This window comes from Chionomys nivalis, chromosome 1, assembly GCF_950005125.1.
Source record: "Chionomys nivalis chromosome 1, mChiNiv1.1, whole genome shotgun sequence".
NCBI lineage: Eukaryota > Metazoa > Chordata > Mammalia > Rodentia > Cricetidae > Chionomys > Chionomys nivalis.
This window is the reverse complement of record NC_080086.1, coordinates 117,391,318-117,463,406: the sequence shown is the minus strand read 5'-3', so window position 1 is coordinate 117,463,406 and position 72,089 is coordinate 117,391,318. Positions and strand designations below refer to the sequence as shown.

The 72,089-nt window shown below is 41.6% G+C and overlaps 1 protein-coding gene across 3 annotated transcripts; it reads left to right on the top strand.

The window, feature by feature from the left end:
* Positions 1–19,805: 19,805 nt before the first annotated feature.
* Foxn2 (forkhead box N2) lies at positions 19,806–69,090 on the top strand. Of its 3 annotated transcripts, none has more exons than XM_057779403.1 (6): positions 19,806–19,968; positions 42,156–42,706; positions 53,552–53,646; positions 56,497–56,561; positions 63,067–63,135; positions 65,109–69,090. In XM_057779403.1, the coding sequence occupies exons 2-6, from the start codon at positions 42,170–42,172 to the stop codon at positions 65,615–65,617; spliced, it is 1,275 nt and encodes a 424-aa protein (XP_057635386.1). In that variant the 5' UTR covers positions 19,806–19,968; positions 42,156–42,169; the 3' UTR covers positions 65,618–69,090. The 3 variants fall into 3 exon arrangements, with proteins under 3 accessions (XP_057635386.1, XP_057635394.1, XP_057635403.1); XM_057779411.1 differs by lacking the exon at positions 19,806–19,968 and adding an exon at positions 20,170–20,214; XM_057779420.1 differs by lacking the exon at positions 19,806–19,968 and adding an exon at positions 20,641–20,700.
* The last annotated feature ends 2,999 nt before the right edge of the window (positions 69,091–72,089 follow it).

The following is a 72,089-nucleotide window of genomic DNA, read 5'->3' as shown; positions in this document are numbered from 1 at the left end:
GCCTATCTCCAGGTTGAAGTTATTTTTAGGTAAAAATCCAATGGCTTATCAGGACTCATGTCAAGTTATGGTGTCAAGGAGCAAAATAATAAAAGTAATTCTTCCAAATAGATTATGAAGCTTTGATCAATAAACAGATGGGAAAACATTGTGGTAAAGTTTAAAGTATATGAAGTGACCCTATGAAATGCAATTATAGAATGCGTCTAAGTTTTGGAAGCGTCTAGACCTTCAACAATGGGAATCATCTATTCATTTACTACTCAGAATGCCATCTCTTTTTCACTCGTTCAGAAATAGCCCAATGTCCTATCGAGTTCCCCCTTTCTAAGGCTGTGTTTGAACCCCTCTTTTACCACTGTTGTTTCTCCTCCAATGATACTTTTCCTGTGTTTTCAAGCCAGAATCTCTGTTTCCTTTGAAGCTGGTCAATTGTGGCCTATGTTTGCTATTCCAGAATTCAGGAGACTGAGACAGGAGGATTGCTGTGAGTTCCAGGTCAGCCTCAGCTACAGTGTAAAATTTTGTTCCAACCAACCCCTGCAGAAAAGGAAGAAGACAGAAGTAGGAGAGAAAAAGAGAAGACTCAGCAGCTAAGCTGCCTTTCATCGGACCTCGTTCTAGTCCCACACACATATGATGGGTCATAATCAGCTGTAACTTCCATTCCAGGGCATCTGTCACTTCTTCCTGACCTCCTCAACTACCACGCATGTACCAGGATGCCCAAAAATGTGTGCAGGCGGAACATTCATATGCAGAAAATAAAACAAGCAAATCTTTAAAAATAGAAAGAGAGAGGAAATGAAGAGAAATTTGACTGACCAAAGAGTGATGACCCATGGGAGACAGAGGCAAGAACATCAAGAGTTCAAGGCCAGTGTCTTAGCTATAGCCAGGGCTACATGAAAACCTGTGTCACAATAAAGAAGAAACCACATAGGACTGGGTACAGTGGCACACACCTTGAATCCCAGCACCTGGGTGGCAGAGACAGTTTGCGTACTGAGTTCTATGTCAGCCAGGGCTATACAGTGAGACCCTGTCTCAAAACAAAACAAAACAAACCACCAAACAAGCAATAGTAGCAACAACAACAAAAATTAGGGTCTGGGAATGTAGGCCAGTGGTAGCACACTTGTCTAGTAGGCATTGAGTTTGATGGCTATAACCACAAAATTCAATTTATTTCTTTCTTTTATTAAAAATAGATTCTTTTTCTCATATAATATATTCTGACTTTGGTTCCCCTCTCTACTCCTCTAAGTTCCTCCCATCTGAATCCACTCCCTTTCTGTCTCTCATTAGAAAGCAAACAGGCTTCTAAGGGAAAATAATAAAGTCTAATAAGACAAAACTAAGACATCAGAATAGGACAGAACAAAGAGGAGCTGGGAAAGGACACATGAGACAGACAGACAGACACAGAGACCCACTCACTGCACACGTGGGAATCCCCCGAAGAACACTAAGCCGGAAGCCATAGTATATACACAAGGGACGTGAGGGTAAAAGCGAGAAAATAGATGAATAAAATTAACTAATAATAAAAATTAAAGAAAACGAAAAGTCTCTTTGAGACAACAGTTGCTGTTGAGTTTGTTTCCTGTTGGCTGTCTACTGCTGGGAATACAACCAGTGACTTGGACTAAACTAAATTTTCATGCTGTTAAATTGCACATTGTTTCTGGGTTAGGGTTGGAGAGGATACGTGTCCGTTTTTTCTTTCTCCTCTAGGACTCCAAGTGGTGCAGGCCTGTGCAGGCCAAGTACTTGCTGCCTCAGTGTCTGTGAGTTCTTATGTGCACCGATGCTGTTGATTAGAGGGCCTTGTTCTCCTGAAGTTCTGAGTCCGCTTGACCGTACAGCTTTTCCGCCTCCTCTTCTGCAGGGTTCCCTGATCCCTGCGAGGAGGGATTTGGTGACGACATCAGCAAATAAAGATTCTTTGATTTCTTCCTTTCCAATTTGTATCCCTTTGGTCTCCTTCAGTTGTCTGTTTCTTCTAGCTTAGACTTCAAGCACTGTATTGAACAGGTATGGAGACAATGGACCTTGTCTTGTTCCTGGCTTTAGTGGAAATGCTTTGAGTTTCTCTCTATTCAAGTTGATGTTGCTGTAAATTACTTTATGATGTTGATGTGAGTCCCTCAGATCCCTAATCTCTCAAGAACTTTTTTCATGAAGGGGTGTTTCTGATTTCACCTCTTCATGCAAAATGTAATCCTTTGCCTTATGGTTTATATATCTGATCACATTTAAGAAATGGATCTCCAAATTGCTTTTATCATTAAAAATTTGCTTAAACAAAAGCAGCAACATCTTAATTTGAAACTAGGAATCTGAATCTGTGATGGCTAATTCATGTCAATTAGACACAAATCTAAACTTTGCTGGAAAGAAGACCTCTCAGTTGAGGATTTCCTCCATCTCATCAACCTGTGGAATATTTTCTAAGTTTCGAATTGATGTAAGAGGCCAGCATGCTTTGGTTGGTACCATCCCTGGACAGGAGAGCATAGGCTTTAAAAAAGGTACCTAAGCAACTTTGGGAAACATGCCAGTAAGCAGCACTCCTCTGTTGGCTTCTGCTTCAAGCTTCTGCCCGAGGTTCTTGTCCTAGCTTCCCTCAGTGATGACTGTCACTTACATGATCTTCGTCATAGTAACAGAAAAGCAGACTAGGATATATTTGTTTTTCATTTTTTTTAGAACTTGTTTGCATGAAAGCAAAATTTCTATTGAGATTAAGAACTCAAACAGAGGTGAGGCTATCTATAAGCATAAAAGTCTATTAGTGATCTCCGGCAAAACTGTAATGCAGCAGAAAAGAAAGGGACTGTGATGAATCACAATCACCAAAGCAGCTTGGGGAGGAAGGGTTTATTAGGCTTACACTTCCATATTGCTGTTCATCACTGAAGGAAATCAAGACAGGGACTCAAACAAGGCAGGAACCTGGAGACAGAAACTGATGCAGAGGCCATGGAGAGGTGCTGCTTACTGTTTTGATCATCATGACTTGCTCAGGATCACCAGCCCAGGGATGGCATCACCCACCATAGGCTGGACCCTCCTACATCAATTACTAATTAAGAAAAGGTCCTACAGGTTTGCCCACAGACCGATCTTATGAAGATTTTCTCAATTGAGGCTCCCTCCTCTTACATGACTTTAGTTTGTATCAAATTGACATAAAACTATTCAGCATAAGACCCAACCTTTTATGCAAAAGATTGAAACCTTCACCTGTGCCTTCTGCCCATTGCCCAGGGTGCACACTGACATCCCAGTGCCTGTCAGCCCCGATGGCAATACACTTCTGAAGCTCCTCTTCTATGCTGGCTAGAAACACTTTGTTTTTGTATTTTATTCTAGAGGTTTTAGTCATTTATTAAAGAACCCATTTAACCTCAACAAGAGTGTCTGTGAGAAAGGAGAGGCCCCTCTGAATTTCTCCCTTCTTGATTTGATATTTACACATTCAAAGGAGATGTCTCAGAAAATCAATCACCAACCCAGAAAGAACGTGCATTTGCCAGGCCTGGTGACACATGTGTTAATCCCACCACTTGAGAGTCAGAGGCAAGTGGAATTCTGTGAGTTCAAGGCTAACCTGGTCTACAGAGCTAGTAGGCCAGCCAGGGCTGTTACAGAGAGAAACCCTGTGTCAAAAAACCAAAAAGAAAAAAAAAGTGCATTTCTGTCACTGTATGGTTCCTGTCTTAAGGAATCCCTTGCTTATTAAATAAGTTCTTTTAGTTAGTCTTACACTCCAAACGTTCTTGATAGAGCTGCCTTGGGAAGCTTCCTTTATTGTTCTACATCAGCCTGGAAGAACAAATCAAAACATACTTAAATCCCTTCCAAAGGAAATATACCTTTCAAAGGTTTACAAGCCACTTGGAACATTTGTAAGGGAGCCAAGGACAGGCTATAAACCACACCCACCCTCACACAGCACCCTTGAGGCTTCTTTCAGCTTTTCTTTCCCTGGCTCCAGCAGAGGGTGGGGCAGGCAGACAGGTTCAACAATTTCTCATGGAGGGAAACTCTCGAATTCTACTCTCTCCAAGACACCCCTATTCTTCTGTCTTAGCTGCAAACTATACTTCCAGCTTAGGCTCCTGACCTGGGACCAATGCCTCTCCATCAGCATAGCAGCCCACACAGTCCTAAAAATAGGGGATATTTGAACATAAGTTTGGTATGGCCAGAAGTGGTGGCACATGCCTGTAGTTATGGCATTCTGGAAGCCCAAGAAATGATGATTGCTGTGAGCTCAAAGCCAGCATGGGATAGCACAGCATAACCTTGTTGAGAAACAGATATGAAACAGAGAGAGAAAAAGAGGGAAGAAGGGATGAAGGGAAGGGGGAAGAAAGAAAGAAAGAAAGAAAGAAAGAAAGAAAGAAAGAAAGAAAGAAAGAAAAGAAGACAGAAAGAAGGGAGCGAGACTGGTTTGGTTGGGTTGGGGTTATAATTGAGTGATAGAGCATTTGTTTAAAATGTTTGAGACCCCGTGTTCTGTCTCCCCTCATCTACACACACACACACTCACATGCACATCCCCTCTCTTTCTCTCTCTTTCATTCTTCCTCTGCCCTTCAAATCTGTGCATATATAAGATATGACTGAAAACTGGAAAAGGAATGAAAATGACCTTCTATGATGTATAAGAAACATGGGCTCTTAGGTGATAAAATGTAGCATCAGCTTAAACTAGAGTTGTTTTCAGTGGGAGGGTTTTTTTTTTTTTGATTGAATAAAAGAGAAACTGAAAGTAACAAGAAACAGAGAGCAAGTGCCTGTAATCCCAACACTCTAAAGACAGAAGCAAGAGGAGCTCAAATTCAAATAGAAAGACCTTGTCCAAAATAAATAAATACTATATTTAAAAGGTAGAAAGAATGGAGGACTCATAACTCCTGCAGTGATTTGTATTGTTTAATTAGTCCGTTCACTTTAGTCTTTATCCAGATAAGACGCTACAACAAATAAATGCAAAATTCTAACCATGCAACACATTAATTGTTGAATGTGTATTGTGTACCAACAGCATGCCAGATGCTTAGAATACATAAGTGAAGAAAACAAAGACTACTTGTAATGCCCAGATATTTCCATACCACAAACACAGGACAGGAGCAAACAGACCAGCTGTGTCAGGATGTGACCAACATCCAGCTTTCTCAGGTTCCCCCCCCCAAGATGATGCCCACAGATAAGCAGGAAGCAGTCTTAAGAATCCACCACCCCGATTCCTTTAACCTGTGGTGCCTAACCTCTTGCCTTTTTATTATAAAAAAGGAGATGGGAATGTAATGGTTTGTCCTGTCCCCTTAAGAGACAAGCCATGCCCACTCCCTCCCCCAGGCAAGCTGATCTTCAGCTTCCAGCCTGAGTCCCTACCCTTTCCATCTCTCTCAAAGAGGCCTCTTCTGTCTCTCCCTTCTCCCCATCCCCCCTCTGTCTCTGTCTCTCTCTCTCTGCCTTTCTCTGCTCTTCTCTGTCTCCTCTTCCCTTCCATAACCCACTAAATAAATATCCAACTTCACTCTGCATGGTGTGCCTGTCCCTCTCCGTCTCTCACCTGCCACGTGGCTTCCTACCTGGACCCGGCTGCCTGCCTATGCCGGGGTCCTGCGTTGTTGTCTGTCTCATGGCCCACTGCCCGCTGCAGCTACTTAGGGATCCGAAGTGTTTTATTTAAACCATAACACTCCTGGCCTTTGAGGGTGTATTTTAGTGGAGGAGACAGCCTTACCCAAAGTGGAATAAGTAAGCCATCTAATTATGCTGTGGGGAAAACAGACACAGCAGGTAGGACTCAGGATCCTGGGCTGTGGCAGGGGTATGTGTGCTTTCAAATAGGACTCACTGAGAAAGCAACATCTGAGCAGAGACTTCAATGACAAGGCCATTAGCTAAGCCTGTTTCTTGGGCAAGGTCAGAGCAGAGACCAAAGGCCTGAGAACTGCCTATACCTGGTATTGTTGAGAAAGGATTATGAGGTTAGGTGGAAGGAGTGAGACCAAAGGATTCCAGTATTTCTATCTGAGCAAAGTGGGAAGCCATTGAGGAATAGAAGGTGAGGAGAGGTACGAGGTGACAAACAATAGGTGGTGCCCGTCAGGGGCTGCATTGAGAAAATACTGCTGGTGCACACAGTTCATCCCAGCACTTGAGAAGCAGAGGCACGTGGGTCTTTGAGGGTGATTTGGAGACTAATCTGGTCTATACAGTGAGTTCTGGGAAGGCCAGGGCTACACAGTGAGCCCCTTTCTTATAACAACTTACCCACAAAAGGGAAGTACTGCCTGGAGCAAGTCTAGAAGGGAGTAAAGGAGGTTACTAAAAGCCATTCTGTCCAGAGACCGTTGGGGCTTTAACCAGGGTGGCACTACAGGGGTGAAAAGAAGAAGTCGGATTCCAGATGTGTTTGTGGGTAAGAAAAGAAGAACCAAGGGGAACTTTAAGGTGCGGGGCTTTCATATAACTGAGGAGGTCAGAGAAGCGGTTGCCCATGGTTACTGGAAAATCCTCACTCCAGAAGCAGCATGAACGCTGATACGGGCTCTCTGAGTGCCGTGGAACTCTTCTTGGCTCTTGGTGGGCTTAACTCTAGGAACCAGGGACCAGGCAAGCACAGTCACCAAAGTACCCTGAATTGGTGGTCTCCAGGTTCCTTGTCTCATGCCCAAGAAGAATAAAGAAAGGCAGGCAAGGAGTGAGCAAAACTGAGGGAGACGTTAGAGAGAAGCAAGAAAGAAGGCCAAACTCCACGAGCGACGCAGCGCCAACCACCCTGCTCAGCTGTCTTTTCCGGGTTTTATGGTGGGAACAAAGTAGAGATTAGGGTAATCTATATTAGGATTGCTCATGTTTCAGGCCCAGCCAGTAAGGAGTCCATAAGCCTCAGCGTTCTCTCAGCACTACCAGAGAGTTACTCACCCACTCAAGGAAGAGGTCACAAGTGCAAAATGGCTAGCTAGCACATGATCCTCCTTGGGCTCTGTCCTTAACTGCCTAAGGGGAGCTAGCTCCTGTCTCAGTGCCAGAGAAGTAAGAGTTTACAAGAGATTGTATAACTGAACAGAAAATCCCTTTGAATGTCACTGCCTGCCCTAAGTGTGTATATCTGTTTTGTTTTGTTTTGATCCTTTGTTTTCTTTTCTTTTTTTTTTAAATATTTATTTATTTATTATTTATACAGTAATCTGTCTAATTGTATGCCTGAAGGCCAGAAGAGGGCACCAGACCTCATTACAGATGGTTGTGAGCCACCATGTGGTTGCTGGGAATTGAACTCAGGACCTTTGGAAGAGCAGGCAGTGCTCTTAACTGCTGAGCCATCTCTCCAGCCCCTCTTTTTTTTTTTTTTTTTTTTGAAACAGCCCATAGGCCAGGCTGGCTTTTGGCTTACTACTTAGGAGCAGATGACATTTAAACTTCTGAATTTTCTGATTTCCTGTCCTAAATGATGCTGAGATTATCTTTTTCTTGTTTTGTTTTGTTTTTGAGATAGGGTTTTGCTGTGTAACAGCCCTGGCTATCCTGGAACTTGCTTTGTAGACCAGGCTGGCTTTGAACTCACAGAGATCCTCCTGCCTCTACTTCCCAAGTGCTGGGATTAAAGTTATATGCCACCACCACCAACCAGCGAGATTACCTTTTTAAAAAAGAGGAGATTTAGCTCACACCTGTAAACACAGAATTTGGGATGCTGAAGCAGGAGGATTACCGGGAGTTTGATGTTAGCTTGGGTTACAAATCAGCTTGGGTTACAGAATAAGACCTTGTCTCAAAATAACAAAACAAAACAAAAAAACAACAAGAAAGTAAAATGGGGGGGAAGGATGAAATGCTCAGTGGGTAAAAGTGCTTGTCACCCTTTGTTCTATCTAACAACCCTTTCTTTCTATCTCCAGAACTCACAGAAAGGTGGAGGAAGTGAGCCAACTCCACAAAGTCATCCTCTAACTTCCTCGTGGACGCTCTGATGACACACATCCATAAATGCACAGCAGCAATAAATAATTAATTTAAGTAAGAAGAAGATGAAGGAGGAGGGAAAACTTGCACAGTGATTTTCAAGAGTTTAGACATCCCCACTGCCTCGAGGCAGGCCATTGCTCACCACCAACAGGAGGTCACTGAGACTAAAGCAGCCATAAAACCAAGCCAAAAAGGGCGCAGGCTGTGTCTGCCTGGATGCCTGGGCCCACAGTGTTTTCTTTCCTATTTTGCCCTCTCAGTGCTGAGGATGGAAATCGGGGTGTCTGGTCCCTAAGGAAGTGCTCAATCCCAGCCGTAGGATCCGAAGTAGTTCTGCTCCTGTATTACCAAACCGCTCACAGAAGAACATGCCTGTCCTAAACGTTTGGCTCTTCCTCGCTGCCAGTGCCCCCGTTTCCATCCCATCACGGCAAGCCTGCTTTATCTTTTGAGAACTGGGTTCCATGCAATATTGCATTTAAAAATAAAAAAAGTTTTAGGAAAAGGGGGAAAAGGCTCATCCAAAGAAAACAACAGCTTCCATTCGGAGCCCAAATCCCCATCGACCTCAGGACTGTTTATGTTGTAGTATTTTCAGGGGTTCACAATGGCTCTCCACTTAGCCAGCTCTGGGCACGTTCATAAACTTTGTCCCAGCCGGGGTGGTGACACATGTCTTTAATCCCAACGCTTGGGGGAGGCAGAGGCAGGCAGAGCTCTGTGAGTCTGAGGCCAACCAGTTCTACAGAGTGAGTTCCAGGACAGCCAAGGCTACACAAAGAAACCCTGTCTCAAAAAAATAAATAAATAAATAAATAAAAATAAAATAATAATAATAAATAAATAAATAGATAATAAACTTTCTCCCAGTCGCCATTCACTACTGTAAAACCAACTTTTAGCAATAGCTCAACAAAGTCAGTTTAGCCAGAACCCTTTGTCGTTGACATCTGATTAACATTAGCACCTGATTGGCTTTCTCCCCTGCCATTGTCCCTTAGGCAGATGGCTGTCTGATTGATACCTTGCCTGTTTTCAGCAAGAATGCAGCTGGGTCAGTATAGCCTGAGTCCTCCCTTATCCCTGAGGTTTTCTCTTAGGAACCTTCCATCCTCTGCCCTCCACCGCCCTCTGTATTGCCACTGGTTCAGGCTGTAGGGTTGGAACTGCGCCCACCCTCTCTGCTGCAAAGTGCCACTGCAGGGGACCTTATCACCTCGTGTGACTGACAATCCGAACAAAGTCTGCCTCACCATGCTGCAGTAAAATGCAGTATTTGGTGCTGGCCAAGGGGCTCTGCTGGTAAAGGCTCTTGTCACGGAGACTGACAACCAGAGTTCAAGCCTCCCTGAAATCCATACAGTAGAAGGAAAATTACTCCTACAAGTTGACCTCGACATGTGCCTTGTAGCGTGCATACCCCCTCCCCCAGAAGGCTTTTCTGTCTACCCCAAAAGAGTTTTGTTACCTGGGCTAGCTCAGGACCCAAAGTTTCACTCTGTAGCTCAGGCTGGCCTTCCTCAGCCTCCAGTTATGAGTAGGATTATGAGTGTGAGCCATTACTTCCAACCAATTGTGCGTATGCATCTGTGTATGTATGTATGTATGTATGTATGTATGTATGTATGTATTATGTGTGCTTGTGGAGGCTAGAGGCATTGGATACCCCTGCAGTTATAGTCACAGTCACTTGTGAGCTACCTGGTATGGATTCTGGGAATGGAATTTGGGTCCTCTGCAAGAGCAGCAAATGCTCTTAACCCTGAGCCATCTGAACAGACATTCTAATGAAGTATATTCCCTCAATGATTTGATGTCAGCCATAACTAGACTTCATTGCATGCCCGCTCTGAAGTCTCAGGCTTTCTTCACATCTGTTTGCCTCTTTGTCTATCTCTGTCTCTCTAACTAATATTTAAACTTTGGGGCATTTAAGAAAGCTTCATGTATAGCAAACTTTGTGCCTTGGCCAGTCCATCTTGGCAAGAACCAACTACAGAGGGTTTGTAAAATTTGCCATGAGGGAATTATTTAAAGGTGGCTAGGGTAACAGGCTCCCCTAAATTTAGCATTTTTAATGAACATCTCCACATTATGCCCTTCCCACCCTCTGTGTGAAATCTCATTTCATATTTGAGACTATTTTTTCCTATGTTAGAACTTTCAGACAGGTCCTCTCTCAGAGGAGAGACTTCCCACCCGACTTCCCCTGAGTCTTTAAACAAGTCCATTCATTTATCCACAACTACCTTAAGGCAGGGCTCAGCCAACTTGTATTGCAAAGGTCTAGGTAGCCATTTTGGTCTGTAGTTTCTTGGTTGCAATTACCCAGCTATGACCTTGTACTATGTAAGTAGCTTTAGACAACATGCAAATACATAGACATGTTGACGATTAAAGCAGTGGTTCCCAACCTTCCTAACGCTGTGACTGACGCTTTAATACAGTTCCTCATGTTGTGGTGACACCCATAAAATTATCTACTCTATGGCTGTAATTTCAATAGTGTTATGAATCATAATGGAAATATCTGACATGCAGAATATCTGTCAGGCAACCTCTCTGTGATAGGGTCATTCAACCCCCAGAGGAGTTGAAACCCACAGGTTGAGAACCGCTGTGTTGAAGTTTCTTCATTTGTAGTCCAAGGAGACGCTCCATGCATCCAGGCACTTGCTGCCAAGCCTAATGACAGGAATTTCACCCAGGGGACTCAGGTCATAGAAGAGAGCTGACTCTTGCATTGACAAGTTGTTCCCTCACTTCTATACTTGTGCTGTGGCATATGCCTCCCCACCCCCACCCCAAAGCAAATTTTAAACAGATGTCAAAACATTTGTAATTTAATTTACAGGAAACGGGCTGGGTGTAACTATTAGGGCATCTGTAAGTACTTAGATGTATAACAGACTGATGACAACTCCTGGTGGAACGTGAGATCAGTCAGGTACAGACTCGTGATTGCCAGCAAACCGGGTGGATGCTGTCATCTGGGGCAGCTTCCTTAGGTCACATGGAAGCAGATAAGTGAGCAAAGAAACTGTCTGCGAGAGGGAAGCAAGCTCACAAAGAAGTGCCAAGACCAACCTGATGAGAAGAGAGAGAGGCAAGTTCCTGCAACTCTGGCTGAGCTTCCCAGGGCTGGCGCTCACATAATCCCTGCCTATTTTTGTATTAGATATCTCTTACGGAGCCAATTGGCTTGCTTTCTGTTTCTTGTCATCCGATAACTTGAGCAACCTTTTCTATGCAACTTTGCAAATGACTCCGCGGTCAGTAGCCTTGTGTCCACACCACTGGGACACAAGGTGACCATGCTAGGCGTGGCTCCTTTCTTGCTTCTGTTTCATAGCCCCCACCCCACTTTGCCCCCATTTGTTTCCAGTGGTTCTTTCTTTTTCTCTTTTTGATTCTTTAAGAAGCATATTTGGATATTTAATTAAAAGATAATTTTGTATATGCTTAAGCAATGAAAGTTAGGAGAAAAAGAGATGTTGGATGAAAGCAAGACAGGGCTCAAGAGATAGCTCAGCGATTAAGAGCACTGACTGCTCTCCCAGGGCACCTAAAGGTGACTCACAGCTGTCTGTAACTCCAGTTCCAGAGCTCCAATGCCCATTTCTATTCCCTGTGGACCCAGGTATTCACACAGTGCGCAGACATATACAAATGCAAAACACCCACTTGCATTCGATTAAAAATTTAAAAAAAAAAAACGAGTAAAGTAATATATATCCAAGCGTCAGCATGGGCTCCTCAGGGGGCAGAGACCTCCAGTGTCTGTCTGTCTCTGAATGTGCTTCATTTTACATTACTCCAGCTGCTACAGATTTGCTTTCCTGTCCTCTTGTCTTTTATTCTGGATGTTTTTTTTTTTTTTTTTTTTTTTTTAATGCAAGACTTGCTCTGTTGTGGACCAGGCAGGTCTCAATCTCTCTCTCTCTCTCTCTCTCTCTCTCTCTCTCTCTCTCTCTCTCTCTCTCTCTCTCTCTTCGTTTTTGTTTTTTAAGATAGGGTTCTCTGTGTACCCTTGGCAGTCCTGGAATTCTCTGTACACCAGCTGGCCTTGAACTCATAGAGATCCACCCACCTCTGCCTCCTGGAGTACTAGGGTTAAAGGACTGCACCACCACCACCCTGGCTGTTCTCAAACTTTTTTTTGTTGTTGTTGTTTTTCAGATTGTAGGAACTTTATTTTCCTTCTCCTTTTTCCCTTTGTTCAGGTGTCTGCAGAGGAGCTCAGGACCACTCAGCGGTGGCTCTAGCCTACTTGGTGGCCTGTGCTGTGGGAGCTGCTGAGCTCAGTGGCTGGCTTGGCACTCCAGTCTTCCGTAGGGAACTGCTGGATGGGTACTAAGGGCACCTGCACACCCTCAGACCTGTTGGCCACCTCTGACTGAGCAGCAGTGAATTCAGGAACTGGCACAGTTCATTTGCCCTGAAATTCCTACTTGATCACAGCCTTCTCAGCAGCAGCCTGCTCATCCTTCCCAATCTCCTCTGGGTCTCTGTAGAACCTCCCATGGGTACTCTATGCATGTAGAATACTTCCTGGGCCAGCATCCGCCACATCAGACCCACTGAATGAGCACCCTTGTTGCATGGGATGGCTGGGCAGTGGTCCAAAACTCTGAATGCTCTTGCCCCAGCGTCTTGAGTGGAGGGTCTACAGGGCTGCACCAGTTTAGAGCTTTGTTTTTGATACTATTGCATGAGTTCATTTTTTCCCTATCATGTGTGCATGTGTTATGTGTGTGTATGTAGTGTGTGAGTTTGTATGTATGTAGTATATGTGGTATGTATAGTATATGTATATAATGTGTGTATATGTGGCATGTGTGGGTATATATGGTATATGTATATGTAATGTGTGGTATGTGTGTGATATATGTATATGTACTGTGTGTTTGTGGGTGTGTAGTGTGTGTGTGTGAAGTGTCTGTGGTGTGATATGACGAAAGGACCAGATTAGGTTTCTTCTTCTATATGTTGTCTTATAGCCTTGAGATAGGCCCCTCACTGACCCTTGGTTGGTGGCCAGCACACCCCAGCCGTATTCCTGTCTCTACTGCACACAATGTTGGGACAACAGGTCTGCACACAGCTTCCCACTCTCAGCCTGGCTTCTTTTGTTTTGTTTGTTTTTTTGAGACAAGGTTTCTCTCTGTACTCCTGGCTGTCCTAAAGCAGGCTGACCTTGAACTCAGAGATCTGCCTGTCTGTGCCTCCCTCTGGGGTTAAAAGCTACGTGCCCTCACCCCTGGCTATCAGACTGGCTTCTTCATGTGGTTTCTGGAAAATGATCTCATGTGCCGTGGAATAACCTTCTGTACACTATGAATATGTATTACTCTCATTGGTTAATAAAAAGCTGATAGATTGGAAGCCAGGCAGGAAGTTAGGTGGGAAAGCTCAATGGAGAATGATGGGAAGAAGGAGGGTGGAGTCAGAGTGATGCCAGTCAACCACAGAGGGAGCAGGACGTGCTGGAGAACAGGTAAAGCCATGAGCCATGTGGCAAAATGTAGATTAACAGAAATGGGTTAATTTAAGTTGCAAGAGCTAGTTAGTTGTTGGGATCTGGGACCAGCCAGAACCTAAATTATTTCATGTACCAGAGTGGAGGCATGGGACTGAAAACAGAACTCACATGACTTTATCGGGAGGGAGTTTTCAAGGATCCCTCATGAAGTCCTGAATTCCCATTCTGAAAATCACCACGTTTATTCTCCAAACAGTTTTTATATCAAAATGTAAACTGGGGGGGAAGCTCATTAGCATTCTGTTTCCTAGGTAGCGGGGAGAATGACTTAGGTCACATCCACAACTATCTATGCCCATTTTGTCACATCTTCCTATCTATGCCTGCTCTGTCATGTTGAGTGAGAAACACCTCTTCCCCAGGCGACCTCCTAAAGTACAACAGAAGAAGCAGAACAACATTAGCATATCCTGACCACTTGCTTTGGAAGGCTCAGGTTGTCTCACTGTCACTATCAAAGGCTAAGCAACGACCTCTTGTGTGGAAAGGGCAAGTAGTACCTTGCCAGGTTGCTCAGAATTTTGACTGCTATACAATGTAGGAATATAGCCTGTATAATCTGGCCTCTGCAGTTAGTAATAAGCCTGAGCTATTGACTAAGCATTTATAAGTAATATATGCCTCAGTATGGTAATTTGTAAGCAGCTGCAGGGATGGGAAAATTCTGCCTGCACTCAGGTCCTCAAACTTGCACAACAAGCACTTTAGAGACTGATCTTTCTTTGCAGCCCTCATTTCCCTGGGCTGCCATTACTACTCAAATAATGGCCTGTAATTCCTGGAGTTGTTAGCTCACTCCAGCCTAATATTTTTGTTGCAGTATTTTAGTTCCTATTTCTCAACAGGTGGGTTGCTCCAAATTACTATTACTATTGGGGTTTAGAAAAATATATTTGATATAAGCAGTTGATTTCAAGACGCACACAGCAAAAACCTACAGTGGTGGCACACACCTTTAATCCCAGCACTTCTGAGGCAGAGGCAAATGGATCTCTAAGTTGGAGGCCAGTCTGGTCTACAGAGCAAGTTCCAGAAGAGCCAGCAATACACAGAGAGATCTTGTCTTGAAAAATCAATCAATCAATCAATCAATCAATCAATCAATCAATAAGGTAGTAGTACATGGAAGTGAAGCTGGACATGGGGTACATACCTGTAATCCTAGTACTTTGGAGGTGGAAGCAGGAGGATCAAGAGTTCAAGGTCATCCTTGGCTACTAGAGAGTTCAGCTATACAAGAGCATGACAAATAAAAAGACAGGAAATGAAAAAAAGTACACTAACTTTTTAAAGTGGCATGCCAGTATTTCAGAATTCTGTATTCCAGTCTTGACATCATACACTTTGAGAAGTCAATGCTTTTTTTTTTTTTTTTTGATTTTCGAGACAGGGTTTCTCCGTAGCTTTTTGTTTCCTGTCCTGGACCTAGCTCTTGTAGACCAGGCTGGCCTCAGACTCACAGAGATCCGCCTGCCTCTGCCTCCCGAGTGCTGGGATTAAAGGCATTTGCCACCACTGCTCAGTTATGGGTAAGCTTCTTTAAAGTTGTTGTGTAACAGTTTCTCCATGATAAAACATTTCATTTTGGAGGGAAACTCATTAAGATGAAGGATGTTTTAAAGGAAATTGAAACATGCCTTCCTGGGAGGGAGGATGAGGATGCAGATGGGGACGGAGTTAAGGGTGGGGATGGGCCTTGTTAAGGCAGGAAAGTAGACAACCAAAGACTTCAGGAAGTCCGTGAAACTGATCAGATGAACTAGGCTCCTTCTAGTCCAAGCATTTATAAGCAGTAAGGACTTCCGGGAGGCATTATCAGACCAAACAAGGGGCTTAGAACTGGCTTAGCCCAAATTACTTGCCTTGAAGTAGCAGAGACCCACTGAACTGCCTGGAAAGGGCTTTCTCCAACCCATTGAGCTGCCTGCAGAGTGTGCATGTTCCCCCATTTCCAGCTTTCATGAGTCGTGAGCTGGAGTGGGCTTTTGGTGATGTTGTTCTTTGAGTCACTTCTGTTCCTGCAAGTAGCTTCCCCCACACCCACATTCCTGTAAGTAACCCCGATATAACATGCTGCTTCAACAAGTTGCACTTTGATGGTCTGTATTTGTCCCCTATCTGGGTGGTAGATATTTGTTCCTATCTCCCCAGGCATAGGATCACAGAACAGAAGTATTGTAGACTACCCACTGCCATGGTGACTTCTGGACCAGAGCTGCAGTTGGGGGCTGTGTCAGGGTCCCTGGTCCTACTGCAGCTGGGGTCTGTGTTGGTGTTCACAGTCCTACCATGGCTGGTGTTTATGCTGAAGTCTTGTATTGCCACCAAAGGTCTCACTGAAACCCAGGGTTGGGGCTGCCACCTGAGACCTTATTAGTGTCAGGGGCCATGCTGCCACCAAAACCATTCCAATCGGAGTGACCAATGCTTCCAGGATATTGTCCAGGTTCAAGTTGCTACCGAGGGCCATTTCTGGGTCTGTGGTCCAGCTGCAACTGGGGTCTGTGTTAATGTCTGTGGCCCATTCACCTCAGGGGGCATAGGACCATATGTAATGATATCAGAGGGTCATCCTGAGTTGGCCCTGCCCTTCACTGGCCCAGGGAAAGCTGGCCCTGTCCCTTGTTGGACACTGCATCAAGAGAGCTGACCTCTTAGCACAGGCAAGGGAGAATATAATGGCTGGGCATAAGGGAGCTGGCTCCACCCCTGTACCAGGCTTTCTCTTGGGCCACCAACCAGTTCCCAAATCAAGACATGGAGACTTACTAGTTATGAATGCTAGCCCTATCTTAGCGCTTATTCTAATGTTTCTCTTTATTTACCTTTTACTTCGGGTGCTTTTTACCTTTCTGTATGTCTTACTCTGTGTCTGCGCTGGTGTCTCCCTGGCTGCTCCAGGTGTCTCCCTCTTTTCCTCCCTCGTCCTTTCCTCTCTTCTTCCTCTCATTCTTCTTTTGCCCGGATTTCTCCTATTTATCCTCTCTGCCTGCCAGCCCTCCCTATCCCTCTTCTGCCTAGCTATTAACAGCTCAGCTTTTTATCAGACCAATCAGGTGCCTTAGGCAGGCAAGGTAAACAGCAATACATCTTTACATAATTAAACACATGGAGCAGAAACAAATGTAACACACCTTTACACAGTTAAAAGTAATACTCCACTGCATGAACAAATGCAACACACATCTCTACATAGTTAAATATTCTATAACACATTCCCTCATTGGAGGTGGGTGGCCCCAATGGCCCAGCCTTCCTAGCTCAGCTACCACGCAGGCCCACAGCCAGGCCTTGGGTGGCCCATCCTAACATCTACCCTGAGACCTGCTGGAGCTGTCCTGGTCCTATGCAACAATACCCACAGGATCTCCATGGCTCAGGGTGGCAGTGGGGATGGTCCAGAGGAGTTCTGGTAAGGATCCAGTGATGATGGTATACCAGAAACCAGAGGCCTTGAACCAGACCAGTGGCTCGGTGCAGTGAACGTTTGCTACTAAAACTGATTGGATAAAAGGGTGTACTATGTGATAACACCACTCCCAATGCCACCAGGATGAATGAAGAGGTGTTGGAGGGGCAGGAGAGAAGATGTTTTGTTTGTTTTGTTCTTGTTTATGTTTTCTTGCTTTATTTTGGGTTGATTTTTTAAAATTTTCTTTTCCGGGGGCACTGCAGTGGTGTGGGGATAACATCGGGGTAACTGGGAGGTGAGCGGAATTAGGTGCATAAAATGAAATTCCCAAAGAACCAATAAAAAATTACGTTTAAAAAATGCACAGAAAAAAAAAGTATTCTGGAGAAAGAATAAAGCTCCACAAAAAATCTTGAAGCCCAGGGCTCTTTATTTGTAAAGAGTTAAGAGTTTCAGGCTGCTTATTCTGCTAAACTCAAGGGGAAAGCTGTTCCCTCTGGATCATCATTACCTTTAATCAGTGCTTTTCCTTAGTGGATGTTCAAAGTCCTCTAAATTAGCCTCTCCATATCCAAGGCTCCCCGGACTTTGAGCTGAATGTAACAGATTGTAACAGTCTTGAGCTTTACAGGCTGGGGCTGTATAGATGTGCCAGCCTCCCAGGGTGGTATCGGTCACTGCCGAGGATCAGCAAAGAGGGTTTCATGGGTGATGACACAGAAGATTCATTACTTGATCTTGGACAAGGTATATACATTTTGTGGGTTTATTTTATGGTAGACTGATTCCTGAGGTGATTTTTCTCTGAAATTCTGTGATTCAGGAAGTGTTTAGCTATTTGACTTTAAAATAGGCACAGCAATGAAAGAAAAAGAGAACTAAAATTCACTCTACATATCAAATACCATATTAGTCCATATCTGTCAGGAACAGATAACCACAATGGAGGTACTGAAGCTGTGGCTTTGTTTGTTTTGTTTTTGAGAGGGTTTCTTTATGGCTGCCCTGGACCTCACTCTGTAGACCAGGCTGGCCTCGAACTCACTGAGATCCACCTGCCCCTGCCTCCCAAGTGCTGGGATCAAAGGTGTGCGCCACCACCTTCCCTTCCTTCTTCCCTGTGCATTCTCTCTTCTACATCTTCTTGCAGGAAACTTCTTTCATTTTGTCCACATGAAGGGGCAACGGGATGGCTATGAGAGAAGATTAGCAGTGAATTCAGCTCCAGCTAAAAAGTACATCTTACATTTCCTTGGGGTTTCTTACTGTGAAAATACCTGGGGCTCTCCAGGGCATCGTAAGGGAGGAACAAGGAACTGGTGGACGACTCTAATTGTGGGAATGGCGTTTCATCTGTGGAATGAGGGAATCAAGACTCTTGTGTTCTATATCAGGATGCCTATACTTCTGTTTCTCTGTCAATCCCACAGCTAGGTAGCCTGCTCCAGAGCTCACTTTATATGCGAAGCCTGAGACATACTGACTATCTGGACAACATCAGGAACCAAAGGAAGTTCTATTGTGCATACACAAGCAGACGATGTCTGTTCTGATACTTTTTCTCGTCATTCACTCATCTGTGTGAAATGAGCATTAGTAGTATAATTTTTAAAGAAGTGGACGTGGAAATTGAAGGATTTAATTTCCAGGTTCACAATAACAACAGTGAACTGAAGTCATAGATTTGCTTCTTCTTATAAAAGCATATATTCGATTTTTTTTAAAAAAAAAAAAAAAACCTTAATCTGTGTGTAGATGGCCTTAAACACCCGACTCTCCTATGTCCACCTTCCAGATTCGGGGATTACAGGTGTGAGGTACGATACCCAGTTTTCTCTTTGAGGCAGAAGCTCCATGTGAAGTCCAGGCTGACCTTGAAATCTCAGCAATCCTCCTGCCTCATCCTACTCAGTTCTAAGATATAAAAGTACACCACCCGCCATTTGATACGCCACTTTTCTAGGCTTCGGTTTCCTTTTCTGTCAGGGGAATTCCTTAAAAGTATAGAGTTGGCAATTCGCCAAAACTACCAGGAATGATATTTCAAAGGGAATGTCCTTGATATTAAAAATTATTCTACCTTTGTCTGAAATTCAGATCTAGCTGAGCACTCCAGTTTTATCTAGCAGCACTGTATCTGTAAAGGCAATACATGTAAAGCCCTCATTACTATCCAAATTAGTGAGGACTCTAAATTTTGTTTTGCTTTTTGTTTATTTGCGACAGTCCCATAATAAGTGTTACTTTAGTAAAAAATTTTGATCTGATTACAAAATCCACGTGTCCCCCTAAAACAAACAAAAAAACCCGTGCTACAAGAGTTTCCATTGCGTTTCAGAGAGGAGCTTAACGCTATCTCCAATACAGCTTTCTGATCCCTCCAACACTTTGAAAGCCTGACCAATAGTGACAAGTCTTAGGGGAAATGGAACGAACCCAGGGCTGTGCTGGCCGTCGCAGCAGCCCGGCACACTCGTCGCAGGAGGACACCCTCGCTCGTCCCGCGCCAGCCCGTCCACTCAGCATCCGCGCCGCGCCTCCGTAGCCCTCCCATAGGTCCTTCCGGGACAGGCGAGGGCTTTTCATTTTCCCGCCCGCTCGGCCCCTCTTCGATACCCAGCGTCCCCACCCGGCCTTCCGAGCCCGCCCCGCCCTTCCGGACGCCACCTTCCCCCACCCTCCTTGAGGGCAGCCCGGAGGGGGCGGCCGCCGCCCAGCTAGCAGGCGGGAGGGGAGCCTGGGCGGGCCGCGGGAGGCGGGACGGAAGGAGGGGCGGGGCTAAGCGCCTTGGCGCCGCGTTGCCATGGCAGCGGGGCGGGGAGGAGGTGGAGGAAGCGGGGGGGGGGGGGGGGATGTGGTGCTGCGGCGGCCGCCACCGCAGCTGCCGCTGCCTGCTCGCGGCTGGGTGTCCCGGAGGCGGCTCCTGGGAGCCGCGGGAGCAGCTGCGGTGCTCTGCCATATTGTGTCTGGTCCGGCCCGACCCCCGCCTCCCTTTTCGCAGCGGCTTGAGCTGACGGTGAGTTCCCGGGGCCGAGTGGCGCGGGCGCGGAGGCAGCGCGTGCGGCCGGCGGCGCAGGGCGTGGGGCGCGGAGGTGGCTGTCCCGTGACGCGCCGGGACATTTTTTTTTTTTTTTTTTGTCCCGTGAAGAATTGGCGCCCGGCGGGGGGGTGTTCCCGGCGCGCGGCTCGGGCGGAGCGTGGGTTCCCGGGGGTGTGGAACTGAGGCGAGCACGGCCCCGTGAGGAGTTGAGTTTCTCCCGAGGTAATGACCGTCCGGAGGGGGCGTCGCGCGGCCCAAGCCACAGTGGGCAAGCCCACAGGACAGCTGGGGCGCGCTCGGCTGAAGCCTGCTACTGGGGAGTTGCTCCAAGCACCCGGGGAAGCTGCGCCACGTCGCCGATCGGAGCGGGACGCGCGCGGCGTGGAGTCCGGGTCCGGCCCCGGACGGGATGGCTGGGCCCGGCGGAGGAGTGCCCAGGAGGAGCGGGGCGCGACCCGCGTGAACTTCGGGCGCGGGGGCCCGGATGTGGGGTGGTCGACCCCGGCTCTGCTCCTCGCCGCCCCTCGGGCTGGCGCCCCCGGGGGTAGCTGGCCGGGTGGGTTGGGACTTGGACTGTTGAAGCATTGCAATATGGACACTTCCTGTTCGCCATCTCCTCTGGGGCCGAGGCTACTTCTGCCCTTGGGTTCTCGGCCCCGACGGAAGAGGTCCGCGGTGCTCGACGGCCTTGAGCTTGGGAGCTGGCCGGTGAGCAGCGGCCAGTGGCCTGGAGCCCAGCACCCGGAGGGAGAAGGGGGGAGGTAATCCATGTGCGAGGTGCTCTCTCTTCACTCCAAACTCCGCCCCAGGCTGCCCTCTTGCATTTAAAAAAAAAAAAAAAAGCCTCTTCCCACCGCACCTCAGGCGAATTGGGGTGCTGTTTTGTAGGAAAACCGCACTCTTGTACTTGGTTTCTGCTTGAAAATCTTCCTTTTCATCTTATAGGTGATGCAGGGTGGGGTGGGGGGAGTCCTAAGTACAGATAAATGACAAGACTTTTTTTTCCTGCTCGCAGCAACTCCAATGTGAGCGGTTAATTATTTCCAGGTTAGTTGGTGCTCTTTCTCCTGTCTTCTGCTTGTGACAGCCACGTGGCCGGCTGAGTGCAGTAGAGTGCCCTAGCGGCCAGAGGGCTTGAGGCTTCTCCGGTAGCAGGGGCTTTGTAATGGTTTAGTCTTGGTCTCCGCTTCAGATATCCCTTGGTGCGCTGATACCAAAGCCAAACCGACCGAGTCTAGGTGTTGCACCTGAATCGTCCAGTGGTTTTACTTTGCGTTTCTGGTAAAGTGTCTATGAGCAGTTCTGCCGTTCTCTGCAGCTTTGATGAGTCATAAATTTCATCAGTGTTAGTTATCTCAGTGATAGGAGTAGAACGGCATCTTGACTCTCGAGTTTGAATTTTAAAACCATTAACGAGAGCTTCCAGTGAATGTGAAATGATCACATTCTGGTGTTGTTTTGAGTTTATAAAAAATAATTTATTTTCTTTTTAAATAGATTAGCAATGAAAATACCTTTTCAGGGATAAATACCAGTCTGATTTGTATGCAGTCAAATTTGGGATGTTAGTTAATATGAAAAGAATTCATCTTAAGTCGAAAATTACTTTTTAGAATATATAAAGGTGAAAGGGAAAATAAAGTTATAAAAATAAACTTTTGGAGAGTAAATTTTTAAAATGTCTGTACATTCCTAGATACCAATACGTCATATTTTGATTGCTTTGACAATTTTTTTGTTTCTGTTACATGTTTCTATTATACTTAGTTTTACTTGATTGCTGAGCCATAGGAAGGAAACACCTTAGATTTGTAAAGAATTGTGAAGAGAAATCATTCCAACTCTGTATACTGGAATTTTGATTATTCTGTAATGATTGTGCAGAGTGAAGTTAATGAAGGTATTGAAGAGGTGCTGTAGGGCTTGCTACTGTAGAGAAGAAAACGGAACTGAAAATGAGTGTGTGCTGACCCCTGCGAGCAGTGCTTGTTGAGAAAGCAGAGTAAATGAACTGAAGAGGTAGACATTTCTGTAAAGCCAAAGACCAAAACCATGTGCTGCAAGTTAGAACTTAGGTCATTTGTGATGAGATCTAATAGTACTCAAACTGGAAGTCCTCCCTCCTCCCTCCCTCTCTCTCAGTGTGTGTGTTTTGAAAAGGCTCCCCCTACCCCCAATGTGGTCCTGATTTTGAAATTAGAGGGACCCTCCTGCCTCACTGTCTTTTGTTGTTTTGAACCAAGGTATCTGTATTTAGCTCTGGCTGGCCTGGAACTTGCTGTAGATCAGGCTGGCCTGCCTCTGCCAGAGATCCACCTGCCTCTGAATCTTGAATGCTGGGATTAATAGTGTGCACCACCATGGATGAGCGCATGTGGTTTTGTCGTGATTGTTTGAGCCAAGGTGTGTAGATAAGGACAGCTTTAAACACCTGACCTGCCTGCCTCCCAGGAGCTGATGTTACCGTGTACACCAACCACACTTGGCTTATGTGGGTTTTGTTGCTGTGTATTTCAGCAATTCAAAAGAATGAGTATTTTTAAAATAATTTTATTCTTTAAGAATTTCATACAGTGAAACTCCGTAGAACCAATCCCACCTCTATACCCACGCAAATTCATATAATCTTTTTTTTTTTTTTTTTTTTTTTTAAAAACCCAAGAATGGTTTGGGGGTTTGTTTGGTTTGGTTTTTTGGGTCAAGGCTTCGATTGTGTAATTTAATAATTGGGTTTTATGTAAATACAAAGGTCTTCGAAAAACAGCTTTGAGAGTTCAGGGCTTTACTGTTTTAGAGAAGAAAAAGATACCTAGATCTGATCTTTTTCTTGGGTTGCGAGGAAAGTTCACAGCTGAGACATTCTGGAGCTAACTGTATGAGGGTAGGAGCTGCAAGAAGCCGTGGAGGGAGATTGTAGGCAACTTGGATGGAGAGGCCTCCGGGAGAAGGAAGGCTATCACCTTCTAAGGGGGAACTGCCTTGCTGCCTCCATGACCCTCCCACAGATAATGTCACCCAAATGGCCACACCCTCTTATTAAAACTCAACCATGAATATGAGTTTTTTCTTAACTTTCACACTTTGGTTCCAGTCTTCTTCCATCTTAATGTTCCACTGTTGTGTAGAAACTTAGTTATTTACCCCTCAGTGTGGTACTACAACTTACTTTATATCTATGTTGACAATAACTGATTATTGGTTGGAAATATACCTGGACATTCAAACTTTAGGTCTAACTAAAATGCTGATTGCTCTGTGAGCCTTGGAATCATAGACTTCTAGACCCATCTTTACTTTCAACTGTAATTTCTTTTCCTTCTGTAAGAGCATATAGCTATAGCATTCTCTACTGCCTCTTGACTTAACAAAATAAAAAAATAAATATTGGGTAGCCATGTGTCAGCCTGTATTATAGGAGGAGTGAATAATACTGACCAAGAGGAATTCCTTCATGTTTCACTGTCTTTTAGCTTTTGTCACCCTAGATTATAGGCTTGACCACCCATTAGAGCCTTATACTCTCTAGCTAGTCTGAATAAAGAAAAAGTAGGATTTTGTGTATGAGGTGTGAAGATAAATAGATCTGTCTTTAAAGGTGTGAAAGGAACCAATTCTGAACTTACATATGGTCTGTCAGTAACCATCCTCTTTAACTTCAGTTACTTTTTCCTTTAGTAATGCTCTCCCCAGTTCCTCCCATATGGTCTCATTTCCTCTAGGAAGAGGGTGCGGGTGCAGGCTGAGTCTGTGGCGGCAGCTGGTGGTGTGAATTTTCATAAGGACAGTAACTGAAGTGCTGAGGACTAAGAAGCTGCTTGGGAAGCTAGAGCCATGGCTTTGCTTTGGTCACATGGAGTCTGTAATGAACACAGTGTCAGTGCTGATGGCTCTACTACAGCAGAATACTGTCACTTCCTTGTCACCAAACAGACCGGAAGAACATTTATCCTCATTTAATTTTTATTTAAACACACTGTAAGAACAGTTTTGCATGTACAGGAAACATGCAAAACCCTCACCCAGTTTCTCCAGTTGTTGGTACAGTGTCACAATTAAGGAAACAGGTTTCCTCTACATTACTATTAAATGTGTTATTCAGAATTCTCTAATTTTTCTCTAGTGTCCCTTTTTATACCATAACTACAGTTTTTTCAGGCTTTGATGACATGACAGCTTTAAGACCTAATCAGAAATTTATAGATGTCCCTCAGTTGAGATTTACCTGATGTCCTTCTCATGATGAGACCTGGCTTACAGGTTTAGGGAGGAAGGTAAAGTGTCTTAGAGTATATTAAGAGTACCTTAGATAACCTTCATCACTGATTATGATCTGTTTGTCAGATTTTATTATGTGTGTGTGTGTGTACACGATCTTATCCACTTCTCCATACCCCATACCATAGCAGATCTACTTGGGAAGTAAATATTAAGTATATTTCATGCTCACAGGCCTTGACCCAATTTTGATTGATTTTTTTCAAAAATTTCCTTCAACCTAATTTTCCTTTACATTAAAATAAAATTAAACCTGGACCAGTGCTTTTGAGCCTCTACTGAATTTAGGTGGTAAGACTGGGGTTTCAAGCAAGAAAGACATCGTTTTACCCCAGGAGTATATTTGATTCAATCATAAAGTAGGATTTACTGTCTTACTCTGTGTTCTTATTTCATTAAGATTTATAAATACAAAGTTACTAAAACCATAAAAGTCTAAATAAAGCTCTTTAAATGGCTGTTTGTAAGCTGTCATAAAAGTTTAGTATGTGCGCCATAAAAATAGCTGTCCTTTTGCTGTCAGCAGTTTCATTCTTCTAAATTACACTGAGAAGTTACCACAATAGTTTTAACTGTTGTTCTGGTGTGTGTGTTTGTGTGTGTGTGTTTTGAAAAGGCTCTCACTATGTGATCCTAGCTGGCTTTGAAATTGGAGTGACCCTCTTGCCTCTGCACTTTTGAGACAAGGTCTCCTATGTAGCTTTGGTTGGCCTAGAACTTGCTATGTAGATCAGGCTGGCCTGCAACTCCTAGAGAGCCTATTGTGTACTGACGCTGGCCTTGAACTCCTGATCCTCCTGTTTCGACTTGCCGCTGAGTGCTGGGATTACAGGTGTATGCTACCATGCAAGATGTTTTCAGGTGTTAAAGAAGGTAAAAATTTTCTTGCCTCTTTAAATGTTTTTATTTTGTGTGTGTGTGCACACATTCCTGAGGCGGCCAGGAGAGGGTGTCAGATCACCTGGACCTGGAATTACAAGTAGTTGTGAGCTGCCCAGTGTGGTTGCTGAGAATTGAACCCTCCTCCTCTGCAAGAGTAGCAGACACTTTTAGCCACTGAAACATCTCTCCAGCACATCTTGCCTTCCTGATAGTTTGTTCCGTATCCTGTGCATTTGGTTCTTTTGTCCCCCAGAAGTCTGTTTGGTTTGTTTGAGAAATGATTCTAAATTGATGAGTGAAAATACATGTCTGGGAAGACACATGGGGAAGAACGGGCACATGCACAGAGGCCAGAGGACAGTTTGGGGGAATTGATTTTCATGAGTCAAATTCAAGTCCTCGGGACGTGACAGGTGCTTATACTGGATGAACCATCTTGCTGGCCCTCTTTTTCTTTTTCTTTTTGTTTTTTTTTTTTTTTTTTCGAGACAGGGTTTCTCTGCAGCTTTGGTGCCCATCCCGGAACTAGCTCTTGTAGACCAGGCTGGCCTCGAACTCCCAGAGATCCGCCTGCCTCTGCCTCCCGAGTGCTGGGATTAAAGGCGTGCGCCACCACCGCCCGGCTGGCCCTCTTTTTCTTAAGGCAAGATCTAGTTGTAGATCCAGACTGGCCCAAATTCACTGCTTAACCCTGGTCTCTAACTGTTGAGTCTCCTGCTTCAGTCTTCTGAATGTTCGGACCACGGGTATGGAGCCTCATACCCAGCTTTGAAATTCTTCCTAAATTGTATAAATAATCTTTAATTTGCGGATTCGCTGCGTAGAATGTTAATACTAGGTTTTTGCAGTGATATGGTGCTGCTAATAGAGGTCTCCACACACACACACCCTGACATAGGGTTTCTCTGTGTAGCTCCAACTGGCCTGGAACTCATAGAGATCCATCTGCCTCTGTCTCCTAAATAGTGGGATTGAAGGTGTATGTTACCATGGGTGGCTAATATAATTATTTTGAACTTTGTATATGACCTTAGAAGTAAGGAACTTAGGAAACTAATAAAAACATATCATTGTGGTTTATCTAAAAAGAAGGAATACAAATAAAAGTGGGAAGACATTTCTTTTAAATTAAGATTTTACTGCACTGTGGCTTTGTTTCATCGTTAAATGTTCACATGAATGAACTCCCAACCCCAACCTGCACACACCTAAATCAGCGTGTGGGATCTGGATATACAGGTGGCTATGAACCACCTGACATGGGAACTGAACCCATGTCTCCTGGAAGAACAATATGAGCTTTTAACTGCTGAGTCGTCTCTCTCCAATCTAAATGCTCCTTTCTTTTATGCTTACTGAACATTTATTAATAATTATAGCAATAATTTCTACCCCTTATTAATTGTCTACTGTGTCTTGGCAATAATATTTTGCTGCTAGATACATACATGAGTATATAATTTCCAGCAACAGCTCTGCAGAGTTGTATTTTTGCATATATAAGAAATAAATAATGAGAAATTATGTAAATTTAGTGCTGGGTATTTGAACACAGATCTATCATAGTAAAAGTCCATGTTTTCTTTGTATTACAGTCTGAAGTCTTTTAAGAAAATGGGTTATTTGTCAGAATGAAATGCTTGCATATTGATCTGTTCCAAGCAGGAGCTGTAAAGAATGCTTGATAGAGAGACTTATTTACATGCCTCAGCTGGCGGGAATACCGCTGCTTTCTTGTTCCTGTGAGCTAAATAGTGGGTGCTGCTCCCTGGGACTCGGGAGGTTCAGCTATCTGTCAGGCTGTGTAGGTGAGTTGGTGGCTGGTGGGCTTGCTTGACTCCACATCTCTCTGTTCAGTTACCTAGCATGACATTCTGTTATAATTATTTTTTAAAATATTTGCTCTAAATGGTTACAGTTTTGCTAGAGCATAAAAATGAATACATTGTATCCTGCCTACACTGATTTATAGCATAATGTCTGTCTTCCTTCTTCCCTTCCCAGTTCTGTATTTTTTGAGGCAGGGTGCCACAAAGCTCAGGCTGGCCTTGAACCTTAACTGCAGGGAAAGGCTGACCTTAAAACTTCTCTTTTTTCAGTGTACACCTTTAATCCCAGCACTTGGGAGGCAGAGACTGGTGGCTCTCTGTGACTTTGAGGACAGCCAAGACTGTTACCCTGTCTCAAAACAAAACAAAACAAAAAGTGCAACACCAACAGAAACTTGTTTTTCAGGTGTTGGTATTATAGGTATTTATGGTTTCCCCTATGCTACATGCTAGAATCAATGTAAAGAATTGTATCCAGCATTTTGCAATAGTGTTGCTTTTAGTGTAATAACTGAGGAAAAGTAGTTGCTTTTATTTAGACAGTCGGGCCCCGTCGTCCTGCATGTCTTATACAGCCGCCCACCTGTACTCATTTATTGCCTACTTGGCCATGGGAGTCTCTTCAGCTACCTTCCTAACACTGTTCTCTGTGAGGTGTTTTGAAAGCGGGCTTTGGGTCTTTCAAAGATGGTTTCTGCCGGTACTGAGGAGGATGGATTGGAGGAATGTGAGCCAAGCCTGGTCAGAATGGTAGTGCCATAGAGCAGGTGAGCTCTCCTTTCTTCTGAAGCTGTAGTGCTTTGCCTTTCTCGGGGCACTAATTAAAATGTTCTGTTATGGTGATCTCTGTGTCCCTTCAACTAAATTGAAGTACCTTGTTGTGATACTCACTTGGTAATACTTGTTGAATTTTTATTGGCTTTTGAGACTCTCCTGATTATGTCTCAGAAATAAATGTTCTTGGCTGTCTTAACCAAAAAGATATGTTTTACATATCTTAAAAGTTTGCACTTTGGTCTACAAATAAAGGCCAGATCCTTCTAAACTGTGTTATACTTGAGGAGCAACAGGTAGCACTGTAGACTTAGAGCCATCACACTGCCAAACATGACTAAATATTATGGGACAGTCAGTCTCTTGGTATGCCTTCTCATTTTATTAGACTATTTTAGAGATTATTCCAAAAAAAATGTTATCTGTGTTGTAGAGAGAAATGTAGATATAGAAACCTTTTGCGGCAAATACATGACTTATGAGTCGCTGTGAGGCCAGCCCCACATCACCTTCCCAGTAGGGACTTGAATTTGCCAGCAGGAAGCCCCTCAAGACTTTTAATCACAGTGTCCTTACTTTTTCAGGTGGCTGGGGGTACCTTGTCTAGTATGCACTAGGAGACCCTAGATCCCATCTCCAGCACACTGACTTTGGGGTTTTGCTTGAGACAGAATCTGGCTATGTTACATAGTCCTAAATTAGACTTGGACTCCTTCTGCTTTGGCCTCTAGTTGCTGGGATTACATGTCTGTCTTTAAAAGAAAAAAAAATCAGGTTTGTGTTTAGCATTTAACTTGTCTTCCTCATTTCCCACCCCCATCTTGTTCATTAACTCTTTCATATTATGTGTCTCCTAAGGTTGCATGTAACATATTCATTTCTTTTCTTGTAATTTCTTAACATGAGCTTTTATTTTTGGATCTTTTCTCCTCTTTCCTTTTATTTAGTATTCTTGAACTCTTGTCCCTTCATTTTTAAGCTCTTTCATTTCTACTTATGCTACTTTTCTTTTATGGCTTGTATGGTTTTTTGTTTTTAAACTCATTTTGAAATCTTTGGTTTATTTTATGAGTATTGCCTGAAAAAGCCAGAAGAGGATATTGGATCCCCTGGGACTAGAGTTACAGATGGTTGTGAACCACTTGTGGGTACTGGAACTTGAACCCTGTCTTCTTCAAGAGCAGCTCTTGCCCGTAAACACTGAGCCCCCTCTCCAGGCCTTTGTGTTTTGAGACAGGGTTTCACTCTTGCCCTCCCTGGCCCAGAACTTGAGCCGACCTTCTACCTGCCTTCCTAGTGCTAAACTTAAAGAGGTGCTGTAGCAAGCAAGCCAACTTTCTGAGTATTTTATTTTCAAATATGCTTTATTATCTAAAAGGTTGTAATTTTACTTGTTTTCAATTATAACTTTATTTAGGATTGTATCAGTATTCTAGCCATATGAACTTTCTCTAAATTTCCAGGAGATGACTTTGATAGGTTGGACTACATGAAGTTTTTCCTGCTGTATTTATTTATCTATCACTAAAGTTTATGAGGATAGGCTTCTAAAAGTTCCAAGCACTTTACAAAATTTGTTTGGAGGCAGGGTCTCACTGTATAGCCCTGACTGTCCTGAAACTCCCTATGTAGACAAGCTGGATTCAAATTCACAGAGATTTGCCTGCCTCTGCCTCCCATGTGCTGGAAATCCAGCTTTCTCCCTCTCCCCCTTTAAAAAAATACAGTATCAATTTTCCTGCCTCAGGCTTAGTGCTGATATTGCAGGTGTGCCACCATGTGTCATTACTCTCTGGACTATTTCTTTGCTTGACCCTCTTCTCTCCAGTTTTATTTCCATTCCATACTATATACTAAATGTGGGCTCTGTCCTGGAAGAGAGCGCCAAGGCTCCATTTTAAGAGTTTAGACAGATAGAGCAACCGTGGGCATGTGTCACTTGACCTCTTTTTATTGGAGCCTGCTTAGCACTGACAAATTGTTCCCCTGGGGCTTCCCAGGGAATGCCTATTGGTTGGTGTGTTTCTCTTGCCCTCTCTTATTTAGACACCTTTAAATAAAGGCTATGGCCATTCTTTCAGTCCTTTGTTTTTCGGGTTTTGTTGTATTCGGTGAGTTAATGAGTTTGGGGATCTGCAGTCTAGTTGTCTAGTTGCTTGTTTTGGCGGTGGTGCTTGGGTTGAAACTAGGGCCTTGCACATGGTGGGCAAACACTCTAATCCGCAGCCGCACTCCCGGCCTTTAGCTGCTGCCTTTGTGTGATGATTGTGAAGAATCAGAAATTGACTGCACTAGAGCTGCTGCCCCGCATAATCCTCTCTAGCATTATTTTAACTTGAAATGAGCACACTTTTTTGTCCTAAAGCCTGGTGACTCCTTTTTCTCTAAAATTAGTACCATTTAATCTTTTTACAGTAATTTATATATCAAAAAGCTCCACATTAATTTTTTTCTGTTTCTTCTTAATTAAGATAGCATTTGAGAATCTAGCAAAGGTTCCCAGGGAGAGGTGACCCTAGGATTATTTCTTTTTCAGATGTTTTCTTGATTGCCCTACTTGTTTGTTTTTGGTTGGTTGTTTTTTGTTTTTTTTTGTTGTTGTTGTTGTTGTTTGCTTGCTTTCTTTTTTTTTTTTTTTTCCGTGAAACCAGGTTTCTCTATGTAGTCTTGGCCACACTGTAGATCATGCTGGCTTCAAACTCAGAAAGATCCAACTACCTCTGCCTCTCGAGTCCTGGATCAATGCCACCACTGCTTAGCTGCCCTAGTTCTTAACACTATTTAGTAGCTAACCCTCATGGTATAGAACTAGGCACATTGTAAAGGTATAGAGATAATTGGATATAAATAGCTCAATATTGATGGGTTAGTGTTTGGGGGAACTTGTTGGATTTTATGTATTCAGAGATTATTTGACTCAGATGTGCTTGCACATAGTCCTAGATATTTGAGATGCTGAGGCAGGAAGATCACTTAAGTCCAACAGTTGAAGGCTAGCCAGAGCAGCATATTGAGACTGGATCTTAAAATAGCTAGGGGCTGAGAGATGACTCAGTGATTAATAGCACCTACTGCTCTTGCAAAGGACCAATGTTTGATTCCCAACGCCCACCTCAGGTGGCCCACAACTCCTTGTAATTCTAGCATCCAGGGTTCTGATGCTTCTGGCCTCCCTGGATACCAGCACATGCACAAAACTCATACACAGACACATAATTTATTTTATATTATTATTATTTTGGTTTTTCGAGACAGGGTTTCTCTGTGTTGTTTCGGAGCCTGTCCTGGAACTAGCTCTTGTAGACCAGGCTGGTCTCGAACTCGGAGAGATCCGCTACCTCTGCCTCCTGAGTGCTGGGATTAAAGGCGTGCACCACCCCCATCCAGCCACAGACACATAATTTAAAATGAGATAAATCTTTAAGAATAGATAAGAGATAGTTTGAAAATACGAGTTGAGTGATCAGAAAGCTAATGGAGACTCTTTTGTTCATTTATTTCAAGACAGGGTTTCCCTGTGTAGCCCAGGCTGTCCTGGAACTTGCTTTGTAGACCAGGCTGGCTTTGAACTCTGCCTCTGCCTCCCTCATGCTGGGATTAAAGGTTATGAGTTGCCACTGCCTAACATGAGAATTCTAATTTAAAAAAAAAATCAATTTGCCAGGTGATGGTGGCCCACATCTTTAATCCCAGAATTCAGAACTCGGGCAGAAGCAGGTAGTGAGAGTTTGAGAACAGCCTGATACACAAAAAGAGTTCCAGGACAGCAAGAGCTGTTACACAGAGAAAACTTGTCTTGAAAAACCAACAACAGCAAAAAATCCTTTTATTTGTATGTTTGTGAGTGTGCACATGTTTGTACCTGCAGAGGCCAGAATTGGGGGGCGATCTCCTGGGGCTGGAGTCATAGAATGTGAGCTACTTGACATGGGTGTTGAGAACCACTCCTAAAAGCAACATGTACTCTTAACCTCTGAGTTGTCTTTCTAGCCCAATGGAGAGTTCTTTTTATGTTCAGAAGTACAAAGAGACTAAATTGTATAAAGATTGGCTGACATGTCAGATACTTGCTATCTGTTAGGAATCAGCTGTATCCAAACAGTTGTAGCACAAAACATCCCCAGTGCCACAATTGAAATGAAGAGCATAGATTCTTTTAGACATAGGTTCTACTTAGATTCATGGTTGCAGAGGGAATGTGGGGAGTAGGAATTGGCTTTTCTTGAGAGGTAAAGGGTAGCTCAAGTGATCTGGCTTGGAGGAAAAGTGCCTTTACCCCCTGAGCCATCTTGGGAGAGTCCAGTTCTATTTAAAAATTATATTCCAGTGTTCTGCCTGTATCTCTCCCGCTCATCCTCCTTCCCTCCCTTTAGATAGAGTTTTCCAAGTGTTACTTAGTGCTGCAGTACAGTTCTGTGGTGGAGCTCTTGCCTCCACAAGAAACCTTGACCAGAATACCCCTTAAAGGAGAAGAGAAATTTGGCAAGTGCCATTACAAAGCACAATGGGAGACAGTGCCAAGCAGACTGACTGTTCTGTACTTGGACGGAAAATTGCTCAGCCTTGACTCTTGTTTCACAGTTTGATGAATATATCTCCTTTGTTTAGCTGAAATAAAACATAAGGTGACAGAGTTTGGGTGTGCTTTTCCCTTTGTACGTCTCATCTAGTTGGACAGCAAGGTTATACCTGAGGAATTCTGTTTAGTGATGTTGAGTCTATTGTCTTCAGTTTCCTTTCTCTGGTTAGCAATTTGTCCGACTTTATCTGAATTAAGTACCTTAAAGGGTATAGAACTTTAGTGTTTGTAAAACAATCCAGTGTCTGTTGTTTCTCTTGCATTACTTACACTAATAACCAGTAGAGGAATAGAGTAAGAGAGATGGAGAGTCTCTAATAGAGGTTTAGGTAGGAATTAAAGGAGGAATTGCCATTGTTAGGCTTTTCTATGCTGTATGTGCACATGTGTGTGCTGGTTTCTACATCCAGAGGCCACAAGTGGGTGTTGGGTATCTCATTCTTTCATTTTCTGCTTTATTATTTTAAATCATCTTGGGACTAGGCTGGTAGTGAGAGAATCCTATTGATTCTCCTGCCTCACACAGTTCTAAGGTCTTAACAGGCATGTGTGGCCATACCTGTCTTTTTTTTACATGAAAGCTAGGGATTTGAACTCAGGTCATCATGCTTGCACAGAAATCACTCTTACCCATTGAGCCGTCTCCCCAGCACTGCTCTCGTGTTGCTCCAACTGGCCTTGAACCACTAATCCTCTTGCCTCTTCTTAAGTGCTGGATTACAGGTGTCTTTGAAAGATGATAGTTAAGTAGACAATCCAGGAGTTAAAAGTTGTAGTAGCAAGCTTACAGAGAAGTGGCCAGTAAGCACTTGATCAGGATTAGTATAGTTCGCATTTACTTCAGGAGCATTATTCATCCTAAGGATGTAGTTACTGAGTTGGCTATATTGATGACAGCCCTTTGCACTGACAGAGTAGTGAAGGCAGGGTGGCACCTAGGGCAGAAGCGAGCATGGACTCCAGCGCACTTACACTGAACTGCATACCACTTAGTCACCCTGTATCTGTTTCCACATATAAAAGAGAACCCAATAATAATCACCGTCTGGTAGGGATGTTGCAAAGCTCGTGAGTTTTTGTAAAGATTTTGAAATGACACCTACTAATGAGCATCAACAAGTGTTCTTTTGTTCTTGTAATACATACACACATGTACATTTATCTACAGGAAAGCCAGTTAATATTTAAATTTGAGTGTGTGTGTTTAAAGACAGCGTCTTGGTTTGTTGTATAGACCTACCCTAAACTCTTCTGCTTTGGTCCTAAGTGCTATGTGCTCAAAGGTAGCACACACCACCTGAATTTCAGTTTCGATTACTACTTAGAGTATTCTAGAAAAATTGGATTATACCATTTCTCAGATACCAAAGTAACATAATAGCAGAACTGTTGGAAAGAGGTATATTAAACCATTTTGGGTGTGGTGGTTTGTGTATTTGATTGTGGGAGAGAAGAAGGGTCTCTCCCAAGTCTGGGTGTGAGACCGTTCTTATGGTTTCAGGCTGAAATGCGGAGGACACACAGCAGATGCTGTAGTTAGGTGTGCTGCTATGTAAAGCACAGACATGCAAGGCAGCTTACTTTAGGGACATGGTATCACAGTTCCTGTGTGTTGGGATTTCCATTGAAATATACTACATTTTTAGTAGTCTAGGTAATAAAGCATGTAGAGTAGATTAGTTCCATGATTTAGATAATAGTAAACATTTTCAAATTGTTTTGTTTTTAATTAAAAAAAACAGAAGCATCCACTTTCCTTGTTAGTCTGGGGGACACTTTTTATTCAGTTGAGGTTTTTTTATGGTATATATTCTAAATTTTTATTTTGTTCAATATTGAAGTATGTGTATATGGGAGGGAAGGGGGTTTGCACAAACCAGGAAAGGATGTAGAAGCTCCCTGAGGCTGCAGTTAAGGCAGTTCTAAGCTACCCAGTATGGGCGCTCGGAATCAAACTCAGTCATCTGGAGGAGCAGTGTAACTGCTGAGCATTCTCTCTGGCCCTGTGATAATGTTGGTTTTTTGAAACAGGGTCTCACTATGTAGCCTGACTGGCCTAAAACTCACAGAGATCCACCCACCTGTCCCTCCTGAGCCCTGAGTTTAAAAGGATTAAAGTCTATATCACTATATTGGGCCCCTGTGGTATTGGTTTTTGAAATCATTATTTATGGGTAAATCAGGGATTTCTTGTCATAAACATTGTGGGTTTTCCCCCTCTAATTTAATAGACCTTAATAATACTTGAGGCTCTTAATGTTTATATTTTAAGAACATTTTTAATTAAATTTTTTGCTTTATGTTTATGTGTATTTTGCCTAAATGTATATCTGTGTGTACCACATGTGTACCTGGTACCTACTGGAGTCAGAAGAGGGCATCCAGTGCCTGTAACTGGAGTTACAGATGGTTGAGCTGCAGTCATGTGGGTCCTCTTAATGGCAGAGCCATCTCTCTAGCCCCTCTACCATGCTATCTCACTGATAGAATTTGCCCTTGACTTTAAAGAGGAAGTCAGCCCATAGACGAATGAATATGTGGTTTGTTTAGAAGTCTAGAATTTTAAACTAGGAGCTGCAGTGTGAAAAGCTGAATTCTTCTACAGAACTTTACTCTTCTACGGACTCTCAAATAATGCGTCTCTTTACCTTCCTCAAGAATCTCGTGGCTCTGGAGACACCTTGAAACTATGTGTAGGAATACCATGCTGTGTGCAAATTATTTACACAGATGTGGAATATAATCTCAAGGTTGCAGAATGTACCTGACTGAATTAGGAAGAGAAAAGAGTAGATTTAGAGAGAAGCTGCCAAACAGCTTTTTTCTTTTTCTGTTTTTAACATTGTTGAAAGGTGTGTTGTTGTTGTTTTCCACTCAGTTTTCTTTCTTTTCCCCTCATTTCAGAAGCAGTTTCTCCTTGAGAACTCTGTCCCCCTTCTCTTAACTTGAAAATGCGGCGGCACACATTATTTTTGTTGTTCAGAGACAATGGATCACATGCTGTATCACTAAATCTGACCGGGAGGCAGTTTTATCCCTGAGTTGTCCTGGATACATGACATTATGTAGCATTATGATCAAATATACATCTTTGTCCTGTACATTTGGGATTTAAAAATCTATTTTATCTATTCTATGTGTGTGTATGTATACCTGAGGGTATCTATTATACCACATGCATTCAGGAATATGAGAGATCTAAGAGCACATTGGATCCCCTGAACTGGAGTTACAGGTGCTTGTGGGTAATGATTCAAACCTGGGCTTCTACACTGTACATTCTAACAATTGAGCTGTCTCTCTAGGACTACATTTAGGATTTTAAATCTGTCTTCTAATCTCAGAATTAGGTGTTTTGGAATGGGCACGATTTGTAATATAGAATCTTAAAGAATGTAATGTAAATCTGTAGGAAAAAATTGGGACATCGTGTGATCCCTGTCTTAGTTGCTGTTCTATTGCTGTGAAGAGACACCTTGACTGATAAGAGAAATCATTTAATTGGGGGCTTGCTTACAGTTTCAGAGGTTCTTTATAACCGTGGTGGGAGCATGGCTGCATGCATGCGGGTGCTGGAGAAGTATTTGAGAGCTACACCATGATCGCAGAGAAGGAGCAGGAGAGTGAGCTAGTGGGAACTCCTAGAGGTCCTGCCTCTGTCTCCGAAGTGCTGGGATTAAAGGTGTGAGCCACCGTACCAACCACAAGCGTCTTGATAATAGATGGATTTTTTTCACTTGATACAAATTGTGAAAGAGGACAGAAGATTCTGACTTGAATATGAATGAATATTATTCTGTACATTTTTATATAGCTGTTTTCATTATATCATATATTGTATTAGTTCCTATCTTCTTTTGTTTCTGAGATGTTAATAAGTAAAAACTTAAATTTGTTTCTAAATTTCTTAAGGTTGTAGTTTTTTAATGACTTATTTTATATGTATAAATGTTTGCCTTCGTTGTGTGTTTGTGTGTGTGTGCCATGTGTACCTGCAACTGGAGCTACAGGTGGCTGTGAACCTCCATGTGGGTTCTAGGAACTGAACCTGACCTTAGGCAGAAGCAGCAAGTGCTCTTAACTTGTCTCTCCAAGATGTTTCTCCGGTCTATTTTCAAAATTCCCTTATGTCTTAAGAATGTTGGCATCGGGCAGAACTGTTGAGATATTAACAATATACTGAAAGTTCTGAGATTAAATTATTTTACCACTTAAATCCCAGAGGTCAGAAGAAGGGTTCTGTTAAAGTGATGGGGTTGGCAGAATCCAGTCATAAGTGCAGTGAGTGAAACAAACAGAATCCGGAAGTTAATGTTGCATTATGAGGAAGTTGGGAAACAATGATTGCGGCACCTTCAGAGATGTCCTGTGGTCAGCTGCTGTGCCTGGTGGGTCTCATTGGTATGAAGAAGAGACATATGTAGTAAATCTTTTTCAAAGTTTCAAAATTTAAAAAGTCACTCATTAATTGATAAACTAATCTGTGTTATAGAAAGCTTTGTGATAGAATGGGCTAGCAAGAGGTGGCTTTTGATTTGGCCTTGAGTTTTCTGATAAGTCCATGAATTGACTGTGTGTGTGTGTATGTGGGGGGAGCGGGGGGGGGTAACTACTAAAAATAATCTAGCATAACATTTTCCTCAAAAACTTTGAGCTTGCCGGGCGGTGGTGGTGCACGCCTTTAATCCCAGCACTCGGATGGCAGAGGCAGGCGGATCTCTGGGAGTTCGAGGCCAGCCTGGTCTACAAGAGCTAGTTCCAGGACGGGCACCAAAGCTACAGAGAAACCCTGTCTCGAAAAAACAAAACAAAACAAAAAAAAAAAACAAAAAAAACAACAACAACAAAAAAAAAACCACTTTGAGCTTAAGTTTAAACTATAGAAATAAATATATTTTAAAAAATTTGGAGGACTAACAAAGTCCTTTACCAAATCTGTAATATAAACAGCTTTTCAAATAAGCTCCCCTCCAGTTTTTACAAGTCCTTTAGTTTCAGTTACTGTTTCAGATAGTGGACTCCACTGGTGACGGAAGAGGTAACTGCAGTGTCTCTATTGCAGGATATGCAAGTTAGCTCTAATCTTTAATGATGCTTCAGATATTTGTGGGGGAGGTTGAGGAAGAGGGACGGTTGGGGCTTAGTTGTACATGATACAATTTTATATATTTTTAGACAGAAATAAATGTTGATTTTTGTTGTTGTTGTTGATGGAGAGAGGGTCCCTTTGTTTGCCCCGGTCACCCGGCTAACTTACACCCGAAATAATCACACAGAAACTGTATTAATTAAAACACTGCTTGGCCATTAGCTCTAGCCTCCTATTGGGTAACTCTCACATCTTGATTTAACCCATTTCTATTAATTTGTGTTCACCATGAGGTTGTGGCTTACCAGGAAAGATTTAGCATTTCTGACCTGGCGTCTCCTTGGTGGCTCTCTGTCTCTGCTTTCTTCCTCCCAGAATTCAGTTCTGTCTCTTCCGCCTCCCTAAGTTCTGCCCCATCAGGCCAAGCAGTTTCTTTATTGATTAACTAATGAAAGCAATACATAATACAAAAACACAAAGGCTGCAAGTCTTGCTAAGAAGATGCTCATCTACAGTGTCGTCCCAGCATTTTCAGCTTTGCTTGCTATGTATTAACTGTAATGCTGAGGCATATTTGCTGCCATTTATACTCCATTCCAAGATAATGGCTGTTACAGTTCATATCAGCTTGGTAATGTGCCAGCATTGTAGCAGATCTGGAGGACACACATCACCCATATAGTGCAAACATAAGACATCACAAAAATTTATGAACCAAAAGATTATAGACCTAATAAAGGAATTTTTATAAAAACCGTATTTGCCCCATCTAAATTAGTTTCTGAGAGATTTTGCTTTTTGAGTGCATGCTACGTTAATGTGCTTGGGTTACCTGTAGCAGAGAGGCACAGCCCAGCACTGCTAGCAGCAGCCCAGCGAGTTCTTCTCTGCTTGATGGTCTCTACTCAGGTGAAGACTGACCGTTGTTTGCACTGTGGGTAGGGTTTTCAGGAGAGTTTATTATCAGACATGAGGAGCCACAGCTTGTACCCCCGTTTGATAATAAGTTCATTAAATATTAAGACAGGGAGATGTGGGGTGAGGAGGAGGCAGTAAACAATCCCAAAACAGGCTTCTCAAGATAATCACTTTTAGGTGTCTTACAATGTCTGTTTATATAGTCCCAGTGGCTTAAATGATGTAATTTATAAGGCTTAAACATTAATCAAAGCTTAGACCTGAAGTTTAAATATTAAGTAGAAATGTATGAGCTGGTTTACTATTTTTCTTTCAGATTTTTTAAAATTTTATTTTATTGATATTTATTGAGCTCTACATTTTTCTCTGCTCTCCTCCCTGATCTCCCCTCCTACCTTCAACCCTTTCCCAAGGTCCCCATGCTCCCAATTTACTCAGGAGATCTTGTCTTTTTATACTTTCTACTTCCCATGTAGAGTAGATCTATGTAAGTCTCTCTTAGCGTCCTCATTGTTGTCTAAGTTTTCTGGGATTGTGGTTTGTAGGCTGGCTTTCTTTGCTTTATGTTTAAAAACCACATATGAGTGAGTACATGTGATAATTGTCTTTCTGTGTCTGGGTTACCTCACTCAAAATAATGTTTTCTAGCTCCATCCATTTTCCTGCAGAATTCAAGCTGTCATTTTTTCTGCTGTGTAGTACTCCATTGTGTAAATGTACCACATTTTTCTTATCCTCATCCAAAAAATGGTTCTCAGTTATCTCCACTTTAATTGATGGCTAGCTGACATGTAAGGTGTTTAGTATATACTATCTGGCCCTGAAAATATTGGCTGGTGTTATCACTAATTGAGGAATTTAGTTGTGGCTCCCAGGATCCAAATAGACAAGCTCCATAGTTCTTGAAATAGCCTGCAGACTGTTCTCTAAGCAATCTGAAGCTTTGCAGGTACGTCTCCCATGTCAGTTAAGTAAGCATGAGCACTCGAATAGGTAATAAGCTTTAGAAATGAGACATCTTTCTGTACATTAAAAATGAATTAAACAAACATTAGTTCTTTTACTTCCCTTTGGTCATTTATGCTCTTAGGGGAGTAGTTTTTTAAGTATATATAAAAAGCAAAATGGGTTGGAGAAATGCCTCAGCGGTTAAGAGCACTGACTACTCTTCTAAAGGACCCAGTTCAATTCCCAGCACCCACATGGCAGCTTACAACTGCCTGTAACTCCAGTTCCAGGGGACCTGACACCCACACACAAACATACATGCAGGCAAAACACTAATGCTCGTAAAATAAAAATAAATAAAATTTTAAAAAGAAGGGGAGGAGGGAGAGAGAAAGAGAAAGAAAAACACCACTGGGTGGTGTTGGCAGTGCTTGGGAGCAGAGGCGGGCGGATCTCTGAGTTCAAGTCCAGCCTGGTCTACAGAGTGAGTTCCAGGACAGCCAGAGATACACAGAGAAATCCTATCTCAAAAAAAGAAAAGAAAAAAGAAAAATATCATTTGAGAAACTAGAAATGCAAGAGCAGCTTCATGATCAATACAGTGCAGTTTAAACTTCCTGTGAGAATGTCAGAGATGAGACATGCTAAGGGTGAGGTGATTGGGGATGCGGAGTTCAAGTACTGGATTTTTTTTTTTTAAGAAACAGCAAATGTTTACCGAATTTAACTCAGCTGATAGTGAATTTAGGGAATAAGAAATGTTATTTTGTTGAAATTGTAGAAGAAGAAAGTGGTGGCTACCAGATCCTGTAGCGGGGAAGGCACAGGACTATTAGAGGGTGCAGAGTTGCGGTTGCGCAGGAGTAAATTCTAGTTCTCTCTCCTACAGTGCTGTGACTAGTTAGTGAAAACGTGTCTCAAAGCTGTTGAAACATGTTAAGTATGTTCTTGCCGTGGAGGTGATTTATGTTATTTATGTTGGGGTGTGCGTGCATGTGTGTTCTGCAGCACAGTTTCATTACATTGTCCTGGCTTTAGGGTTTTATTGCTGTGAAGAGACACAGTGACCACAGCAACTCTTTAAAGGAAAACATTTCATTGTGATGACTCGTTTACAGTTCAGAGGTTTAGACCATTATTGTCATGGTGGGACATGATGGCATGCAGGCAGACATGGTGCTCGAGAGGGAACTGAGAGTTCCACATCTTGTTCAGGCAGCAGGAAATGGTCTGAGATCCTGGGTGTGACTTCAGCATATATGAGACCTCAAAGCCTGCCTCCACAGTGACCCACCTCCTCCAACAGGACCATACCTACTCCAACAAAGTCACACCTCCCAATAGTGCCTCTCTCTAAGACGTTATGGGAACCGATTCAAGCTACCACACTGGCTGACCTAGAATTTGTGATGTAGACCAAGCTGTCATTGAACCTGGAGTCACTGTCCTGCCCCTGCCTCCTAAATGGAGAGATTTTAGGAATGCCCCATCTTGTCAGCTAATTAGCCTGTTTTAATCATTCCACAATGTATACATGTGCAAGTTTATATAATTAATCTGTGTCAATTAAAAATAATTTGAAAAAATTTTTTTCTTTAGTAGGATATATGAAAACAAAACTGGGTTACTTTTTTAAACTTTATTTTATGTGTCGAATGTTTTGCTTGCATGTATGTGTGTGTACCATGTACCTAGTAATCTTAGAAGTTAGAAGAAGGCAGTGGATCCTTTAACTGGAGTTATGGATGATTGTGAACTACCATGTGAGTGCTGGGAATTTAACCCAAGTCCTGTAAGATCTTATACTGGACCATCTCTCTAGTCCTAGAAATGATTTTTTTTTTTTTTTTTTTTTTTTTTTTTGGTTTTTCGAGACAGGGTTTCTCTGTGGTTTTGGAGCCTGTCCTGGAACTAGCTCTTGTAGACCAGGCTGGTCTCGAACTCACAGAGATCCGCCTGCCTCTGCCTCCCAAGTGCTGGGATTAAAGGCGTGCGCCACCACGCCCGGCTAGAAATGATTTTTTTTATGGTAAATTTTTTAAAATTTGGAGATTTACTTGAAATTATTGTTTGAACATTGTTTCAAATTTTAGTATTTTAAAGATTGAGCAGTATGTATGACTATTACAGTAAAATAATATAGGTACTTAGGATAAATTAGAAGTCATTAAGTTTATTCATATATGGAAACAGCTACAGCTACATACTTGCCACTGCACGCCCGTGGAGGTCCAAAGACAACTTAATAGGCACTGATTCTCGGAGCTGAACTTGGGTTGTTGCACTTGGAGTAAGCACTCTTTGTCCACCATACCATCTCACCAGCCCCATTTTTTAACAGGAACTACGCCCTATTTTTTAACAGGAACTACAACAGTTATTGTGGACTGGAAACTTTACTGTTTATGCTATATTGCATAATTTGTCTTATTATTACTCATACATGTGATGCTGTCAAGTTATGTTTTATTTACTGTTTATTATTCATTGTTTCAGATAATATAAAGCAACTACTTTTGCATACTTTATAACTGCCAAAACTACGTTGTATTTAAATATTATATGGGAAGCTGAGTGTGGTGGTGCACACCTTTATTATTCCCAGTACAGAGGAGGCAAAGGCATGAGGCTCTCTGAGTTTGAGGAGAGCCTCATCTACATAGTGAGTTCCAGGACAGCCAGAACTACAAATAGAGACCCTGTCTGAAAAATAATAAAGAAAAACCCAGTTATTTATATTTATTTATTGTTTGTGTGGCATACTCAACTACAAATTTTTTTTTGATTTGGATGTGTATATACAAATGTTTATTTCCTTTTCCCAGAGTTTAAGATTTATATTAATTTATAACTTTTTCTTTAATTGCAGAACTATATGAGTAAATGGGTCCAGTAATTGGAATGACTCCAGATAAGAGAGCTGAGACGCCAGGAGCCGAGAAGTTTGCAGGACTAAGTCAGATTTATAAAATGGGAAGCTTGCCTGAGGTTGGGGATGCTGCAAGACCAAAGGCCACTCTAGTGGGCACTGACTCAGCAGATGACGAACTCACAAACTTGAACTGGCTTCATGAAAATAGTAATCTTCTAACAAACTTCAGACTTGGAAGTGAAGGTTTTCCAATGGTTAGTCCGTTGTATGACATAGAGGGAGATGATGTGCCGGCCTTTGGACCGTCCTGCTACCAGAACCCAGAGAAAAAGTCAGCAACTTCAAAGCCCCCGTACTCCTTTAGTCTTCTCATTTATATGGCTATTGAACACTCTCCAAATAAATGTTTGCCAGTCAAAGAAATTTATAGCTGGATTCTGGACCGTTTCCCATACTTTGCCACCGCACCCACAGGCTGGAAGAATTCTGTTCGACATAATCTATCCCTGAATAAATGTTTTCAGAAAGTGGAAAGGAGCCATGGCAAGGTCAGTATTGATAAACATCACTCTGTGCGATGGGGGAATTGATACAGGTCCATGAGAGATGGGGAAACCAAGGGACGCGAAGCCCAGTTAGGTTAGTTTGAGATTAATTGTCTTCATCATTTGCTTTAATTTATGATGCTTTAAAATGTCTTGGTGTTGAGAGAAACTTGTTCTTTTGAATGAGCCTTCCTCATCCCATTATCCACCCCTCACCCCACCAGGAGTTGAAACTATGCTATGTTAGGTAAGCATTCCACTGCACGGTATCCCCAGACTACCTGAGTTGTTTTTGTTTGTTCCTTTCTTTTTTGAGGGTGTGTATGTCTCATTTTAAAAAGATTTTATTTATAATTGTTCGTGTTTCTGGGTTTGTGCATGAGTATAGTGTCTTCAGAAGTCATAACAGGATATTGAATTCCCTAGAGCTAGAGTTACAGGCATTTGCGAAATGCCTAATGTGGGTGCTAGGAACTGGATTTGAGTTCTTTGGAAGGGGTAACGCATGCTTTTAACCACTGATTCATCTCTCGAGTCCCATGGAGTAGATCCCCCTTAATTTCTACAACTATATCAGTATATATGTCCTTTTTATTCCGTTTAACAATCTATCTCATAAAGTATAGCTCATTTATATTAAATAATATGACAGGTATTATTTTTAATTTGCTTTTTTTCTCTGTTGTAATTTTTAAAACTTACTTTTTAAATTTGCTTTTAAAAATATGTTTTCTGTAGATAAAGAAGGTATATAAAAACACTGGTATATTCTGTATGAGTGAGAAAGGGAGACAGGCAGAGTGGAAAGAAACACTGAACATGAAGGTTAGTGAATGTCATAGTAAGTTACTTGCCCTTCAGTTCTGAGGTCAGGACAAGGCTATGATAAGGTTTTCCTTTATTTCATTTGTGATATGTACATTGTTGTCCTGAACATGTCTCTATTCAAGGAGGGTCACACTTAGTACTGCATTTGGATATAGTTTCTTTCTTTTTTTTGGGGGGGGGGGGGGCAGGATTTATTTATTATGTATGTATACAGTGTTCTGTCTGCTTGTGTGCCTGCAGGCCAGAAGAGGGCTCCAGGCCTTGTTACTGATGGTTGCGAGCTGCCAGGTGGTTGCTGGAAATTGAACTCAGAACCTCTGGAAGAGCAGTCAGTGCTCTTAACCTCTGAGCCATCTCTCCAGCCATAAAGTTTCAATAAAGATGCAGTTTTGAGCAGTCTTAACACTTGCCTCAACACTTGTCTGAGTCTGCTGATTTGGTTTGACATTGTGTTGTAAGGTAAAACTAGCTTTAGGAATTCATTTTCCTTGATTTATAGAATTCATATTTGCTTAGATTGATTTGCTTTACCCTTAACTTTTTAAACATTTTTAAAAATTTTTTTCACTGTCTTTTTAGTTTAGTTGTTTTTTGGGTAATTTCATCATTCCCAGGGCTTCACTTAGCATCTGGATGCTAATGACTCTTAAGTTTGTCTCGTAAAGGCCAGACTTAATTTGCAACTAATTGTTTAATTTAGAGTTATGTCTGATGGAATTTATATAAGTTGGACTTTATGTCTTCCTTTTCTAGGATTCAAGATTCTAAACTTGATGTTTGTTCTTTATGGTGCTTAGTTACTTGGATATAAAACTTGAATGGAGTTTATATATTATCCTGAGGAACTCTCTTGTTTCATAACCAGCACATTGAGACCAGCTAGGTGTTCATTTGACCATGACCTGCAAAAACCAAGGTTAGGATATAGGAAATAAAATACCTATAAATTCTCAAGGGTCCTAGTTTATTTCTCATCAGTTAAAATGTATATATGTGTATATATACATATGTATATTTATACTTTACATATATTTATATGTGTGTATATAGATGGTAAAACTAGCCTTAGAAATTTATTTTTGATTTGCATAATATATAATACCATATTCATACTTGCCTGAATTCTTTTTCTTTACCATTAACTGTTTTGTTTTTGATTTTTGAGAGGAGAGGGGGGTATTTCAAGACAGGGTTTCTGTGTGGAGCTGGTTGTCCTAGAACTTACTCTGTAGACCAGGCTGTTCTTGAACTCAAAGATCCACCTGCCTCTGCTACCCAGGTGCTGGTTTGTTGTTATTTTGGTTTTGGTTTTACTTTTTCATTGTTGTCATATTATTAGTTTTGTGTTTGGGGGTAATCTTATTTATCTATATATGTATATATACATATATATAATTCGCAGAGAGGAAAGGGGGGAAGTCAGCATGAATAATTTGAATCAGATTTTCAAGAGCCAGGTATGTAACTTCATGAAGTTAGCTTCATGTCACCATGAATTGTACACTATAAAACACAGTAGCCTATGGGACATTAATAACATTATAACTCACAGGGATGGAGAGATTACTGAGCCATTAAGAACATTTGTGCTTTTCTAGAGGACCAGAGTGCAGCTCACAACCACCACTAACTCAAGCTCTAGGAGATCTGACGCCCTCTTCTAGCCTATGTAAGCACACACCTGGCATGGCCACACATACACAAATACATAAATAGTAAATCTTCAAACAAAAAAAATTTCTTAGAATAGTTTTCAGAGTTAGCTCAATTTGATCTCCTTTTGATGCTTTTTAAAAAGATTACTCCATGAACTGCACACACACACACACACACACACATATTTTACACTAGCTATTCCAATATATTGTGATCTTTATCTTATGCAATCTACATGTATTTTCCTGTTCTCTGTGGAGAACCACTTCCTCACAGTCCAGCTCAGGAGCTCTCCGTTAGGCACTTGCCGCTTCTGGGCTCCTACCCTTTTGTTTCTGTAGCACATATTGAAGGGACTGCTATTCGGCCCAAAGGAGATTTCTTTGCCTCAGAGTGACAAAGAGCAGGGGATAAAAGACAAAGACAGGAAATAGAGCATGAGGAGAAAGGAAAGGAACAAGGGAGAGCGGGAAGGGATATTTGTCCTGGAGGGACAAAGGACTGGGTTTGGATAGAGAGGGGAAAGATGGGACACAAGCAAATGATTGGCAGCTTATAAAGGTAAAAGGGGAAATCCCATGTTAGGACAAGGTGTTTAATTTCAGTTGGACAGGTCAATTAGGGTAGCCAAAGGCTTTTGATTGTTGGGCCTCAGTACTTTTAATAGGTGGATCTAGTAGCCGCCTCAGGAGGAGGAAATGGACAAGTAAGGGAGTAGACCTTGGTGGCTGCCCTTAGGAATGCAGTCTAGAGGTTTTAGCAGGGCAGGGCCTGCCAGAGCCATGTTTGTCATACTTGGGCTGTCCAGAGTCCCTTCACATATTATATTGTAGCTGTGCACACGTTTCTGTATCCTACCAGAGTGGATCTAAACTCTATGATCAAGAAACTTAGTGCACTAATTGCTTACAGATTTATCTACCTACTTACCCCTTGTCTGACACAGTGGTTGGTAACAGGGGCCCTGAGTCAACCAATTTTCAACCATATTAAAATCCAGTCTCTCAGCAGCCATTGCTCCTTCCTCAGCAGTCAAAAAATTTAAAGACAACACAACAACATACAGTATCCAGACTTTCTGTATTTCCAACCTTTACATGGCTTTTTAAAATTACTCCCTTTTTAAGAACTTTATTTAATTTTAAAACTATTTTTTAATCTAATGCAGTACATATTCTTTCTCTTCTCTCTCCCAAGCCTTTGTACATTTAAAAATGCACTGTAACCCATTTAGGGTTTTTTCTATCTGAATCTGTCTTTACTGTGTATCTGTGTTCTGTCTTTATGAGCAAAGCTCCAAACCTGTTGTGCAGTGTGTTGGCAGAGCTTGCACTGGCTGCTTAAGCTTGCAGACAGCGACTGGAAGATGTGCAGCAGCCACTGTGAGACTGCAGGACCCGGCCGCACTGCTTAGCTCATGGCGGTTAGCGGCCGCCTCCATCTCATAGGCAGCTGTTTGAAGATGGCGTAGGCAGATGCTTCTCTGCACTGCAGCTGGCCTGAGACTGCAAGACTAGGAAGCTGCATTTGTCTCTTTCTGTGCATTTAGAACCTTTTTCAAAACTTTCTCAGGCTCTATGTGGACGTTCATCTCCTGTCCCTCTGGCTGGCTGCAGTTTCCAGACTCCACCCTTCTTCCCAGCATCTTTCTCATCTGGCTCTCCTGCCTAACCTTATTCTGTTCAACTTTTAGCAAATCAGCTTCTTTATTAAACCAATCACAATGGCATTTATTCATACAGTGTAAAGGAACATTCCATAGCACTTAAGGTAAACATTTTTTGCTTTCTTGTTTGATTTTTATATAATGAGCTTGCTTATCCTCTCTCCCTCTTTTCCTCCCTTCTTCCCTCTCTCCAGATAGGGTTTCATGTAGCCCAGTTGGGCTCAACAAACTCACTGTGTAGCTGAGGATGGCTGTCCTACTTACTTTTAAATTGCTGTGATAAGATACCATGACCAAGAGAACTTATAGGAGAAATGTTTACCCATCATGGTAGGGAATGACCGCAAACAGGCAGGTTTGGTGCTGAAGTAGTCTTTAAGGGACACAAATGTAGCAAGAATAATAAAAACCCAGACACAGAGTTGGAGTTCAGGTTGAAGATCAGAAAAGCAAAGCAGTCAACCACGAGAGAGACTTTTTACCTCTACCAAATCTTCAGACTGAAAGGGCAAGATCTGTCTCCACGAATGCTCAGACTCCACACTCCAGTGAGTCCTGTCTCTTCTCCTTTATATTCCTGTCTCTGCCCAGCCATATTGCTCCAGTCTCCACCTCCCTAGTGCTAGGATTAAAGATGTGAGCCATCACCACCTGAATCTGTTTCTGGATTGATTTTGTGTAGCCCAAGGTAGCCTTGAACTCACAGATACCGGCTCTCAAGCCCTGGGATTAAAAGTCTGTACCACTAGTCCCTGGCCTCTAGTGGTTTAGCTTTGCATTCTGATCTTCAGGAAAGGTTTATTTTTTAAAATACAAATAAAATATCACTATACACAAGTATGAGGCAGAAAGCTGAGAATGGCATGAACTTTCGAAACCTAAAAACCCATCCCCAGTGACACATTCCTTCAACAAGGCTATATCTCCTGATCCTTCCCAAATAGTTTCACTACTGGGGACCATGTACTTAAAAATAGGAGATTGGGGAGACTTTTCTCATTCAGATCACCACAATGGCATGGAAGTCATTAAAGATTTCCTTTTAATTTTTTAGATTTTAAAACTGAGTTTTTAAATTTAAATCATGGCTGACCTCGAACTCACTCTTTAAGAAAATGCTGAAAGAAGACCCAGGACTCAAGTAGTGTGCAAGAACAAAGAGTGTTTATTTACCAGTATATGTGGGATTGGTCACCTGTACAAAATGGAGACAACTCCAAGAGGAGTGTGCAGGCTCCTTTTAAGCATAGCTAGGGGAATTTTAAGAACAGTTAGGTCATCTCAAGCATAATTGGTTAAGCGGGCAGCAGTTACATTAGTATATTAGTATATTTTTAATTGAGGTTTTATTTATGGATCTACTTGGATACATTTGAAGGGGATTGCAGGAATTGTCCTTGACATTGTGGGACTGACTCTCGGGCCTTGTTTGTGTTCTTTCCCTGGTCCCTGAATGTAAAGGTGTTTGTTTAATAGTCCTTTGTTTTTTAAAACAGAGACTGAAAAGTAGACCCAGCTTGTAAAATGGAGGAAGTTTAGATCTCTCAACTATATAGATCAGGATGGTCTGAAACTCAACAGAAATCTGCCTATTTTTGCCTCCTGGGTGTGCCACCACCGCCCAGACTGTTTTATTTTATGTGTATGTCAGTAAATGCCTATGTGTAGTGTGAAGGTCGCTTGTTTGTTCCCGGCTGCTCAGCCCCGAAATAATCACCTAGAAATCATATTGTTTGCAGTACTGTTTGGCCAATAGCTTATGTGTGTTTCTGGCTAACTCATAATATAAAATTAACCCATCTCCATTAGTTTGTGAATCGCCACGAAGTTGTGGCTTACCAGGTAAAGGGTAAAGTTCTGGTGTCTATCTCCTGCAGGGCTATGTGGCTTCTCACTTGACTCTGCCTTCTTTCTCCCAGCATTCAGTTTAGTTTTCCCCACCTAGCTCCGTTCCACCCTGCTCTGCTATAGGCTCAAAGCAGTAGTATTCACAGCATGCAGAGGGGAATCCTACATCATGTATGTGTGCACTATATGCATGTAGGAACCTACCTAGACCAGAAGGCATTAAATGCCTGGAACTGGAGTTAACGTGATTATAAGCCACCATGCAGATGCTGGGAAGTGAACCTAGGTCCTCTGCTCTTAAACTCTCTTCCAACTCTCAGTCCCAGGCTTGAACTCCTGATCTTGATCTGCCTGCCTGTTTCCTCAAGTATTTCAGGCCTGTGCTGCCACACCTGCTAATCTGAGCAATTGCAAAGTTCAGAGAAAGAAGTAAGGAGTTGAGAGCTAGAGAATGGGAAAGGATATTATCTCGTGTTTATGTAGAATTTGAGAAAGAATTATCTGTGTGGGGGGGAACAAGACAAAAATTGTAACACTAGCGCATAATTGGCATGTTATCTATCACAAGTAAGAGAAAAAGCAGTGAGTACAGATACCACCAAAGTCCAACTTGGTGACCACTGATTTTTATGTGAGTGTGTGAGAGGGAGCAGAGATGAGTCAAAGACATCTATCTGCATCACCAAAGCCCAGTCCAGCACAGGTGACAGCTTACAAAACTGGGAACCTGGAACACACTGCCCAACCTGCAGACTGCTCAACAGCTTGAGGAATGTTTTTTCTAGGTGACTCAGTTGGTCTACACCTCTTCAAGCAAGAAGCTCAGTTGGCCTCTGCTGCTTTCATTTGGTTCTTAACTTTCAAGGTCTCTGCTTCTTCTAGCTGTGGGGCTTGTCTCGAGGTCTTTGTCATTCACCTAAGAAGAGTGACTCTTGGAATTCTTTGTTTACTCTGGGAGGGAAGGACCTAGTAACTTTGTTTCATGAACTTCCTGAAGGTGTTTTGAGTTGTTTACCTTCTGCTTGAGCTTCCTTGGGGGGGGGGGGGGGATAGAATGTTTCAACCCCAGAGGAAATTGCTTGATATTGATGAATACTAGTAGGACACTGCTTAATAGTTGGAGATTTAGGAGCATTATTATGTTCAGGGGCAGAGGAAAAGCACCAGTGGACTTATTTATTGACCCAGGTAGATCTTAATGTAGCTCAGGCTGGCCTCTACTGTAACCTGATATGCAACTAAGCATTTTAACTCATGATGTTCCTACCCCCCACCTCTCAAGTAAAGTTTTTCATCACCACACCTCAGTAGTGTAGTGGGAGGCTGCTTGTTGGTTTCCGGCTAGTTTAAACCCAAAATAATCACACAGAAACTGTATTAATTAAAACGTTGTTTGGTCCATTAGCTCTAGCTTCTATTTGACTAACTCTTACATATTAATTTATCCCATTTCTGTTAATCTGTGTATTGCCACATGATAGTAGCAATACACACTTGTAAAGTTTTTGCATGTCTAACTCTGGCCATGACTCCATGGTGTCTTTCTGACTCTGCCCTTCTTTCCCCCAGCATTCAGCTTAGCTTTCTCTGTCTACCTTAAGTTCTGCCTTGCTATAGGTCCAAAGCAGTGTCGTTATTCATTAATGCTAATCACAGCACAAGAGGGGACTCCCACATCACAGTGGTTATTTGTTTTGTTTAAATTTATGAACTCTTTTGAGTCAGTACATCAGAATGTATTTTCCCGTGCATCTGTGGAAGACAAGTCCGCTGTTCTTTCATAAAGCTGAAGTTGGTTTTGGTCCCTGAGTGATTATCTAGAGATGGCAGTTCTCCCCACAGAACGCAAGGTCTGCTTTCTGTTCCTTTGTATTATGTTCTCCATACCACTTCAGAAAAATCAGATCTAAAGAAAGGGTTAAATCTGTTCTCCTGGTCTGGGGATCAAACTCACAGCCCTTGCATATGCTTGGCAATTGTTTGACACTGAGCTACTTTCCCAGTCAAAATCCAAATCTTACATTTTTCTGAAATTTTATTAAGTGTAAGCGAACATTATGACTGAAATTTTAGTCTGTAAACAGAATTAAATTTTGCCTAGTTCAGTTACAGTTTTAATGTTTTGTAATTTGGTGATTCTACAGCTATATGAAAAGACCTGACAAGACAGACCTTGTAATATATAAGGCAAGAACATAACATTTCAGAAATAGTAATATTATCTTCTAAGAATTTATTATTTAAAACTTTTATTAAGATGAATCTTTGCAATTTAGCCCTTAATATATTCCTTTCTACAAAACCTTCAGTGGTTTTTCAATCAATCTTAAAGTTTAAAAATTAATGATGGTAAATGAGAGAATGCATATTTTCTGTTTTCATCATCCAGGCACTTTGTTTCTTACAGATAAATTTCATTTTAGAACAATATATCTAAAATTTTTATAATTTGTGACTCATCATTTAAGTAAATTTTAATTGATATTTAGTCAGAAATTCTTTTTGCAGACTCTAAAATATAGATGAGCAAATTCATAGTTCATCTCTTGTTACTGATGGCTCGTGAACAGACCAGTGGAAGGAAGTGCTGCCATGGTAACATAAGCAGACTGTTATTTGAAACTACTGAAACTGCAAATTCTCAGTTTTACAATTTGGTGCTTCAAGGAAATGGCTTTTTCTACTGTGATCAAAAACAATTGTCAGACTTTCTACTATAGAATTTGAAAAAAAAAAAAACTTTAAACAGTTTGCAGGAGATATCCCTGGAATATCAAGGTAGAACATGGGTAGTTATTGATTGAATTGTCTTGGTCAATGTAAGAAAAATTATTTGTGTATATGAAACCTAATTGGAACAAAGGATGTGTGTTGACAGTTTTATTTCCCAATTGTCAAAACATATCTATCATTTGTCTAAATGACTGAACAAAACTCTAAGTTAGTTTTTATCACTTAGTCTAAAAATATATTTGCATGTAAATCTTAACATTTCTTGGAAAAACTTGTCAGTTGCTTGAGTTTTTTGTTATTTTTGTTTGTTAGTTTTTGAGACACCGTGCATGTGTAAATAAATTATATAGTGCTGTCTGGGACATAACTCATTATATAGACCAGGCTGGCCTTGAACTTGAGACAGTCCTCCTGCCTTTGCCTCTCGGGTACTTGAATCACTCCACCTGGCCTCAATTCTTCCTCTTTTTTGTGGTGCCTTGACACCGAGTGCCACAGAGATGACTCTCCTGATCATTCCTCCCTGTGTGACTGTTGTAAGAGACACGTCAGTTCTCCTTCTGCATGTCTTGGTTGCTCAGTTGTCAGGGTGTTTAAAACTGCCCTGTTATGAGTGCATGGACTTCTCTGTAGATAAGAAGCGTTTCCCCTTACGTTAGTTTTGGTCCCTACTACTTATTACCTAAACCTTTTTGAAATTTACTTTTGTTCTTATTAGGGTTTTGTTGTTGCTGGTGCTGCTGTTGTTGTTTGAGACAGTGTCTTTCAGTATAGCATTGGCTGTTCTGGAACTCACTCTGTAGACCAGGCAGGCCTCGAACTCATAGAGATCCACCTGCCTCTGCCTCCCAAGTGCTAGGATTAAAGGTGTGTGCCACCACTGCCCAGCTCTGTTGTTTAGTATCATTAATCCCCTTCACCTAGCATTCAGTAAATACTCTATGGCAATTTCAGAATATCCAATTAATGTTCATTTATTTTGAACTGTGTTACTTGGCTATAAGTTATTTTATTGAATCCCATTACAGCTCACTTGGATCTTTGATTTACTTTGTGGGTAAAATGTAAAATGTCTGACTCTCACATTGTTTTATCTCGTTTCACATAATCATAATAAGTAGCAATAGATATCTTGGGCTTTTAAGTTTTTTTTTAAATTTCATACTGTATGTGTGAATATGTACGTGTGTGTGCAAGTACCAGCAGAGGTGGACAAGTGCACAGATCCCCCAGAACTGCAGTAGTGTGCAGTTGTGAGCCCTCTAGTATGGGTGCTGGGAACCAAACTTGGGATTATTGCACATACAGTGCAGTATATTATGAACTGCTGAGCCATCTCCAGCTGCAAGCCTTATATTTTAAACTTGTGGAACAATATTTTTTGATCATGCCACTTTATAAAAATGACACAGTGCTCAAAGATAAAAGGATCTCATTAGTAGACTAATTGCTGCGAGAAAGAGTTTAGGGAACAGAAGCGATGTGGAGATAATCACATAAACCTTACATCATACAAGATTTTATACAAGGAAGGGTTCGGGGAAAAGAAATGAATAAGTTTGTTTTCCAAAGAGTTATTAATCTAGTTAGTTGTAAAGTACAACTTAAATTTTAAGATTGTTTGCAATATGAAAAGCACAGGCTCAGTGAGATGGCTTAGAACGTAAAGGCACTACTTGCTGCTGAGCCTGAGGGACCTGGATTTTGATTCACTCAGGAAAAGGAAAGGACTGATTCCTTCAAGTTCTCCTATCCGCACTCATGGCTTGTCTTTCTCCCCATAAATGAATAAGTTTAAGTTTTATAGAAGCTTGGGTATAAATAAGTTTTAAACTCTCTCATCTTGTGGTTAGAGTAAACTATGTATTTTATGGTGAGTGCAGTCAGTCATGTATAACAGACTCAAGTCCACTTGAGGGGTAATGGGGAAGTAGGTGTGAGTATTGCAGCAGGTCAACATCCAGCAGCAGGCACAGGGGTAATTGCTGCATCTCCAGCCTTCACTCCAGCTTTGGCATGAAGTGGGAGGTTCCCCCATATTCTTACTCAGAGGATAAACTGTGATAAACTGTGATGCATAAAAGTTCAGGCTTTAATTCTTCCATACTTTCTTCTAGGTTAATGGAAAAGGTTCCTTATGGTGTGTTGATCCAGAATATAAGCCCAATCTTATACAGGCCTTGAAGAAGCAACCTTTTTCCTCTCCACAGAGGTAAGCACTTTTTGTGTGATTTAGATTTATTGTGTGAAATGGAGAAAACAAGTCGTACGGACTTGTTTTGTTTGTGTATTTATTAATTGTATAGAGAAGTATTTACAGGTAACATTAACCTAAGGTATTTTCCTCTTGGTTAATTTCTTTCTTTCTAGGAAATGAAATGTTGTGAGTTATTTGATTGCACTGTGTAAAGAGGCCACTGTGGTTGGTTAAATTTATTTAAAAAACAAAAAACAAAAAAAAAAAAAACCCAGCCAGTAGCTAGGAAGGAGGTATAGGCAAGATTTTCAGACAGAGTGCTCTGGAAAGAAAGAGGGAGTCACCAGCTGGATGTCATGGAGGAGGAGAGGTAAAAGCCATGAGCCACGTGGCAGCGTGTAGATAAGTAGAAGTGGGTTAAGTTATACAAACTGGTTAGAAACAAGCCTAGGCTATCGGCTGAACTTTCATAATTAATAAGTTATTGTTAATTATGAAATAAATGTTGTTATTTGGGAGCTGGCTGGTGAGACAGAAAGACACCCAGTATATTCCAGTATAATAAAAATTCAGTAGTCAGAAATTTAGATAAAGACCTGATAAATCTAAAGACAGATCAGAGTCAGTTGATTGACCCTCTCTCCTTCAGAAATTCCTTGAAAATCCTCTCTTCTCTCTTCCTGTCCTCTCTAGCAGACCCTTCAGTCCTCCAAGAAATCTATGGCTAATCCCGGTCAGTCAATTGCTGACTCTGTTCTTTGATTCAAGATGACCTTATTGGCACGGTGGAATGCCTGTATGCACAGTTCTCCCACAACAATGAAATGCTAGATGGTTGAATATAAATTCTCAGAAATAAAGTCAGTATAATATAAGTAAGCTAAATAAATTATATGACTTCAGTGCAAAAAAAAAAGACTCATTTTAATTGTTTGCATGCTGATAATGACTTAATAAATGCATACTTAAATTTTAAAATAAGATGATTCACAGTTTATAATCATAGCATTTTTGATACACCATTTAAAGTTTCTTTTTCCTATTTATTTTGTTTTGCTTTGTTTCATCTTGGTGAAATGTGTCTCATGTTGTTTTAGTGATCCATTGCTGTGAAGAAACACCATGACCAAGGCAACTCTTATAAAAGAAAACATTTAATTGGGGGCTTCTAGTTTCTAAGGATTAGTCCATTATCCTGGCAGGAAGCGTGGCTGCTGGAGCAGTAGCTGAGACCTTTACATCCTTATCCACAGGCAGCGGGCAGAGGGAGAGACTGGGCTTGGAATGGACTTTTGGAATTTAAACAAGTACACATCTACTCCAAGAAGGACAGACCTCCTAATCCTTTCCAAATAGTTCCAGTTAGTTCTGCACTGGGAACAAAATGTGCAAGTGTCCGAGCTCATCGGAGTGCTGTGGGACCATGCTTGCCCACCTGTCTGCTTGAAGTTGATGATTCTCCTCCAAAATATTTCATATTTAAAAACTGAAGTTTAAAATTTTAAATGTTTGTCAAGTAAAATAATGCTTTGCAGGTTTTTCTGTTGTTGTTTTCTGGAAAACGTCGTTATAATGTATTTCCTTACAGCTTCCCCCTGGCTTTAGTTTTTCTCATTTTGTTAAATCTGGACATTATATTATCTCTCCAGATCTAATTTTAAATCTTCTTTCTAAGGAAACCTTAAGGAATCTTATAATTCTATGATGTATATTTATTTGTATTGCAGTTTGTCTTACTAAGATAAATCTTAGGGGGTAGTCTTTGGTGCTTAATTTATTTTTCAAAAGTCTGAAAGGTAATTAACTTTCAAATACATACCTAGGGAGAAAATTAAAATCTTACTGCAACAAATCCAGAATTTCCCATTGTAATTCATTTAAATTCTTAGGTAATATTGGTGCTTATGAGATATTCTATTTAAATAGTAATTTAGAGCTAAAGGAACTGTCTCTAATGTTGGTGAATGTGACCTACTTCACTGTGCTCTTGACCAAGGGCAGCTTGTAGGGCACTGGCTTATAAGCCCACAAGTCACCTCTCATGTATCTTCATGGACTCACGTTTAGATCTTTGCTATCATAGCTTTAGGTGTGAAAAGTAATTTTGCAAGGTTTTTTTTTTTTTAAGAGTAAATAAGAGCATTAAATGTGAAAAGTAATTTTGCAAGGTTTTTTTTTAAGAGTAAAAGCATAAGAGTTATCAATTGTTGACTTTAAAACTTTAATGAAATGAAAACATTTGGTTCCATTTTGCTGATTCCTTCTGACACATTTTTGTGTGACCCTTCTACAATTTGTAAGTCTCGGGAAAAGAATAAGGTATATGTAAAAGCTGAATAGGAAATAAACTTTTAATTTCATTTAAAATATTTTTCTTTACTATCACAAGTAGACCCCCCCCCAAAAAAAAAAAGTTTTACTTTTTGCACTAAAAAGCACCCTGGAAACTTAACTTTGTGTCATTATATAGAATTTTTCTTAAGTACTTGTTTTGATAGATTCTTAGTGTTAAACTATTAGTATTATATCAAATTTTAAAATATGTTAGTACTGAATTCTTATATTTATTGTTCAGGGCATTTAAAATACATTATTATGTAACCAGTACAAAAATACTATATGAGAAATGTAATTGTTTCTGTTTTACAAATGAAGAAATTAAGAGATAATTGTTTTAACAGTAACAGAATAACTGTTTTTAGTCTTGACCCCATGGGCTTCAGCAGCTCTTTCTGAACTGAGTGCTATAAGCAAAGAGAATAAGGAGAACTTGATTGTTGTGGTTTTGTGGTGCATTCTAGTTGTACCTGTGACTTGGTTCTGTAGAAGCAAGTAAGCACATCTGTTTTCCTCCCTGTTTTTTAGTGGTTCTTTATCACCTCACTACTTGAGCTCTGTTCTCAAGCAAAGTCAAGTGCAAACTCTTAAAGGTATGTATGAAAACCATCCAAAGTCACCATTTACCAACATTTGGTGTAATGTATATGTACTTGTTTTTAGTAACTCATGATATATAGGCATTTTATCTTCCTCTTCATTTATCTTTATGTTACTTCTTTATATTTTTTCTTGAAAGTAGAATTTAATTTCTTAGTAATATCATTGGAGTTACTTCCGTGTATTATTATGTGTCCCATTGTAACTTTACATTTATGAAATAGTTGAAAAGAAACTATCAATAATATTTTGAGACAGAATGTCACATAGTAGTAGAGTTAGCTGCGCAGAGACCTGCATGTTACTTTTTTGGTTTTTGCCTCCTGGTTTGTAAATTATAAAATACTTGTTACAGTTGTTAAAGAATTTCGCCATCCCTTAGATTAGGATGCAGTTCCAAATATTTTTATAGGTTGTATCTGAAAAACTTTAACTTAGACTAGTAGGTTGACTTCTTTTAAAGGAAGTTCTACACACACACACACACACACACACACACAATTTTTATGACATTTTTTATACTTTAGTGGTTTGGGGTTAATCTTCCCTTACAAACATTCTATCCACCTTGGTCCCCATTACCACCTAAACTCTTCCATCCTCAGTGTTCTCCCTTCCCTCTTTCCCTTTCTCCTTCCCTCCCTCCTTCCCTTCTTCCTTCCTTCTTTCCTTCCTCACTCTGGCTTGCTCTGGCTGGCCTGGAACTCTAATAGACCAAACTTCAAACTCATTGAGACCCAACAGCTTCTGCCTCCCAGGTTTTGGGATTTTTGCCACCACACCCTGCTCATCCACTTTTTATGTCAGTATCACCTGTTTATTACCCCCTTTCCATGGATCCCGTACCAGTGTCCAGCGTCTGCACTGCCTCGTTCTCACAGAGACACGTATGTGAAAACACGAAGCTAAGCTCTGTGTATGGGAGTGAACATGCTCTGTCATCTTTCTCAGCCTGGGTTCCTACAGTATTTCCACTTCCATCCATTTCCTCAAGTTGTGTAGTTGTATTTTCCTTCTCTGCTGAGTTGTATATGTGTACCACATTTTCATTAGCCATTCATGCTGGTAGACATCTAGCTGATCGTATCTCTTTGCTGTTGTGAATACAGCAGCCATGAACATAGATGTACACGTTTCTCAGTAGTAATGCATGGAGGCCTGTGGGGGTATATACCGAGGAGTGTAATAGCTGGGTCATAGCAGTTTCTGTCTTTAGTCTTTTGGAAATTTCCGCACTGATTTCCAGAGTAGCTGCAGGAGTTGATACTCTTAACCAACAGTAAATAATGGTTATGCTTTCTCCGCGCCCACCAGCATTTGTTGTCACTTGTTTTCACAGCCACTCTGACATTGACAAGATGAAATCTCCCAGTTTCTTTGTTTGTTTGTGTTAAATAGGGTTTCATATAGTCCAGCTGGCCTTTTAACTTGCTATGTAGTTAAGGATAACTTTGAACTTCTGATCTTTCTCCTTCCACCTCCAAAGTACTGGAGTGAGAGGCATGCACCATGCCAAGTTTACATTGCGCTGAGGATCAAATCAGGGCTTCATTTGTGCTAGGCAACTACTGTAGCTGTGAACTAGATTCCCAGCCGTCTGTGACTCAGTTTTTGATTTGGTTGTTCATTACTTTTTGTTTTGTTTTGTTTTAGTTCTTTGGATATACTAGGAATGAATTCTGTCATATGTGACTGGGAAAACAACTCTTCCACCCTGTAGGCTGTCTTCTTCACTCAGAGTCAATTGCCTTATCTGCTGTGCAGAGAGATGCTGTTTAATTTCGAGAGCTCCCATTTGTCGATTGTTGGTCTTTCTTCCTTTGTGACTGGAATCTCTTCAGAAAGACCTTACCTATGCTTGTATCTCCAAGTGTTTGTCGTAATCTTTCTCTAGCAGCTTCAGAATTAAGGGAATTCTTTTCTGTGTTGTAAAACCAAACATTTATTGTTTCTTGTCTGCAAGTGCTGAGGGTTAGCTGGCAAGCTCCACACTCGGGAATGTCTTTCAGTGGTGGAATTCTTTCCTGATCATAATTAGTAGATAGATTAGCATACTTGAGTTTTTGTAGTGTTGTTATTTCAAATCTTAAAACGCTTCCATGTCCTTCAGAAATGAAAATCTCACAGTAGAGCCTTTCGGCTGTCAGATGTTTGGCTCTTTGAAGCTTGTAAAGCTGAGCTTTAGAGCATTGTGTGTCCTGTAAAAATAAGGGAGGGCGAAGCTTCAGAGAAACCTTTGCCAAGAAATTTAGTGGATGGGAATCCATTTCTGATGACCCTCTGCTCCCTGTTACCTGCATGGGTAGGTAGAAGGGGTCTCCTCACCTGCAGGCATTGCTGAGACACTTCTATCTTTATATCCGAGTGACTTCTGGGTCTTACCCTCAAGATCACTTCATCCAGGTTCTGAGACATACTGGGTTTTGTGAATTCTGGACTTTCTTAGAATCTCTTCTTGCTCTTGTTTCACTCCTTCCAAATTTGGTTTCTTCCTATGCAAATATTTCTCCTTGTTCCGTTCTGTGTTTCTGCCCTTTCCTATGACATCTCACTTCTATGACTTTCTTTTAGCCCTTGCTTAGGAGTATGAGACCTGTTCCCCCAGCCATGAGCTAGGTGGGAAGGGTTGATAGTCTAGATTAAAACAGTTCTAGGCCTGTTCTGTACTTGAACACAAAGTTCTGAATTTTAAGAGGCAAAACATAATGTTTAAAAGTTTACGAAAGTTCATATTTCAGTTCTGCTGGTTAGGGCATATTTATACATGAGAAAATTTCCCCCTCCTTCCCTTAAATTGTTTCTGGAGATGTTTGAAAAATAACCAAATAGATCAAACATTCGTCACAAGTAATTGAGTTCCTACACTGTGCCCTAAGGGCCTTGAGATTTGCAGAGGTAACATTCTAGCCAACCTGCTTCCAGAAACATTTTTCCAGAGGTACTGCTTAGTAGTAGCATATTTGCTTCATACAGAAAGAGCCCTGGGTATGATCCCCAGCAACACACCCCTGAAAAAGAGGAAGAGAAAAGAAAGAAGTAGATTAGCTGAAGGTTGACTTACAAGCAGAAAGGCTTTTCTGAGGAAGGAAGCAAGGAAGCCTGGCGGTGGTGGTTCATGCTTTCATAAAATCCCAGGACTTGGGAGGCAGAGGCTGATGGATCTCTGGAGTTAAAGACCAACCTGGCTCACACAGCTAGTTCCAGGATGGCCAGGACTGCACAGAGAAACCTGTCTCGAAAAACAAACTAAACAACAAAGACTAAGAAAGCACAAGTCTCAAAGGTAGAAGATAACCGTGTGGCCAGGCAAAGTGGCTCATACTTGTAATCTCCTTAGTTGGAAGGCTGAGGCAGGATCGCTGAAAAATTGAAGTTAGCCTGGGCTGTAGAGTAATACTGTTTTAAAAAACAAAACATTTTTTTAAAAAAGGGAGGAGGTGTAGAGGAAGGAAGTGAACTGTTCTGATGGATCTCTGTTTGACCCAGTTACAACATCAGTAGTGTGTCTTGACTGTAAGTGATTTGAATGTCAAATTGTGGTTTACAAATGAGCTAGACATGCTACTGTATGATGTAACTAAAGGTGTTGCAGCTTTTCAAAAATAGTGTAAGCACTCTGAAGGAAAAAATGGCACTATTATAAAGGATTTTCGATTGTGATCATTAGCAAATATAGGCATCCATTCTGTTTAATTTTAACACCAAAGCTGATTAGTTGTACCACCAATAAAAATTGTAGTTGCTACCAAGAGGATTTTTGTTGGTTAAAAGACGTTCAAGATTCTACTTTGGGCAAATCCCTGTTAATTATATTCTTGAATCCTATAATGATTTGGATTTTTAATGTTGAAATTAAATGGGTTCAGAGTTAATTGCCAAGTATGGCAGGAAGCCTTTTTCTTTAAAGAGTGCTTGCTGCTTTTGCAAGGACCTGTTTCTGTCACCCAAGTCAAATGGCTCATAGTCACCTGAAACTACAGCTCTAAGGATCCAACAACCTCTTTTGGCCTCGGCAGGCACCATTGCACACATGTGCATACATAAAATCTTTTTTACGAAGAATGCAAATACACACTAACTTTAAATGAGAAGCATTTTAGGGGTCTGAATTGTGGATGATAAAATCCCTGTGATTTTCCTTGTTAGAGTCTCTCACTCCCCCCACCCCCTTTTTAACAAAATTGGGAACAAGTGAAAAACTATTTATGGACTAGTAACCCTGCTACGTTGTGACTTGTGCCAGGACACGTGGCTGGGCACGAGGGGTTTGAAATCCAGCCCACCCTCCACTCATTTAGCTTTTCTCCACGATTCGGGAACACTTACTTGGAAAACTGCTTGCCTTTTTCCCAGTTCACAGTGTGATAATATGTTGTAGCTGTATTTTTTTTTTTCAAAAGCATGATGAATTCTATCAAATTGTCTCATGTGGATGGACTTCAAGCGTCCATCCCACACTAGCTCAGAATTAGGGGTAGACTTACAAATCAGAATCCTCTGTTTGAATGGAGATCAGAAAATGAATCTCACAACCTGAGCAGAGGCCGGAAAAGAGGCCAGACGCATGCTTTACATCCGCATATATAGTATAAGAGGCCACACCCCAGTGGTCGGGTAACCACTAGCTGTAAGACTTCCTACAGCAGTCTGGAGAGCTCTGTTTGCCCAGCTTCTGTGTGTGACCAGTGGCTTATCCAGTTCACGTTCTGTGCACTCCCTTCAGACATTCCCCACCTCCCTGAACTCTTCACCAGCCATCACCTTCTTTACTTTTTCTCCCTCATACTTACCTCTGCCGTCATGTCTTCATTGTCTCTATATATTTTGAGAGGTGACAGTTTATTTCTTTTTTCTGCTATATTTTCAGTGTGGAATAATGTTAGGCTCACAGTAGGGCATTCAACTTATTGAAAGAATAGCAGAATGGAGACTACACTGTATTCTGATTATTTTCTGCAGTTTCCACAGTAATCCTGGGTGCTTACTAAATATTAAGGATGCACACACTTGCGTTCCAGAGGCCCATGGCTGGAGTACAAACTCCACCTGACTTTTAGGGAACCCCTCTTGTTTATTTTTTTGAGATAAGGTCTTTTGTGTGGCCAGGCTGACCTAGAACTCACCTTTTCTGCCTTTGGATTGCTAAAATTACAGGCAGGTACTCTAGTACCTGACATGGGAGATATATGTGAAGTTATTATTAAAACCCGAGGTGGTATTATAGGCCAAGTCTGGTGGTTTATGCCTTTATCCCTAATACCTAGAAAGAACACTAGTTTAGAGCCAGCCTGTTTCTCAAAGCACTTCACACCAAAATTGCAGTAGCAAACCCTGAGAGTTTGCAGTCATGCTGGGGAGTAAACAAGTCAGTATCTAAGTAAGGAAATTAGAAGTCTCTAATGTAATCATATAATGTAAGATATAATTGATGAAAACTTCATCTCTAGATCTTATGTTAAGTTTATCTTTTAAGCTAAGGTTTATAATCACTGCTCGCACCATTTTATTTGTTTTTCAAGTAGCTATTTGGACGAGTATCACCAAGAGGAAGAAAGCCTCACATCTGCAGATGTGCTTGCCTGGTACTTATCTGAAGTAGAACCTTCTGGTTACCACATTTATTTGTTTGTGGTGTATTCGTGGGAATGGTCAGAGGACATCTTGCAGGAGTTGCTTCTCGCCTACCACGTGGGCCCCTGTGATGCGACTCAGATAGTTAGACTTGGCCACAAGCACCTTTACCTTCTGAGCTGTCCCGAGGCCCCAGTTATGTAGTTTTGAGGCAAGATTTCACATTGTATCCCAGGCTAGTCTGGAATTCATGATTCTTGTGTCCCTGTTAGAATACCCAGCTTGAGGTCATTCTGTAAACCCTGTGTAGAGGCATAGACCTTAAAATACAGAGGCAGAGGACAGGATTCTTAGGCGAATCTATGTGATATAGTGAGGTCCTGTTTCTAAACATAGAGGCAAAATGTGTAGTTCTGGGGCAGGAAGAGAAGAGAGAACCCAGTCCAAAGCCCCAGAACCCATGTGAAAAAGCCAGGCGTTTGTAGTTCAGGTTCTAGGGAGGCGGGATTACTGGGGCTGCCTTAACCAATCAGGCTAACTTACTTGGAAAATTCCAGACCAATGATATACTCTGTCTCAAAAAATACCCCCCAACACACACAAGATAAAAAAAACAGGAGATCTGATGGCCTTATCCTCTGCAGGTATCAGACAAACAATGTTGCACAGATATACATGTAGGCAAAACACTAATACACATAAAATACTTGTTCAGAAATTATCAATAAGAATTGTTTTGGTTTTAGCTGTGAGCCTAGCCTTTAACAGCTGAGCCATTTCCCCAGCCCCAGGTTGGTTTTGAACTCAACACAATCTTCTTCTGCTTCCTAAATGCTGGGTTTGAAGGTGTATGTCATAACTCCAGGCCACCTAAGTCCTAATGCTGACATTTTTGACATTAATGAGACCACTCTTTTCTATTTTCAGAATCTGATATTGATGCTGCCACTGCCATGATACTTTTAAATACTTCAATAGAACAAGAGATTTTAGAATGTAAGCAATCACTCTTTTCTTTTAGTAAAATAAATTTTATAAATGCCTTTTCAAACTAATGGTTTTAAATTCAAGATGGCTAATGTCATAGCAGAATTTACTTTTTTCCACTAAATTGTGTATTAATCTGAATGATTCAGTTTCTGTTGTATTGTATTTCTATTTATATAATCATTTGAAAAAATTAAGTTAATGCTGTGGGAGATGTTTGTGTTGATGAATAAATGGAGGAGACAGAAATGCTTTCCAGAAGGTAAGCTTGAGGGGCTAAAGATAAAGACGAAAGCTGTGAGCCACTGTGGTTAGGGGTGTTTATCAGTTGGGTGGGGTGCACTGTGGGTAAGTGTGCCTGCCATCCAGCCTTATCCTTTGTTCAGTCCTGGGACCTGTGTGGTAGAAGGGAGAGTTGATTCTCGGACTGTCCTCTGACATCCATGCACAGGCCCGGGTGCACGTACTTATACACAAAATGATTGCTTTTATTGGATTCAGCTGAGCTATACATTTTTCTCTAATCCCTTCTCCCCTTCTATACGCTCCCATGACCTCCACGCTCCACAAAATAATTTTTAAAAGGATATTTAGAGTTTGGAGTAGGAAAGGTGTTAAGTACAATTGCAAAGACCATGAGGAAAAGATAAAAAAATTAATTAAAGTTCTTTGATCCATGCCGTACTTCTGTAATCTCAGCACCTGGGATGTGAGGCAAGAAGACCAGGAACCAGGAATTCAGGATCCCCCTTGGCTAGATAGCAAGTTCCAGACCAGCCTGGGATGTGTAAGACCTGTGTCCAAACTGAGAAATGAGAGACTGGCTGGGAGGCTGGGGACTTGAGTGTGTGTTAGAAGGCTTGCCAGACAAGTGCAAGGCCTGGGCCAGTTGACCCTAAGCAGCACATAAGGTAAGAGAAGCAATGCAGAATACTGGGAGAATTTTTAAACTATGTAAAATAGATAAAAGATTAATATCATGTCTGCAAAGTAAGAAATAAGCAGACAGGTCCCACAGCTGCCACACACTTAGTCAGGGACTCAGTCTCGCGATCTGTGGGAAGAGGAAGCAGAGAGATTGAGCCAGAGGTATTAGAAAGGCAGTGTCTTTAGGACAACAGTACTGATACGGGCCTGAACTTAGAGACTGGGCAGAGACTGGCAACATGCTCAAGACTGCACAAAGTGCCAGCACTAAGGGGGAGTGGGCACAGAGCCCCCAACCGAGAAGCTGCTTACAGTTGACACCTGCTGGAAGGGGAAGCTGTTTATCCCAGTTGTAGGTCTCATGTCCACGAGCAGTATTTTGCTTTTTTTTTTTAATTTTAATTTTATTTTATTTGTGTCTTACTGGAGTTGTTTGGTTTAGTAAGAACAGGAGAGCAGAAAAGTCAGCAAAATATCTGAAAGTGGCTCTCAAAAGAAGAAATATGGGGAGATGTAAAGTAAGTTTAAGATACTGCCTTTAATTTAGGAAATAAAAAATGTAAATGATTGCTAATGGAGTATGCAAGTAGGTGCTTTTCATACACTGTTAGTTTATTGTTACGGCCACCCAGGAGTAATTTGAGTATACTTCAATTTAAAATACCTTTCACTCAGCACTTAACAATTGCCTCAGAGAGAGAGAGAGAGAGAGAGAGAGAGAGAGAGAGAAATCCAGTACATTTCCTTGCTGCAGCATTACTTGTACTAGTACAAACTTGGAACAGTGTAAATACCCACAGGGAAATTGTCAAGCAGTGGTATCGTCATACTGAGACATTCTTTGCAAATAGTACAAAGTAACTTTTATGTTCCACCAACAGGACAGGCCATCTTTCAAATGGTTTTTAAATGTTTCAGATCTAGAAATTGAATTATGGGGGAAATGCCACAAAACTACAGATTCCAAGCTCTTACTACTCAAAAGTGAGAGTTTTGGGGGTCTGCTTTTGCAGTCAGATACCTCTGGCTTGTTGATAAAGTTCTGTTTCCCACAGGTGAGAAGCCGTCACTGCAGAAGAAGAGGGGTTACAGCAGTGCATTCAGTGCCCCAGGCGCTGTGCGGCTGCAGGAGAGCCATCCTCCAGCCGCCAGCATCGACCCGAAAGCAGACCACAATTACAGTGCCAGTAGCATGGCAGCTCAGCGCTGCGCATCCAGGGCGAGCGTGTCTTCCCTGTCTTCTGTGGATGAGGTGTATGAATTCATACCGAAGAGTAGCCATGTGGGAAGTGATGGCAGCGAGGGCTTCCACAGTGACGAGGACACGGATGCTGATGATGAGGACGATCGTCTGGGAGACAGCGGCTATGCACCACAAGCTCATGAAGACAGTGCTCCCGAAGGACAGCCAGGCAAAAAGAAGAGGAAACAGTCGTGTCAAGAAATTGATGACGAACTCAAAGAAGCAGCGGGGTCGCTGCTCCACCTTGCTGGAATCCGAACCTGCCTTGGTTCCCTCATAAGTACTGCGAAGGCACAGAGTCAGAAACACCGGAAGAAGTAGGGATACTTACTAAAGTGTGGCAATACTCTTCTACTTAACTCTTCACAAGGGATATCAGAGCCATAGCGGACTTCTTAGCTTGAGGGTAGGGGAGGAGTGCCACTTGTTTCTTTCTAAATATTTTTTGGTTGCTTTTCATTTTTTGTTTTGTTCAATTAAACAGTTGCTCTTAGGATCATGACTAATTGTAAATCTGATATAAGAGTCCCCAAAACAATTTCTGTGAATAACTGTCTCCCAGATTTGGAAAATTTTGTATAAGAAAATTCTCAGCCTCTGTCTTAAACTTGTAGGGGGAAAAAATCAATCTCTTTTGTTGATTGGTCAAATACAAGAATTGGTAGCTCAGTATTTTCACTTTTGTTCCCATTCTGTAGTCAACTGTAGTTACTCATGTAGCTAAGCACAGGCTGGCATCTTTCTCACGTGCTCCTCTCCTGACATCTTCTGTCTTATTCTTGTTTTAAGTTATTCTTTGTTGCAGCATGAGCATGACCAAACATAAATGGAAACGATCCTAGATGCCTAGAAGGTTCTCTGGTTTGTAGGGGTGTGGCTCATCTCCAGATGGGAATTCCTATTGCAATATCTTTGAAATGTTCTTACCTCACAGTTAATGCACAGCATCCCTGGGGCCTTTACCCTTTCCCAGAGTACTTTGCAAGTGTTGTTTGAGTTTTAGCTACTAACTGTCTTTGTTAAGTAAAAATTGTCCAGTGAGAGGATACAGTCGGAGTGTGTCATGGGATAACATACACCTTTACACACTTTAAAAGAGAATCTTGCATTTGTTTTCTAAACATAGTGTGATAATATATTGGGAAGACATGTTGTAACATCTTAAGTAAAAGTAGGTCATTGAGGACAGAACTTTTCAAGCTTTGTATAAATTAAAATTATATGTGTAATGAATAGACTTAAAACATTTGATAGGAAACTGTAGAGATAAACATCTTCAGGGATTTCAAAATAGGTATAAAAATTAGATCTTATACAGAACTTTTTAAGAGGCAATGTAATACCTCTATGTGCCATTAATCCATGATAAAATATTTTATATTACTATTCCAAACGGCATTGGCCAAGAAATTTTACGTATTTCAACAAAACTGCCTATATGAGACAGTTTTCATATCACAGTTTGATTGTAGTATTCAGAACAGGGATACTAATACTGTAACTCACAAATATATTTTTTTACAGTGGTGGGAGAAACTTTGACTGTATCCCAGGCAGTAACCTTCTTTGCATTTTTCTAATTTATATGCATAGATACACTTGCTGTATGCACACATATACAGGCTCAGGTTAGTTTCCTGCTTTGAAATGTTTTTATGACTACAAAGCATTTCTTGGAATTTTTTTAAAGACAAATATTTCATTTTTACTTATAAATTTTATTTGGGCAAAACTGTCAAATGAGAAGAAAAACTAAAGCATGTTTCTTAACTGACCATGCTTGCAGCTTTAACAGCATTAATACACTCTTGTTTCCATGTTAGTTATAATTAAATATGGATAGCTGTATTAATGGAATGGGTGCTACTAAAATATTGACATTTTTCTTTTATTGATAATGCAGGATGAGGAATTTTAAATCTTCCTAACTCATTAGTGTTATTTCTCCAAAAACCAGCTAAGTGAAGATAGTCTTTTACTGCAGACAGTGAATACAGTACCAACTGAAAGTATGCTTTGCCATGGTGTCAGTCATAAAGCGGCTACAAAGCTCAGTTGAGTAGCACAGTATTTTGAAGTGAATCCCCATGGCCTTCTGGACGGGGCTCACAGTGCCCAGGATCTGCTCTGAAATTCTCTACAAGTGTTTCTCCAAGTTCCTGTCTGTTAGCTCTTCTGCAAATAGAGGAAATGACCTCAAGTAGGAGAGAATTGCTCTTTGCTCGAAAAGACCTCTTCAAAATGCCTGTTAGGCAGTAGCTGAAATTCTTTTCTTTGCCTCTTCAGCGGACTCTTATTTAAAGCTGTAGCCATTAGCAAAGATGATAACTGCACCAACAGCAGCGTTCCCTAACAGTTTGCACTTAGTTCTCGTGTGGAATTCAGTGTCTCATTCTCCATGTGCTGTTGTGTCCGGGCATCCATCTCAAGGGGAGAGCCTTCTTCATTCTGGCCCCTTGTGATGTTCTCGGGGATCGCGCTCCTGCTTGGAGACAGCTGGAAGCTTCCATTTAAGGAAGTCATTCCAAACCTCATGGACTGGAAATTCCCACAGTTAACACACTTCATGTAATAAACATAACCTAGAAACCAGGGACAACATCCACATTGTTAAACTTGTTTTAGCTAAGGTATACTTTGTCTTATATCAGAATAAGAATTTTGTTGCAACCACTTCAGTTTTAATGAATCCCTAGTAAAAGCTGTGTCTTGGCACTGTTATCTTTATTTTCCACATTGCCAAGAGAATTGGTGTTTCTTGAATACATCTTTGAAATTTGTTTGTGCAATATATTATACTAAATTAGTTGATCTTTTGCTTTTTAATTCAGAATGAAAACGTTGCCTAGATCAGTAGAAAAGCAAGGGGTGCGGCACCCCTTTCCACCTGGGACCCTTGCCTGTTCTTGGAGCCAGCATGACTTATTAGATTCCTTTGTATATTGTAGAGTTGAGCATCTCTATTTTTTTCCACTGTTTGAGGCATTTGTAAAGGGTTCCTACTAGATGGTCAGTTAATACACACATGTTAGCCAGTTCAAAGCCAGAGCAAGTGTTAAGGCAATGTCTGTATGTTTGTAGACTGGGAGGCCTTTTATAGCAACTCGGGCTGCAGGTGGGAGTGCTCCCCAAAGCCTCCAAACTGTTACCCAAAATAGAAGACTACTTAACACCCTTCAAAAACCATAGCATTTTCTAAAGCAACTTCTGAGGCTTTCTAGTTTACATATGTGTCATAGGGTTTTTTTCTTTCTTACTTTGAAATGTGTAAGTTTTGATTAAAGTTTACTCCAATGTGTTAATGATGTAGTCAAATATTTATTGAAAGACACAATAGAGTATTTTAATGTTATACCTGCCATTTTTCAAGAATATTCTTTGCATCTAACTGCCAGTGCCATTGTCAAACTTGTTTTCAAAATTGTACTTTTTTTATTAAACAAAGTGCTTAATTTTAAAGTATTATGTTGCCATCATATAGTGTATAAAATGTATAATTGCCAATTCATTGTAACTTATTTATTTTTAAACAAAATATAAGAATACTTTTTGAGTAAAGAAATTTGTTATTAAATTGTTTCCTTGTTTCTGATGTAGCATAAAAACTTCTGAATTTAACTGCCGATAGACGACCAGCCACAAGTGAACCTCTTCTCTGTTGCCAGTCTTTGCTCAGAGTAAAATAACTTACAAATGTTTAGTTTTTGTATCTAATCTCTGACTCTTAAAATGTTTATAAAGTTTATTTTTACCAAAGAGATGCAATTCATTATGATAAAGTTGCAGAGTAAATGCCGTTTTGTAACATTTTTGTGCTTTGTTCTTTTATTTGTGGGGTGGAGTAGTTGAAGCTTTCCGTTTCAAGTGTTTTTAAAATATTTTAATCTTTACATGAGTGTGTGCGCGCGCGTGCATATGTAGAGGACAGGACAACTTTGGAGAGTTGGTTTTCTCATTCCACTTTGGGTTTAGGGGCTTGAACTCAGGTTCAGTTTTTTGCAATCTCACCAACCCTTGAGTTATTTGTTTGTTTTGGCAGAGTCTCATGTAGCCCTGCAGCGGCTGTGTTACTGTGGGATTATAGGGGTGTTGTCACTTCTGCCTGAAGAGAGTGTGTGTGTGTTACTGTGGGATTATGTGTGTGTGTGTGTGTGTGTGTGTATAGAGAGAGAGAGAACTGACACTTGTATGAGGATGTGGGGAAACTTGAGAAATTCAAAATGGTTTATAGCCACTTTGAAATGCAATATGGACATTATTCAGGAAATTTAAAATAAGGTTATTGTATGATCAGGTTTGTACTTCTAGGTAAAAACTAAAAGAATTGGAAGGAATATCTCAAGATACATGTACAGCCATGATGGACATGAAAGGTGCCTATCATTAGCCTGACCAATTCCATTTTGCTCTTCTCTGGTTCTTTATTTACTGCCCCCTCCCCATTGCTCTTAGTTCTGCTTGACAAACATCTTCATGGCCAGGTACTCTCACCAAGCCTGACAAGCCAGATCACCCCCAAATGGGAGCTATAGCCCTACATGCTGCCTCAGAGCAGGAGGAATCATGGGAATTGCTCCCCTTGGTGATACCAGCCTTGCCAGATCCCTTTGCAGGACCAGACCCCTGTCCTGAGCAAGGCCATTGTTTCACCAGGGGTGCCTGCTCCATCCCCCTTTCTCACCATTTCCTATAAAATCTTTCAGTTTCTCTTAGCCTCTTGAAGACAGACTTGGGTGTCACCAGACCCCTTTCCCTGTTTTTCCTAACCTTCACTGTTACTCGTCCTTGCTGGGCACTGGAACAGGTGGCTAGGATTCATCTATTGAGATTCAAAGAGCCAGGCCTTCTGCCCTAAAATACTGGTAACAATACTGGTAACATCGCCAGCAACATTATTTTCCAGAGCCAAAGCTGGATAGTAACACATTGTCCTTCCGCAGAGGAATAGGCAGGTCATGTGGGACGTCCTGCTCTATGTGTTGCTTCTATTGGTTGATGAATAAAGCTGTTTTGGCCAATACATTAGGCCTATTCCTAGCTAGCTCTTATGTCTTAAATTAACCCAGGAGAAGCCATGTAACTGCCCAGAAAGCAAGAGGTAACAAACCACGAGCCTCATGGTAAAATATAAAATAATAGAATAGGTTAACTGATAGAGCAGTGAGTGCTCTTAACTACTGAGGCATCTCTCCAGCTCCCAATCTGAACTCATAAAACTATATTTTTTTTTTCTGAAAGTGCTTGGTAATTCAAAGTATAGGTGTATTCCTGTGGCTTGGTTCTGTATAAATACTTCCCTTTTCAAATGAATGCCCCCAAGAAACACATGGCCAGCTTTAATTCACTCTAAGGACAAGCAAGAAATAATGATGTTGAGCTCCTTGCAGCCAGCTTTGGGGAGAGGCAGTATGTCCTCCCAGGTTTCAGCTGATGCCTACATGCGCATCCGTTATCAGTGGATGTTATAATCGTAATCATCTAGATAATCTCTCTCTCCTTGCTTTCCAGCAGGATCACAGGAAAGAATTCCCTCTCTTAGCTTCCCATGGGGGTCTGCCTTTGTTGCAGCTCAACTAAGCTTCCTATGGAGTTGTAGCTTTTGAAATAGAGCATTAATTGGAAGCAATTATCCAATTATACCAGCAGTGACTGCTGTATACTAAATATTTACCAAGGAAAAGAGAGCATTTAACTGAGGATTTAATTCAGCAGCCAAATACAATAAGGCTGCAAGCAACCCTGCAATCGCTCAGGGGGTGCCTTCAATGGCTGACACAGTCAAGAGTGTCCACCATGTAAGTTACAGAATAAAGCAAGGCGAGGCTTGATTCTCAACAGAGCCAATGTGTGCGATGCCAATTGCAAATGTAATCAAAGCTGTGTTCATTGTTTAAACTGAGATTTCTCCAACTGCTTGATTTTAAAAGTAAATAGGCTTTTAGCTTCACTCACTACCTTTTCTCCTCTGGTTCCTTGTGTTGTATTCTGAAGCCATCCTTGAGAAGGATGCTTCGGAAGCACTTCAGGCACTTCTCAGATGCGCACCAGGGAGAGCTGCCTTGGGCAGAATGCAGTGCTGCAGCCTGGGTGTGATAATGAGCTGCCGGCAGTCATTTGCTGCCTGTGATCTGCAGCTTCCCGAGTGCTGGCCAAGTCCTTGGCAGGGAAGGTTTGGCTGGGCTACTAGCATTGATTAAATGGTGTGAAGAGAATCCACACGGTGTCAAGGAATATTTATATGGGCAAAAATCCATCAGCAACACCTGCAATGTTGGCGCTCCAAGAAACAGGAAATGTCCATTGAATTTGTTAGCTCCATGTGAAAGACACTAAAACAAAGAAAACTGAACACGCTGCCACCAACTCTTGGGTCATCTTATTGGTGGCTGTCTTGACAAAGCAATGTAATTCCTTCTCCTGCTATGATGTCACCTTTGTCCAATCATAATCTTCCTTAGGAGAGCAGAGGATAACTCTGGAGACAAGGTGAGTGACAGCAGGAAGCCACGCAGCAGTCACTAGGCAACAAGAGCCAGCCTTCAGCGGATAAGAATTTTAAAGAGTTAACCCTTGCACAGGCTGGTTGTTTGATGCTGAGCTGGTGGGAACCTGGGGACAAAAGCCCAATAGGAATACTACGGTTTGTTTCTGCAGCTGTGCTCCTCTATGCAATGTGGGAACATGGCCTTCTCAGTCGGAAATGATTGGGGAAAGTAGAAATTTCTCAACTCTCTCCCCAAGGGTGTGTCACAGAAGGGAGTATCACTGAAATTTGCCTGCACTTCCTCCCCAA

Coding starts and splice junctions, on each gene's coding strand:
- Foxn2 (XM_057779403.1), top strand. CDS start 42,170: ATGGGTCCAGTAATTGGAATGACTCCAGATAAGAGAGCTGAGACGCCA. Junction 42,707..53,551: donor TGGAAAGGAGCCATGGCAAG/GTCAGTATTGAT, acceptor ACTTTCTTCTAG/GTTAATGGAAAAGGTTCCTT. Junction 63,136..65,108: donor AGAACAAGAGATTTTAGAAT/GTAAGCAATCAC, acceptor TGTTTCCCACAG/GTGAGAAGCCGTCACTGCAG.